Here is a 53,982-nt window from a genome sequence, read left to right on the forward strand (position 1 = left end):
AAAACAGAATATGTCTTTGGAATCAGCATTACAAAATGAGTAAGAAACAAGTATTGGATTTCATTCAGCAGATATGATGCAAACCAGTTTTATTAAAGGGACAGTTCTCCCAAAAATAAAAATTCTGTCCTTCATGTTGTTCCAAACATGTACGAGTTTTTTTCTTCTGCTGCACACAAAATATATTTTAAAGAGTTGACGGTACCCATTGACTTCCATAGTATTTTCTCTCATACTATGGGAGTCAATGGGTACCGTCAACTGTTTGGCTACCAACATTCGTCAAAAGGTTAAGAACAACACAAAGAATTTCATTTTTGGATGAACCATCCCTTTAATTCAGATTCGCTCGTGTTCACACTTACCTTGAGCTCCTTGAAGAAGATGCAGCTCCGCGCCCACTCCACTATAGAGAAGAGCGTCTGATCGGCCATGTGGCACATCAGGCCGAAGGTGCTGAGCCGTTCCTGTTTGGCAGCGAGACGTATGTTCTGTTCCTGATTGGCCGGTGTGCTCCGAGAGTTCTGTTCCTGCTGCAGGTGGGCCAGGTGAGCGCTTATCTTGCTTTGCACCTGCAGCTCATCTTGCTCACAGCGAACAAACTCCAGAACCAGCGGCGGTATCGTTAAGCCCGGCAGGGCGAGTGGTGGGCTGGTCGACACTCGCGTCTGATCAACGTACGTGTAGCCTGGAACAGATTCTGGGGAGCTGGCGCTGGTGTAGTGCTCTGAGCTTGTGTAGTGGTCCGGGTATTCGGATTTGATGGCGCGGCTGGGCAGGGTAGGATATGTTGTGTATTGTGCTGGCAGAGGGGTGTTGGCTGGGATGGGGACGGATAAGCTCAGGGAACTGGATGCGTAAAGGTTGCGTTCGTAATCAGTAGGGGCCACTGAGGTGCCGATGTTTGGATGTGGGTTTTTTGGAGCTGGGGTGGATAGAACGGTGCTGAAGCTGTAGTCAGGTTGAGGTGATGACAGCAAAGGGGGCGTGGTTTCCATCTTTAAACCACTCGCCCGGATGAGAGCTTTCTTCTGCTGCTTTAATGCCCGGTCTCGTTTGTACATGGGGCCAAATTTATTGCGCCCTCCTCGCATCCTATCCGCACGGACAGCTGTGGGAATAAACCATACAATATGTGACCCTGGACCACAAAACCAGTCTTAAGTAGCACGGGTATATTTGTAGCAATAGCCAAAAATACATTTTATGGGTCAAAATAATCAATTTTTCTTTTATACCAAAAATCATTAGGATGTTCTATTAAGACATTCTGTACATTTTTTACCATAAATATCAAAATGTAATTTTTGATTAGTAATATGCATTGCTAAGAATATTTGGACAACTTTAAAGGCAATTTTCTCAATATTTAGAATTTTTTAAACCCTTAGATTCCAGATTTTAAATAGTTGTACCAGTTGTCGCTACTTTTAACCTGTACAAAACAGCTAGTTTTGCTGCTTGATATTCCAAACTGGTGTTTCTTACTATATTATTTTAATGTATTATCCTAAATATGAGCACACTGGCTTGTAGTGCAAACATTGTACCATTTACCGCATATTACTCTTCTGGTTATTCAATATAGCTGATAATGAACCAGAAGTCTCACTCATAGACTTCTGCATTGAAGAAATAGGTGGTATGCCATAACATAATAATAATAATAATAATAATAATAATAATAATAATGATAATAATACATAAAATAAAGGTTCTTTAATAGTTCTACTTTGCTTCAAATCTGATTTAATTTCTTGCTTTCACGTTCTTCCCTTTAGTGGCAAGAGAGCAGTTTAAAAAATAAATAAATAAAATAAATAATAATAATAATAATAAAGATATTTGCCGAATTTTAAAAGGTTGTTGTATCACATGAAACTGTAGAACCGTTCTAATTGGAATGTTTATTTTTTCTAAGTGAAGAATCGTGTTCTATACAAACATGTTGCTTCTTGTCCGTTTCTCTAAAATTCGTCCTTCTATTAACTCACGAACTAGTTAAAAATACCTCTAAAGCCTGGCTGATTAAAAATAGAGCTGTGCTTAAATGAATACTTAACCTTGATCCAGAAGCAAAGCGCGCGCAGTCGGTAAGGCAAAGGTGCCTGCAGATAATAGCGACCTTGCAACAAGAACGGCGCTTTTTTTTTCACTGTTGATTTTTTTCCTCGTTTTTTTTTTCTTTTCTCTAATTCTACATCTACATCTGAAACACTGCAATTTAAATTCTTATTCGTTTTTTCTGAAAAAACTTGCTTTACAAAATGTGATTTAATCGTTTTACAGCCAATTTTTCGATTAGGAAATATACAGATCCTGTCAAAAGATTGTCTTTATCTATGTGCATATAATATAAACATTTGGATTCTAATAACAAATGACAAGATAACTTAAATTGTAAAACGACATTAATCAATATAAGAGATACAAACAGCTTTAAAAAAATATATATATATTATTTAAAAACAAATCAACTGTAATTATAAAAAAAAAAAACATTATTTGTTCTCCAATCATCGTTTATGAATTTCAGATGTATGCAGTTGTCTATACTTAACTGATTTTGAGATTAATATGATTAATTTTAATTAAACACATTTCGCTCACCTTCCAGCCGCATCCCGACGTTCAGACATTTCTGGAAGCGGCAGAACGGACACCGTTTCCTCTGTGTTTTGTCAATCTTACAATCCTGACTCTCAGCACAAGTGTACCGTTTGTTATTCTGTACGGTCCTCTTAAAGAAACCCTTTAAATGAAGGGAGAAAATACTGTTACCATTCGACAACGCTAAGAAAGAAAACAAAGATTTAAAGATCATATTCTACGGAACATATTTATCCATACATATAAATTGCCAAGCTGACTATTAAAATTAACAACAGACATGATTTGTTCGCAGTGACTAAAACATCGAAATATAATTTATTTAATACCTATTATATCGACAAAAATGTCTAACCCTTTATATATAGTGTAAAAAAAGGTAACTGCATATAATAATTATCTAACCATTAAAAATAGCCTACATTGCTAAAGTAGCTAGACTGATTCGTAAATAAAGGTTCTTTATTGGCATCCGTGGTTCTGTGAAGAAACTTGAATATCCATGGAACCTTTCAAATGCAGAAAAGGTTCTTTATATTCGAAAAAGGTTCTTTGGATTTTTAAAATGTTCTTCAAAATGGTTCTGTTTGGAACGGTTCATTAAAAGGTTATTTTATGGCATAATTTTGGAACCTTTATTTATAAGTGAGGACTATTTAATAATTCAGAATACATTTAGTAAATATTTAGATTAAACAAATTATTCTTATACTGAATAAAACCTGTTAATTTAATATCATAACATTGGGTAGATGTTAGGCTACCTGAAACATTTCAGTATATTTATACTGCATGCATGAATACCTTGCAGCTCTCGCAGGTTAATAAACCATAATGATAGCCAGAAACTTTATCCCCACACACCGGACACAGCTCTTCCAGGTCCGTATCATAACTGTAGTCCATCCCGCCCCGCCGAGCGCCTGCGCACAAACATATTAACACACACTTCTAAAATACTGGTCTTCAGGGCTTTTATCAAATAACAATCTTCTAATCGAAAACGTTGCATATGCTTCTTGCAATTACAGATCATTTTCTGGGGTTGTTTTAAAACAACATAACAGTTAAGGGTTTCTAGAAATAAAAATAAAGAGAAGGAAAAAATACTGATCCACCAAATCAGTAAAACCCATACTGACGCTAGATGTAACCTTTATTTTAAGTGTAATGTCATATGAAAAGATAATTCTATGATAAGGCCCTGAAATTATATTCAATATAAGATTTTTAGAATCTGCAAACATACGTTTTACAAGAAAATACTATTTCATATTCGACTTTTTAAAAAAAAATTAAACGTTACTTGCCGTTTCTTTATTTATTTGTGAAATTTACTAGCTATTTCTTAATTTATTTTTCAGTGTGGGCTACAAATAAAGTATTTACTTTGTCACTGACAAATCCAAGAGCATTTAAAGATTTCGATACAGTTGACATTTTAGCTTTGCAATTTTGTTAAAACAATACATTTTAACATCGCCTTTAAGTAAACGAGAAAATGTTACAGCGTTGTCATTTAAGGACTACTACCATGTGCCTATTTGTGTTATTTAGTTAGGCCTAAATATCAATATATCACAGCTGAGCTGTTGTCATTAACCTGATCGTGTGGCATAAACAAAATTAGTTTATTAACAAATTTATCATTCTTTGTTAGAAATGCAAACAGCAAACATGTCCAAAAGCCTGAAACGAAAGCATGTGATGTTGACGTGAAAGGCAACTCTTACCTGTCAGTGACTCTCTGCTCCTCTGCGGTGCTTCAGTGCTGCTGATCTCTACGCGAGGAATTTAATCACCAGAGCCGCGACACGGCGCGATCCTGCCGGTTTAGTGCGTGAGTGTTTCCCCGGTAAAAACCCGCGTTATGTGTGCGAGGACAGCTCGAGGGCAGCAGCTCTTTAGTGTTTGGCCTCGTGTGTTCACACAAGTAGACATGCCCTCATATTCACACAGACACACACACACACACACACACACACACATAGAAAAGAGTCAATGAGCGGCAGGAAGAAGCGCCTATCTGCAACAGGTACTGAGGATGGGGAGGAGACAACAGTTTCCAAGCGATTGCTTCAAATGAACTCTCTGAATAATTTAGAATTTTAATGATTAAAAATAACTTCACATGCATCATGGTTTGCATGTAACCTAAATGATTTTTATTTGAAGAAAAATGCATAAAAGCTGTCACTGGGCCGGTACCCTTTCATAACCATTCAGGTACTAATATTTACACTTTAGGTATTAATACCTTTACGGTTTTTACTACACTAACCATGGCATTTGCAATAAAACGACTGTTAAAAGCTACAAATGCAACCAGTACGCCAAAAAACATGGTTATTATTATATTTTTACTATGGCCTAATAAAAATATGTCTATTTTTGTATTTTTACGCAACTAAAAGTACAAAAGTCTACCTTACTGCCCCAGTGACAGCTTTTGTACCTTTTTTGAGTGAGGAATATAAATTAAAAAAATATGTGTACAAATATGTCTATAGCACTGTCACATCTCAATGTAACCTTCAGTTTATTAATTATTATACATATTTATTAAAAACCGCGTCATTTATAATATTTTACGTACTTTTTTGTTCACTGAGATCTGATTGGTCCAACAACAGACGGCCGACTTTTATTCAACACCATCATCTTTATCACAATACTCGACTAATAAATCCAGATAAATGTTTCCTCCTTCGAGCTAAATCATCTAATTACAAGAATAACATGCAAACAAAAATTAAGGAACATTTGTGCTTATTGTGAGCAAGAATGTGCCTTTTCATAAACTGATTTGTCAAATATTTTGCCTGTGTGTCTAATGCAAAAAAGGTCACAAGTGAAATATTTCGATTTAATCTGTGGAAGAGGTTTTTGTTTGATATGAAATGAAATTATTAATGATGGTGTCAGAAAATCAAAGCACAGAATTGCAGTTATTTCTTGACATTTTAACATTTATCCTCGTATTTATTTAATTATCCAAAGTGAAAGTTGCATTTTGATATGACACAATCAACAAACAATCTTAAAAACACAAACACACACACACTGGGTTTGCTTTATGGGGACATAATGGTTTTTATACTGTACAATCTGTATTTTCTATCGCCTTGCACCAACCCTACCCCTAAACCAAAAAAATAGGACTTTGGGAAAGATTTTGTCCCCATTACGGTTTACCAGGACCACACACACTGCCGTATGACTGCATGTTTTCACACTGCATCAAATCGTCCTGTGCGCACATCAACACCATAAATGAATAACTTTTTAATTTCCTTTAATGAAGCAATCGGTATTGGTTTTCTAACTGCGCACACGCGCTCGCACACGCACAAAAGAATCTGTCATTTTGTGAATCGCGCACACGAGTGTCTCCATATGGCGCATTTCCCATCAGTCATTGTGCTACTTAATCAATAATGAACGTGAAAGACAACGTGCGGAGGTGCAGAAGACCTCTAGTGTGCGCGCACGCTCCCTCGCCCTTTCTATCAAAGGCACGTGGAACATGTGTTTGCTCACAATAAACACAATAGCGGATGGGCTACTTTAATTTCTCATTAGCATTTTAATTAACACACTTCTGGAAAACATTGGAGTAGCGCAGATCAGAGCGCGAGTTCCAGGACAACATCCGAACTAAAACACAGGTCATATGTCACCGTTTGATAGAAATAATCACATAATTGTTTCAATAGGGCTGAAATTCTTACGCTTTGTTTCGCTGTTCTTGACTTCCTTTTGTCAGCCAAAACATAAGGGAAAAATAACCTAGCATAAAGTGAAGGTGGTGTAAAGATTAAATAAAATACATTCTAAATAAAAAATAGCTGCAAAAACCGTATTAACACTTTATTTTTACATTATATTAGTTTACAATATATGTAATGTACCTGAAAGCTTATATATAAGCTTTCCGTTGATGTATGGTTGGCTGAGATACAACTATTTGAAAATCTGGAATCTGAGGGTGCAAAAAATCTAAATACTGAGAAAATTGCCTTTAAAGTTGTCCAAATTAAGTTCTTAGAAATGCACATTAGCCTACTAATAAAAAAGACATTTTCAGAATATGGTAGTGGAACATAATCTTTACTTACTTTACTAATATTTTTGGCATAAAAGAAAAATCGATAATAATTTTGACCCATACAATGTATTTTTGGCTATTGCTACAAACATACTCATGCTAAAGACTGGTTTTGTGGTCCAAGGTCACATATTATATTAGTATAATATTTATATTACATATACAATATGATAAAATCATTTATACAATTGTACATTATTGTAGAAACTCCCAAGTATTTGATATAATAGATATTAAATTGTCATATATACATACAAAATGGATCATGATATCATAATATAAAACGATCAATATAATCATATTAGCCATTTCTCATTGCATAAAAAAGGATCAATTTAAGAGAAATTACAGGCTAAAGAACCTAAAGGCAAAAATATAAGAAAATAAAATAACAATAAGCCTAAAGAATGGTTATAATAACACACTCCTATTCACTGACATGATGGATTTTATCTACCGTCTGTCCGTCAAAAATTATTCCAAAAAAAAAAAAGAAACAACAATTTAAGCGACAAAAGGAGACTTTGTGCCTCTGAACAAAAGGACTCTGGCAAGGTCGAAACCCCAAACGTCCAACTGAGTTGTCATCTCTAGCTCACATAAGACTTAAACGCTGCACCTGATTTTATTTTTAAAAGAAAAAGAGAAAAAAAAATTAAAGCTTGTAAAGCCTCTTTGTAGTCTTTGACCTTCATGGCCTTTCCACCAACATGACTTAACTATAGTTGAATAAAAGTATATTCTGGGATAAAAGATGAATAGGAGATGGAAAAAAGCATAAGAATGAGAATTAGGGAAAAAAAAAAACAGTATTTGCTTTCATACTGGCCACACTTTACATCTGAAGTGCACTCCGTTAAAAGTGAGATTAGTTAATTGACAGCTTGTATAAAAATTATTATTCCTAACCTTGTATATATTGGTTTATATACTAAAAACTCTCGATGTAGTGTGCTTGTGTGTTGAAGTGTATGAAAATGTCTCAACGTTGGGTGTGTGTGATCATGGTGGTCTCTTGTCTTATCTGTCCTTCACCCGCACACTTTCTCTACACCACACTTGTGAGATTGTTTCTCAAATATACACACTTATACATGTCAAGAGTGTTAAGTATATCGGTCTACAACAGAACAATTGTGTCTGTCTATCATATATACGTCATCAATTAAAAGAATGACGCTTTCTTTTATGCTCACTCAATCTGAACTTTAGAAATTCCTTGGTTTTGTTAATGTAACCTATTATAGTCAGAATTATTCACATACAATAAATACAATTTTCACTTGAATACAGACTTGACGTATGTAGATAGATAGATAGATTTACTAAAACATATACCAGATAGATATAAAAATAAAATAAAGGGTGTATGTGGTATGTGTGTGTGTGTGTGTGTGTGTGTGTGTGTGTGTGTGTGTGTGTGTGTGTGTGTGTGTGTGTGTGTGTGTGTGAATGTGGCATTGGGCATTGCCATCAGCCCTGAGCTCTGTGCTCCTGTGACGTAAAAATGTTTCACCCCGAGACCCTTCAAACCTTGAGTCCATTACACAGATTATTTCAAACGCTAATTCACGTACAAAACAAACAGACAGCCATATAACTAACTCTGACCAGAGGCCTTATTAAAACAGCCATGTGTGCCTGCGAGTGTATCAGGAGTGTTTGGTGTGTGAAGGTCTCTGCGTGTTTTAGTTTCTTATCGGAACCATCAGGAGTATTTGAACGTACAGCTCAGATAAGATTACTCATGTCAGAGTGAACCTGTGTGACTGTGTTCGTGTGTTTAACACGGATGGCAAATATCAAGAGTGAGAAAGAGAGATTTGTTACTTATGTAAGAGAGACATTTAGTAGCTGTACACTCGTGGAGAGAATGTTGTCAGTGAAGCCAATATCATGTTTGATATTGTTCAATAAACTGGTTTTATTGTTAATAATTAGAAGAATTATTTATCCTGATAAGATATGTCGCTCTGGACCTCAAAACCAGTTTTAAGTAGTATGGGTATATTTGTAGCAATAGCCAAAAATACATTATATGGGTGAAAATGATAGATTTTTCTTTTATGTCAAAAATCATTAGAATATTCAGTAAAGATCATGTTCCATGCAGACATTTTGTAAATTTCCTACCGTAAATATATCAAAACCCAATTTTTTATTAGTAATATGCATTGCTAAGAACATCATTTGGACATCTTACAGATGATTTTCTCAGTATTTTGATTTTTTTACACTCTTAGATCCCAGATTTTCAAATCGTTGTTTCTCAGCTTATCCTAACAAAGCATGCATCAATTGAAAGCTTATTTATTCAGCTTTCTCGTATAGATCAAATAAAAACTGACCATTATGACTGGTTTTGTGGTCCAGGGTCACATATATAGTTCAATCGTTGACCAACTATAATAGATCTTATTTTTTTGCAATCAACATTACCGTTCATTGAATCTAAACTTATATTTAACTCTGTTTTGCATCACTAATGCTGCCAATGTTGTCATTACTGTTACATTTGGAAACAATTAGCTAACAGTTCATATTAGGCCTTGTATCTGTCAATGTTGTCATTGTTGTGAATGGCTCTCACAAAGTGCGGGAAATGGAAGTGTTATTGTATGGGTCTTATGCAAAAATAGAATATTAAAAAAAAGATCATGTTTCATGCAGATATTTTCTAAATTTAGCTATCATAAATTTATCAAAACCTATTTTTTTTAGTAATATGCATTGCTAAGAACTTCATTTTGACATCTTTAAAGGTGATTTTCTCAGTATTTTGATTTTTTTGCACCTTCAGATCGTTCAAATCGTTGTCTCTCAGCCTATCCTAGCAAACCATACATCAATTGAAAGCTTATTTATTCAGCTTTCATATAGATAAATTTAGAATTTTTTTTTTTAGAAAAATTTAACCAGCCTAGGCTGGTTTTAGCTGTTTTTTTCAGCAGGGTTATGGCTGGTTTTGTGGTCCAGGGTCACATACTGTATATAGTTCAGTTGTTGACCAACTATAAAAGATCTTATGTTTTCGCAATCAACAACAACATTTATTTAATCTAAACTTATATTTAACACCGTTTTACATCACTAATGCTTCTGGCTGGCGTTGTAGCCTATTTGTAACTTCTGTGATGATTTTTAATCAAGCTGAGCATGGAAAACAGTGGCTGCACCCATTGGTTCTTCACAAAAAGGTGGATAATAGGAGATAATATGCATGTCACAGAATCACTTAAAAATAGTGGTAAGATTTGAAACAAGTCGCAGGAAATAAACCAGGGCTGTAAAGAAAACAATTAGCAGGTAAAGTCTTTCTAAAACATACCGGTGGAATAATACTGGAAGCAGCCTAACATTTTCATTCATTAGAAAACAGTAATCAAACAACAAGCTATTGACAAAAACAAAAGAGAAGCACTCATTCTTGGCTAGATAGCTATACATTTTATAAAATATCAGAAACTGAATCTTTTAACAACCTTAGGGAAAAACAGAAGAGACTACAAAATTATCTGAAACTATCGTTTTAATTTACACACGTGCTTCTCAGTCAAACTCGTCTATTTGGCAACAATTAACTGTTAATATTAGGCCTTGTACCTGTCAATGTTGTCATTACTGTTGTGAATGGCTCTCACAGAGTGCGGGAAAATGAAGTGTTATTGCTCTGGGACAATTCTTCTTCTTCCTCCTCCTCTTCTTTTGGATTATTAACGGGTTGCGAACCAATTTCGGGACAGTTGTTGTCCTCCACAGATTCATTTTCGGAAAAGCGCGAATTTGCGCGCGTGCGCGAATATGGAATGCCTTGCCAAAATAAGTGATGCTTTTTTTCGCAAAAAAAAAAAGTCGACGTGAAAAAGCCAAAACATGAGGAGTGCGCATTTGTATTTACACATACAAATTTGCCCGACGTAAGCTTGTTTGTCCTTCGAAAATGTAAAAGAGACTAATTTTAGTTAGCTTAGGGATATTTAAAAAATAATATTTAGCATTATATTTAATGTAAACAGTGCGAAATTATATTTTTAAAATACGAAATTGCTCATGTACGTAGTTGATGTGATTTACATGTTGTGACAAAGAAAATGAGTCATCAAAATGTCTTATGAGAGGATGTAGTTTTCTTTTTAAGAATGGAGTGAGAGAAAAAGGAAGAGAATGAGAGTTGTGCTAAAAACAGTCACAATTTCTGCACTCCCGCAGGAAGAGGCGGAGCCTGACACAGGAAACAGGATTTTCACTTAGAACTCACACAGAGCTCTATTATACTGTATGATGATTCAGGATATCTGACTCTCTACGTTTGCTAAATATGTTGTATTGTTCAGTTCAGCCAAACTACTCCATCATAACAGATTGTGATGGAGAAAAGGAGAGAGAGAGGAAAGAAAAGGGAATGATAAGTGAACAAGGTCATGGGCGTCTAAATTAGTTCAAGTGGACACTCCAAAATTCTGCTCACAAGTCAAAAAGAGACAAAGACACGCTTCTATATTCAGCACTTAAAGCAACTCTGCAAGTTTTGACGTTCGAGATTTACACATTTACACATTAATAAACTTTTTTTTTTTCACTTTTTCAATGGCCAGCCTCTCTGTAATTTTCCTTAGGCTTCATTCTTAATTCATGAAGATAATATAAGGTTAGATAAATCAGACCCATATCTAGTTCTAGTTCTAGTTCTAGTTCTAGTTCTAAACCAGAGATATCAGGGTGCAAACTCTGGGTATTTAGCCACATATGTATTTACTTTTCTTTTTCTGTATGCAAATATAAATTCACTTTTGTGATGATGCTAATAGAGTGCAACAGTGCAAGCCCACATTTTAGCCTTTCGGCCTTGGTTATGGAAGTATCTTTTACCAGTTATAAACCATGAACCAAACCAACCAGCTAAAAGATAAATCACAACATTATGAACTTTGATTTTAAGCATGAAAAGACAGGTACTCACAACAGCAAAGTTTTCTCTTGAAAAATGATTGCTTATGGCATTAAGTGTTTGAGTTTTACTGAATGGTAAATTCAGTTTGGGATTTTTCTCAAGGTGATGAGCAACAAAAGTTGAGTTTAGTTCGAGTTTTACTGAATGTACAGGAAAACAGGCTGCGGTTCCTTCCTGTATCTTGTATATTTCCAACGTCGCAACTAATATATAAAAAACCTAGCTGTTAAGCATGAGTAACCGAAGCAGTTGATTCTTTACTAATCCTAATATGTTATGATTTTAGTGTTATATTTTTATAGTTATATTTTGTGCTGTATTTTTCCTCCTTTTTACAAATCTTCAAACAAATCTTTAGAAATGCTTCAGTTTTTCTCAAATGTGAAACATTTTCCTTGTTTTATTTGATTGGAGGTAGGGGGAGGGGCATATATTCTAGAGAACATTTTATTGGACAAAAATCTGCATGGTGCAGGATGAGTCATCAATAAATTTATTCCATTTTTTCAGAAGAGAATAAATGTTAAAGGAGAAGTTCACTTCCAGAACAAAAATTTACAGATCATTTACTCACCTCATCATCATCTAAAATCTTCATGTCTTTCTTCAGAAATCTTCAGATTTTTTATTTTTTTTAATGGAAAACATTTCAGGATTTTTCTCCATATAGTGGACCTCTATGGTGCCCCCGAATGTGAACTTCCAAAATGTAGCTTAAAAGCAGCTACAAAGGACTCTAAATGATTCCAGCCAAGGAAGAAGTGCCTTATCCAGCGAAATAATTGGTTATTTTCTAGCAAAAAAATTGACAATTTATATACTTTTTAACCTCAAATGCCTAGCTCTGTCTATCATGAACCGGAAAACAGAGTTCACGCAAAGCTAGACAGGATGAGCATTTGACGTTATAAAGTATATGAATTGTAATTTAATAATCGTTTTGGTAGATATGACTCTTCTTCCTCGGTTGGGATCGTTTAGAGCCCTTTGAAGCTGCATCTAAACTGCATTTTGGAAGTTCAAACTCGGGGGCACCATAGAAGTCCACTATATGGAGAGAAATCCTGAAATATTTTCCTACAAAAAGATTTTTTTACGACTGAAGAAAGACATGAACATCTTGGATGACGACAGGGTGAGTAAATTATCTGTAAATGTTTGTTCTGGAAGTAAACTTTATTGATGAAATTATTGATGACTCATCCTGCACCACACAGATTTTTGTCCAATCAAATTCTCTCTAGAATGTATATACACTCCTCCCCCTAATATTACCTCCAATCAAATAAGACAAAGCAAATGTTTAACAGTTGAGAAAAACTGAAGCATTTCTAAAGATTTGTTTGATGATGTGTAAAAAGGCGGGAGAATACAGCACCTATTAACTTGGGAGAATAATAAGATCATAACATAATAAGATTCGTAAAGAATCAACTGGACTGTCCTGGAAATGAACTTCTCATTTAATTATTTTGCCATGTAGATTTACTAGTGAAATTTGTCCTCACACTCAACACATACTGACTAAAACCCATCATAAAGCATGTTAGTTCAGATCTGCAAGGCCGCAGAACCGGGAAAACAATATATGGAACATAGAGCACCGTAGAGAACACCAAACAGAGACACTGAAAATAAATAAACACACAGAGACATGTTTATCAGGCCTTCTTTATGAAACGAAAATAAGTACAATGTCATTTTAAATGCTGTAAACATTCAAAACTCAGAGAAGAAAAATACAGATGAACAATGAGTATCAACAGAAAGACAGACAGCAGATCGACACAGTCCGTATGCCGCCCGCTCTTTATGTCATCTACTACAGAGGCACTTCAAGGCCTCAGATGGTAACAAAACAGAGAGAAACATGGCGCGCACAAAGAAAATGATTACCCCCTTCTGCACTATCTATCAGAGCGACCCTCGCACAATATCCGCGAGTGTGTCGCTATACTTAACCCTCTCCTTGTCTGCCGCTGCGGCAAAAACAGAAATGTAAACTTTCAAAGAAGGAATGGAAGGTTAAAACCACATGAAATTCTTCCAATCTTTAGTAATATTTGGAATGTTCCTCTATACAACACGATGAGGTTTCATCAAACTCAACTCTCTGGCCTTCGTGAGAAATGGCTCCTCTGGTAACAGGTTCAAAAACAGGAATAAAAATGATCAAAACATTGAAAACAATGAAAAATTACAACTATGCCAAAATACAAACACATAAACCCTGTTTTGACATTCACACTTTTTTGAACACACACACACACACACACCTGGGATAAAGAGTGTGCTTATTGCATTTCGTTACCCCGGCGACTGGCTCAAACATTACCGGAAGTCTCCATCCTGAAAACATTATAGTCCACAGCGCATACTGTATATTGTAGCACCCTCGGCTTTGGTACTCAAACTCGTGAGCTGCGCGATCTATTTAAAATCTCTCCAACGTAGCTATCATCTGAATAAGACACATTGTTTTTAATGAAATTCAGCACCTTGGCATCTTCACTATTTTATCAGGCATATTTTATCAGTGACATCCTGCAACACAAGGACATTTCATATCATAGCTAGAGGCTGCATAATTCAACAATGGCTTGCAGTGCGTTCATTTGTGGTTTTCTTTTCAGTTTGATTATGGTCAGAGAGTTTCCAAAGGTCTTTCCTTTGAAAATGATGTTCCTGAGGTAATCTTTTACTGTCAATCTGTCAGGAGTTTTACATTCAACTTTGTCATGTAATAAATACATTGGGAGGGAAAAAACAAACAAACAAAAAAAAAAACAGCCAGCTGGAGGCGTGGCTTATGTCTTGGAGGTGGAGCTGTTGGCTAGCCAGGGGTTTTGATTGGTCGTGCAGGAGTACAGGACCGCCTTAAACAGCAAAGGGAGCAGTTCCAGTGGGACGGCCATCATCTTACCTGTAACCAATAATGACATTATTAGCAGAGGTACATTTTGATTGGCTAACTGTTGCATATTCAGGCAGTGTCATGAAAAAGATGCGCAACGAGATTTTAAAAGGAAATAATGCATCTCTATTTGTGGATAAAACTTATTTGAGGCTAAAAATGTTTTTAGGTTTTACACTAAATGCTGGAAATAAGCAGTGAACATCTTAATTTGTGTTCTGGTGAGGGTCATAAAGATTTGGAACAAAATGGGGTTTATTTGAGTGAATTGTAGCTTTAAAACACACCACTGTTTAAACATTTTTAAGATTTTTTATGTTTTAAAAAAATGTCTCTTATGCCCACATTTATTGGAGCAGAAATACAGAAAAAACAGCAATGCTGTAGAATATTATTACAGTTTAGAATAACTGTTTTCTATTTGAAAGCAAAGATGAATTTTCAGCATCATTACTCCAGCCTTCATTGTCACATGATCCTTCAGAAATCATTCTAATATGCTGATTTGCTGCACAAGAAACATTTCTGCTGTTTTCTGTTGAAAACAGTTGTGTTGCTTAATATTTATGTGAAAACTGATATTTTTTCAGGAATCTTTGATGAATAGAAAGTTCAAAAACACATTTTATTTAAAATATAAATATTTTGTAATAATATAAATGTCTTTACTGTCACTTCTGATCAATTTGATATGAATGCCTGTTTTCCACCTCTGAATATTTTTTTTATCACAATTCTGACTTTGTCTTGTTTATATCTTGCAATTCTGACTTTTTTCAGAATTGTAAGATATAAACTTGCAATTGAAAGTTATAATAGTTAGAATCGCGAGATATAAACTCACAAATGTGAGTTATAAAGTAGGAAATGTGAGATATAAAGTAGCAAATGCGAGTTCTAAAGTCAGAATTGAGAGATATTAAGTCGCGAATGCGATTTATAAAGTCAGAATTGTGAGATATAAAGTAGCAAATGTGAGTTATAAAGTAAGAATTGTGAGATATAAAGTAGCAAATGTGAGTTATAAAGTAAGAATTGTGAGATATAAAGTAGCAAATGTGAGTTATAAATTCAGAATTGTGAGATATAAAGTAGCAAATGTGAGTTATAAAGTAAGAATTGTGAGATAAAGTAGCAAATGTGAGTTATAAAGTAAGAATTGTGAGATATAAAGTGGCAAATGTGAGTTATAAAGTCAGAATTGTGAGATATAAAGTAGCAAATGTGAGTTATAAATTCAGAATTGTGAGATATAAAGTAGCAAATGTGAGTTATAAAGTCAGAATTGTGAGATATAAAGTAGCAAATGTGAGTTATAAAGTAAGAATTGTGAGATATAAAGTAGCAAATGTGAGTTATAAAGTCAGAATTGTGAGATATAAAGTAGCAAATGTGAGTTATAAAGTCAGAATTGTGAGATATAAAGTAGCAAATGTGAGTTATAAAGTAAGAATTGTGAGATAAAGTAGCAAATGTGAGTTATAAAGTAAGAATTGTGAGATATAAAGTAGCAAATGTGAGTTATAAAGTCAGAATTGTGAGATATAAAGTAGCAAATGTGAGTTATAAAGTAAGAATTGTGAGATAAAGTAGCAAATGTGAGTTATAAAGTAAGAATTGTGAGATATAAAGTAGCAAATGTGAGTTATAAAGTAAGAATTGTGAGATATAAAGTAGCAAATGTGAGTTATAAAGTCAGAATTGTGAGATATAAAGTAGCAAATGTGAGTTATAAAGTCAGAATTGTGAGATATAAAGTAGCAAATGTGAGTTATAAAGTAAGAATTGTGAGATAAAGTAGCAAATGTGAGTTATAAAGTAAGAATTGTGAGATATAAAGTAGCAAATGTGAGTTATAAAGTCAGAATTGTGAGATATAAAGTAGCAAATGTGAGTTATAAAGTAAGAATTGTGAGATAAAGTAGCAAATGTGAGTTATAAAGTAAGAATTGTGAGATATAAAGTGGCAAATGTGAGTTATAAAGTCAGAATTGTGAGATATAAAGTAGCAAATGTGAGTTATAAATTCAGAATTGTGAGATATAAAGTAGCAAATGTGAGTTATAAAGTCAGAATTGTGAGATATAAAGTAGCAAATGTGAGTTATAAATTCAGAATTGTGAGATATAAAGTAGCAAATGTGAGTTATAAAGTCAGAATTGTGAGATATAAAGTAGCAAATGTGAGTTATAAAGTAAGAATTGTGAGATAAAGTAGCAAATGTGAGTTATAAAGTAAGAATTGTGAGATATAAAGTGGCAAATGTGAGTTATAAAGTCAGAATTGTGAGATATTAAGTCACGAATGCGAATTATAAAGTAAGAATTGTGAGATAAAGTAGCAAATGTGAGTTATAAAGTAAGAATTGTGAGATATAAAGTGGCAAATGTGAGTTATAAAGTCAGAATTGTGAGATATTAAGTCACGAATGCGAATTATAAAGTAAGAATTGTGAGATATAAAGTAGCAAATGCAAGTTATAAAGTAAGAATTGTGAGATATAAAGTCCCAAATACGAGTTATAAAGTCAGAATTGCGAGATATTAAGTCACGAATGCAAATTATAAAGTAAGAATTGTGAGATATAAAGTAGCAAATACAAGTTATAAAGTAAGAATTGTGAGATATAAAGTCCCAAATACGAGTTATAAAGTCAGAATTAAGAGATATTAAGTCACGAATGCAAATTATAAAGTAAGAATTGTGAGATATAAAGTAGCAAATACAAGTTATAAAGTAAGAATTGTGAGATATAAAGTCCCAAATACGAGTTATAAAGTCAGAATTAAGAGATATTAAGTCACAAATGCGATTTATAAAGTCAGAATTGTGAAATATAAAGTAGCAAATGCGAGTTATAAAGAATTGTGAGATATAAAGTCCCAAATACGAGTTCTAAAGTCAGAACTGTGAGATATTAAGTCGCGAATGCAAGTTATAAAGTAACAATTGTAAGATATAAACTTGCAAACGCGAGTTATAAAGTCAGAAATATGGGATATAAAGTCGCAAATGGGAGTTATAAAGTAATAATCGCAAGATATAAAATCACAATGCGAGTCTTCTCAGAATTGCGACTTTATATCTCACAATTCTGAGAAAAAGTCAGAATTGTGAGTTTGTATCAATAAAGTCAGAATTGCGTGATATAAACTTGCAAATGCAAGTTATAAAGTCAGAATTGTGAGATAGAATTGCGTGATACAAACTCATAATTCTGACTTTTTTCTCAGAATTGTGATATAAACTTGCAATTGCAAGGTATAATGTCAGAATTGCGAGATATAAAGTTGCAAATGGGAGTTATGAAGTTAGAATTCCGAGATATAAACTCACAAATGCGAGTTATAAAGTCAGAATTGCATGATAAAAACTCACCAAAAACTTGCATGATATAAACTTGCAAATGTGAGTTATAAAGTCAAAATTGTGACTTGCGTGACATAAACTTGAAAATGCGACTTATAAAGTCAGAAATGCTTGATACAGACTTTTTATATCGCGCAATTCAATCTTTATTTCTCAGAATTGTGACTATTTCTCACAATTCTGAGAAATAAAGATTCAATTGCACGATATGAACTCACAAATGTGAGTTATAAAGTCAGAATTGTGAAATATAAAGTAGCAAATGTGAGTTATAAAGTCAGAATTGTGAGATATAAAGTAGCAAATGTGAGTTATAAAGTCAGAATTGTGAAATATAAAGTAGCAAATGTGAGTTATAAAGAATTGTGAGATATAAAGTCCCAAATACGAGTTATAAAGTCAGAATTGTGAGATATTAAGTCACGAATGCGAATTATAAAGTAAGAATTGTGAGATATAAAGTAGCAAATGCAAGTTATAAAGTAAGAATTGTGAGATATAAAGTCCCAAATACAAGTTATAAAGTCAGAATTACGAGATATTAAGTCACAAATGCGATTTATAAAGTCAGAATTGTGAAATATAAAGTCCCAAATACGAGTTATAAAGTCAGAACTGTGAGATATTAAGTCGCGAATGCAAGTTATAAAGTAACAATTGTAAGATATAAACTTGCAAACGCGAGTTATAAAGTCAGAATTGCATGATAAAAACTCACAAAAAACTTGCATGATATAAACTTGCAAATGTGAGTTATAAAGTCAAAATTGTGACTTGCGTGATATAAACTTGAAAATGCGACTTATAAAGTCAGAAATGCTTGATACAGACTTTTTATATCGCGCAATTCAATCTTTATTTCTCAGAATTGTGACTATTTCTCACAATTCTGAGAAATAAAGATTGAATTGCACGATATAAACTCACAAATGTGAGTTATAAAGTCAGAATTGCGAGATATAAAGTCACAATTCTGACAGTTATCGAAATTGTGACTTTTCTCAGAATTGCGAGTTAAGCCAGAATTGTGAGATATAAACTCTCAATTCTAAGAACATAGCAGTCCCTTTTTTCTACCCAAAATTGGACTGCTCAGAAAGTCAGAATTGTGAATTATCTCGTAATTCTGACTTCATTTCTCACAATTCTAAATTTATATCTCATAAGTCTGTGAAATAAGTCAGAATTGTAAGATAAAAAGTTGCAATAACCTTTTTTATTTTTTATTCAGTGGCAGAATCGGGCTTCCATAATTTAATGCATTCTTGCTAAATAAAAGTATTTATTTCTATTTCTATTAAAAAATCATACTGACCCCAAACTTTTGAACAATTTAAGAAATTTTTCTCTTCAGTATTACACAGATACATACCTGAAGTGTGCCGTATCTCTGTAAGGCAGGTGATGATGTCAGAGAAGCGTTTGGGTCGACGAGGGTGAAGTCGTTCTGTCAAGTCACGACACACGGACCAGTAACGTTCACTCAGCTGTTCCAGTGTGGATGTGTTGCACAAACCTGCCATATCTAAAACACACACACACACACACACACACACTCACATGACACAATCTGCTATGGCCACAAAAAATCTTGAAGGTTAGTGTAGTGTGTGTATTACCTTGATTGAGCAGAGTGATGGTCTTTAAGCAGCTGTACTCTTCATTGCTGATATTCAGTTGATGAAACTTACGAAAGAGAAAATTTAAACTCTCCATGACCTCCATAGCATCCTCACCAAACCTGCATACATGCACATATACATTCAATTAAATTTTTTTTTTCAACCAATGATATTTCACTTCAGTTGTTCATAAACTTTTAGCTCACCCCTGAAGTGTTAGGCTTGAAGGTGTGTACTGGTGTGTGATGTTAGCCAGTTCTCCCAGTATCTGTCCACTGTGCACCGTAAGAGAGGAGAGCAGGATGAGCTGATGCCAGGAAGCCCCCAGTAAACGAGTGCAGTCTTTGATGGACAGATCGCTGTAGAATGGTAAACGTTTCAGCCAGACAATCTGTCTGAATAACAGCTCATCAGCTATACGGCACAGCAGAGCCAACAACTCCGACTGAGTCACGTTATACCTGAACCAATGACAGAAAGAGAGAGAACCTTAGAATTAAACAGAATGGTTTTGCTTCAGCATCTTTATATGTAAATATAAAAGAATAACGAAAACCTTCTCCATGATGTGTTTAAGTCTGGGTAATACAGAACTGGTATAGCAATAGAACAAGGATATTTGTATGCACAAATAGGTTCACATATATCAATATGAATATGTTACAAATGCAACTGGTGTCAGTAAGATTTTTTTTTTATGTTTTGAAAGATGTTGCACCAAGACTGCATTTATTTGAATAAAAATACAGTAAAATTTGTAATATTATTACAATTTCAAATAGCCATTTTCTGTTGAAATATATTTTAAAATGTAATTTATTCCTGAATTTTCAGCATCATTACTCCAGTCTTCAGTGTCACATGATCCATCAGAAATCACACTAATATGCTGATTTGATTTTAAAGTCATGCATTTAACCCTTAAATAGCAAGTAACATAAAATACCTCTGTAAATTCATTTATTGCTATTTTTATTTGCACTAAAAACAATATTAGTATAAATGCACATAACTGTTTTCTATTTGAATATATTTTAAAATGTAATTTATTCTTGTGATGACAAAGCTGAATTTTCGCCATCATTACTTGACGTACTGTCACACGATCCTTCAGAAATCATTCTAATACGTTGATTTGCATCTGAAGAAACATTTCTTAATGGAAATATTTGAATATTCTGGGAATATTTCTGAATAAAAATAAGCGAAATCTGGAACTTATTCAATGTAATGAATCAGACTTATTAAGTGTTTAAAATTATGCATTTAACCATTAAACAGCAAGTAACAAAGTACCTCAGAAAATTTATTTATTGCTATTTTTAAGCACATTATGCAACCAATTTACACTACAAACAAAAATATTATTACAAATGCACATAACTGTTTTCTATTTGAATATATTTTAAAATGTAATTTATATTTGTGATGACAAAGCTGAATTTTCAGCATCATTACTTCAGTCTTCAGTGTCACATGATCCTTCAGAAATCATACTAATAGGCTGATTTGCTGGTCAAGAAACATTTGTTCACAGAAAGATTTTAATTTTGTGGGAATATCTCTGAATAAAATTAAGTGAATCTGTGTTTTGAACAATTATATGAAACAGTTCGAAGGAATTGATTCACTGTAATGAATCAGACTTATTAAGCATTAAAAATTATGCATTTAACCCTTAAACAGCAAGTTACAAAGTACCTCAGAAAGTTAATGTATTGCTATTTTTCAGCAACCAATTTACACTAAAAACAATAATATTATTACAAATGCACATAACTGTTTTCTATTTGAATATATTTTAAAATGTATTTATTTTTCAGCATCATTACTTCAGTTTTCAGTGCCACGTGATCCTTCAGAAATCATTCTAATATGCTGATTTATTTGAAAAAATTATTTGAAAATTATGCATTTAACCCTTAAACAGCAAGTAACAAAGTACCTCAGAAAATTAATGTATTGCTATTTTTCAGCACTTTTTTCAGCAATCAATTTACACTAAAAACAATAATATTATTACAAATGCACATAACTGTTTTCTATTTGAATATATTTTAAAATGTATTTATTTTTCAATATCATTACTTCAGTTTTCAGTGCCACGTGGTCCTTCAGAAATCATTCTAATATGCTGATTTATTTGAAAAAATTATTTGAAAATTATGCATTTAACCCTTAAACAGCAAGTAACAAAGTACCTCAGAAAATTAATGTATTGCTATTTTTCAGCACTTTTTTCAGCAATCAATTTACACTAAAAACAATAATATTATTACAAATGCACATAACTGTTTTCTATTTGAATATATTTTAAAATGTATTTATTTTTCAGCATCATTACTTCAGTTTTCAGTGCCACGTGATCCTTCAGAAATCATTCTAATATGCTGATTTATTTGGAAAAATTATTTGAAAATGATGCATTTAACCCTTAAACAGCAAGTAACAAAGTAAATTAATTTATTGCTATTTCTCAGCACATTAGGCAACCAATGTGGCTTCAATATTCAAAATATACACTTTTACAGTTAGCATCACTCATTCAATAAATAACTTACTTAAACTATATCAACATTTAGCTCAAGGTCAGCTGCGTTTTCATAAGCTGCCATGATACATTTAGATAAAATGATGCCAGAGTTTTTCAGGTTTAGCCCATTAAACCTGACAACTGACACAGACGTTTGGACACTTAATGGTCAAGTAAGAGTGTAAATCCCCACAATATTGTTTCTTTTAACAAAAATCACCACAAATATATTATAAATATGCCAGACACTGTGCAAACTTAGATATGTCTCCTTTGTTAAAAGTCAAATGCAACACAGGTTGTGTGTGCGAGTCTTACCCTTCTTCTATGACCATGGGTGTAGTAAGAGGTGTGAGGTCTTCAGCAGCAAGCAGCTGAGCTGATAATGTGTGCGATTGCGTCTTCAAGCTGCTGCCAGTAGAGGGCGGTAAAGGATATTTACACAACAGAAAAGAGTGTGTAAGCTGAGGACTGCTGCACTGGTCTCTACAGGACACAGCATATGTGCTTACATCCACAGAACGGCTGGAGGGAAAGAACCAGAACGGAAATTATACATCATATGTGCCAAGTATATTTGACTCTGGACCACAAAACCAGTCTTAAGTAGCATGTGTGTATTTGTAGCAATAGCCAAAAATACATTGTAGGGGTCAAAATTATCGATTTTTCTTTTATGCCAAAAATCATTAGCATATTAAGTAAAGATCATGTTCCATTAAAATATGTCAATTTCCTCCCATAATATATCAAAACTGAATTTTTTATTAGTAACATGCATTGTTAAGAACTAAATTCGGAGTTCGGACAACTTTAAAGTCGACCTTCTCAATATTTAGAATTTTTTTTCACTATATTCCTATCCTAACAAACCACATGTCAATGGAAAGCTTATTTATTCAGTATTCAGATGATGAATAAATCTTAATTTCAAAAAAATCACCCTTAAGACGTGAAAAAAAAAATGGTTTTGTGGTCCAGGGTCACATTTAAATGGAATTTGGTAGAAAAGCCAAAAGTCAGCATGAAACAGCATTTGCAATAGTGTTATTTTAATATTATTGATATAGATTACAGTTGTGAATATTTTAAATTAGATTTTCTATTTATATATTTTTTTTTCACTTTTATGTTAATTTAATTTAGCTTTTGTCATTTTGTTTTTATTTTTACTATTTTTTTAATACGTCCATATAATACTGTGTCTTAATTAGTTTAAGTTTAATATTTAATTAAGTTTTAATTTATTAGTTTTAGTTATTGTAGTACTTCAAATTGCCTTTGCAACTAAATACAATTCATTAAAAAAAATTGTTTTGTTTTTATTTGAGTTAATGAAAACACTGATTGGCAACACATTTCAAATCTGTCACATATTTAAAAAGTGCAAACGTAATCAAATATAAAAATGTGAAAAAAAGAAAGTAAAGTATTTTATGTAAATTTTAATTGGAATTGACATATAGTGTAAAGTGTTTAGTTATAGAAAAGTCTGAAGAATAAGATGATGTGAGGTGGAACAAATATTATATTTTAATTAAAAAGTATAAAATCAAACATTTTGTATTTGTGAAAGGGAATAAAAAGAGAGTGAAAAGTGAATGAAAAATCAACTTTGAGGGTTTCTTTGTTGTTTTGACTCTCTGCTTATGTTTGTTGTAGTATGTTGTTTTTTTATTTTTATGAAAAATTAAAAAAAAAAAAAACATTTTGTCTTTGGCATAACATGCACAATATATATACAGTACAGACCAAAAGATTGGACACACCTTCTCATTCAAATGAATGAGAAGGTGTGTCCAAACTTTTGGTCTGTACTGTATATTTTTTTTTGTTTATTAAAGTTTTTACTCTACATTTGTGCAGTTTTCAGTGGGTTAGTGATATTTTTTAAATATATATAAATTAATAAATAAATATTTTTTAAATGGGTTTTTATACAAAAACTGCTTTTTAATGTAAAATTCACTTTATAAAAGACCCACATTTCTAACTTTAATTCATGGGGATAACATGGATAATTTCACACGGTTTAGTGTAAGATTTTTGCCCATTTTTTGGAAAATCCAGTTTTAAAAGTAAAACAAAACTAAAAATAACTTTTACCAGTAGGTGGCTGCAGAGCTCCACTATTTGCTATTTGACCACCTGAAAGATATTTTTTCACAAGTTTTTTCAGTTGAATTCATATCTACAGTACAGACCAAAAGTTTGGACACACCTGAATGAGAAGGTGTGTCCAAACTTTTGGTCTGTACTGTGTGTATATATACATATATATATACATATATATATACACACACACACACACACACACACACACACACACACACACACACACACACACACACACACACACACACACACACACACACACACACACACACACACACACACACACACACACACACACACACACACACAAGCGTTTCTTGATCTTTCAATTTTTTTTGTTATATCACTTGGTTAATTCCACAACACAAATATTACATTATTACATAATTATTATGAAAAAAACATTTTGTCTTTGGAATAAGATGCACACTACATTAAAAAATGTAAGTAAAAATATCATTAATTTTGAACCTTTATTTTTCTTGTCTCAACTTTTTGCTCAAATTTGTTATAGCACGTGGTTTGTTCCACAACAAAAATAGATAACATTTTTATAGAGCTGCAAAACGATTAGTCATGATTAATTAACATCAAAATCAAAATAAAAGTTTGTTTGCATACTATATGTGTGTGTACTGTGTATATGTAGATATAAATACACACACATAAATGTATATATTTGTTCAAATATTTGTATGCATTGCATGTATTTGTATGTAAACACTTGCATATAATTTATATTATATATAAATATAAACAGTTTACATATAAATGTGTATTAATATATACATTTATGTATGTGTATTTATATATAATTAATATACACATTACAAACACATAGAATGCAGCATAAACTTTTATTTTGAATCGATTAATCGCGACTAATCGTTTTGCAGGTCTAAATAAAAAAATTGTTGAGTGTGTTTTTAGCGTGTTTGTAGTATGTGTTCCACACCGCAAACATCTCCAAATTCAATTTAATCAAAGCCATTTGTCCCTGCGCATGAAAAGGACAGGAGCAGGTCAGTGTGTTCGTGTGCGAACGCGTTTGAACATCTCATTCGGGTCACACCTGGTTGACAGCGTGGAAAAAGACAAGGTCTGACCGCCCTCGGAGATACTGTTGCCAGGTGAACTGTGGTTACTGTAGCCGTGGCTCCACGTATCTGATAGTTCAGCTCCTTCTTTAAACTCCTGGCCAGACATGATGCGTTCGATCTCCTCCAGCGAGATCTACACAGACAGAAATGGAGGAAATCAGTGATGAATGCACACCATCAACAGCCAGCAGAACGCCGCTGGGAAATAAAGAATGCAAGATCAGTCAATACAGAGTGGTTTATTATAAATAAAACTGATGTACTAATACAGATTTTTTGTCTGTTTAAGTCAATAATAGACCGAATCAATAGCGATAAACTCTTGCTGGGATTAAAAGCGATGGATCTGTCGATTGTTTTTAAACAGAGCAAGATGTAAACTAATGACTGAACTCATGTTAGAATGAAAGAGAGTCAGCGGCCATGCTAACAAACACTTCAGGGCATATAACAAGGACACCAAGATGTGTCTCATGCACATGCTCTGTATATTTATACGCTGTATACATGCTTATGCGAAAGACAGAAAGAGAGAGAAGGAGAGGGTTTCTGTTTGTATCAAAGAACAATTGATCTCCTCCATTTGCGGCCTTCAGAATCTCACTCAGCTCTCAGAGGAAACACAAAGATGAGATACGCGCAATAGTACTGGCGGCGAGAAGCACTTCAGGTTCAATTCTGGGGGAATGTGCGGAGATTGTGTGGAGAAGAATGAACGATTGAATCAATTCAATCTATACACTACAGGTTTTGGGGTTGGTAAGATTTAAAAAAAAATATGCTTACAAAGGCTGCTTTCAGTGAATCAAAATATAGTACATTTATTAAAAAATATGATCAAATTGTGAAATATTATTACAATTAAAAATAACTGTTTTCTGTTTGAATATATCGTAAAATGTAATTTATTCCTGTGATGCAAAGCTGAATTTTCAGCATCGCTACTCTAGTCTTCAGTGCCACATGATGCTTCAGAAATCATTCTAATTTGCAGATTCGCTACTCATAGAACATTTTTTAAAATCATTTGAAAACAGTTGTGCAATTTCATAATTTTTTTTATTTTTTTCTACAGCATTTATTTGAAATAGAAATCTTTTGCAAAATTATAAATGTTGTTACTGTCACTTTTGATTAATTTATTTCGGCCTTTGCTGAACAAAAGCATTATAAAGCGTTATATATTTGTGCCATTTTACAGAATTGGTGCAAACTGCTGTCCCACAACCAAGTCACATTAATATTAAAAATATCAGTAAGCCTAATATATATCAAATCATCATTTAGTGGGTACTTTCAATTGGGAGGTGGCTGTCCTGAAGCCTAACCCCTAAATTTCATTTTAGGAAAATGATTTGTGACCCTGGACCACAAAACCAGTCATAAGGTTAAATTTTACAAAACTGAGATATATACATCATATGAAAGCTCAATAAATAAGCTTTCTATTGATGTATAGTTTGTTAGGATATGACGATATTTGGCCGAGATACATCTATTGGAAAATCTGAAATCTAAGGGTGCAAAAAATCAAAATACTGAGAAAATCCCCTTTAAAGTTGTCCAAATTAAGTTCTTAGCAATGCATATTACTAATCAAAAATTACATTGATAGGTTTACAGTAGGAATTTTACAAAAAATCTTCATGGAACATGATCTTTACTTAATTTCCTAATGATTTTTGGCATAAAAGAAAAATCAATAATTTTGACCCATACAATGTATTTTTGGCTATTGCTACAAATATACCCCAGCGACTTAAGACTGGTTTTGTGGTCCAGGGTCACATTTGTATTTGTATTTTTTCCATTGTTGCTTTTAAAAGTATCTTTTTGATTCTTTTATTTTTTTCTTTTAAAAAATTCTTATTTTATATTTTATATTTACAAATCGCATAAATTACACTTGAAATTTTGTTAAAAATGTAACTGTTATGGATTTACCATATTTATGGATCTTTTTGAATAAAATAGCAAAAAGTGTTTCAGTAGTGACAAATTTGAGAAGAGGACAAATATTCCAAAACTTTCTGAAAATACAATATGAGAATTAATTGCTAACTCTGACTTCTAGACTTTTAACTCTAACTTTGAATTGGTGTATACGCACGCACATGCACACGCACACACTTTTATTTAGTCTTTCTATATATAGACATATCAAGATATATTAATTTTAAAGCATAACAAAATAAACATGGGCAGCCCAAAAAGGAGGTCTGATTTAGCTCACTTCTGGAGACAAATTTGTCCTCAATACCTCAAACTATAAAACATACACCATTGTCTTACCTGTACAGGTCCAATCATTTTATTCCTCCCTCCTGGCATCCCATCCTCTCTGATTGCTGAAAGAGAGATAAAATGTTATCTTTTGAACTGCATACTTCCTTACTACAAAAACACTTTCTACAATATGCAATAAATATACTGTGCATACTGTCCTAAAGACCTGTATGATTTATAATTATTTGCCAAAATGTGCACAGTATAACTCAAATGCAATTCACTAAACATATCGTTATACGTTTTCTCTGTATGTTTATGTATATGACACTTTCTTGGCTGATTTCTCGTTGGGATTGCCTAATGTAATATATTTTGCAAAATTAGCCATGTTGATATATCTACATGTAATGCATTATACAATATATAAGCAGATTGCTAGAATTGCAAATCAAATATTGCCAGAAGGAGGGAAAATACAGTTGGTGGTTAATAAAGCAATAAAGACCAACATCTCCCTCTGGTGCAAACTGCAGGCAAGTACATCAACAGTGTTTGCCATAGGCTAAATGAAGAAATGGTAAATTATTTATGTTTATGCATGTGAAAGAATTTTGCCCTAAGAAACAGGCAGAGAGGGACAGCACGCTCTGGATCAAGAAATCTGTTATCAGTGTCGCAAATTTCAGATTTTTTCCTTCAGGCACGCCCAGTCAAACCCTGATCTATATCTCTCATTTACAAAGTAGGCAAATCAGATATCTGCTTCTAAGAAAACAGCATCAAAGAGCAGATGGAAGAGAGTTAAGAGGTAAGTAAATATTAAAGAGTGCAAAAAACGTGAATCTTGTTTTTGTGTTTATACAAAAGACGTGTGCCACATAATTGGGGTGAAATTGTAATTCTGAATGGATGTGTGTAAAAAAGCAGAAAGGGAAAGAAAACACAGGTAAAGATAAGAAAAAACAAGGCCAAAGAAAAAGATGTTTCAGCTGATTAATAGCCAAGTTTTAAAGATCCAAAGTAATATTTTTAACAGAGAAAATTTTAACTAAAAATAAATCAGGGTTATTTTTATTTTCTTTTAGATGATGATAAAAACGGGTTTTTATTTCTAAAATAACATTTTAATTTATATATAATTATACTAATTTAAAATTTTTTTATATTCATATGAAATATATTACAAATTATATTATTATATATTAACTTATATTTTAGATAACAACTGTTTTATTTTTAATTTTTATTTTAATAAGAATAATAACACTGATTTAAACAGGTTTGACAGTGCATTTCTTAAGCACAGGTTTGTATGTTAAAGGTCCACTGAAGTGCCTTGAAACACGCAGCGTTATCCTATGTGGTGACGTACTTTTAACTGAAACAAAAACATATCGCCCAGCCCCGCCCACTAATTTTGAATAGCCAATAGCGTTCCATTAATATCTGCTCGGGCAAGAGCCGTTGAGCTCGGTAAAGCCGCATTTGTAAGCTTATGACAGCCACAGACTAATAAATTACCGCACAGATTCAATATGAAACTTGCTAAAACCAAATAGTGATCATAATCATGCTGAGGCTGTGTAATTTAATACATGCCGTCCGTGCTCCCGGTTAATGCGTCTCTGTGTAGGGGGCGGGACATTACGGACTCTAGAGAGCATTTGATTGGACTGAACGTTTGATGAGAAACTGAAGTGCACGGGGATATCATCCAAATCCTTGATTCATATTGGCGGAAGTGACGAGACTGTAAGTTTTGAATGTCCATATCTTGTAAACACGAATTTTGTCTTTGTTTTGCAGCACACTAGCTTATAGATAACCTTAAGGCTAATATATTCATACTAAAAGCCAAAAAACTTTAATTTTGATTTCAGGGGGACTTTAACATGTTCATGTATGTAAGCATGTTGGATTTATTCAGGACTAAATCTGCTGGTTTGAATAATCATCACCTCTGTGTGTTTTTGTGTGTTTGTAGCTGTGTTTCACTCACCCTTGCGGTTCATCCCCATCTGAAGGCATTTCTGCAGTCTGCAGTACTGACAGCGGTTGCGTTGCTTGCGAGACATCTGGCAGTTCTTGTCTCTGTTGCAGCGGTAGATGCGCTTGTTGCAGATACTGCGTTTGAAGAAGCCCTTACACCCTTCACAGGATATGATGCCATAGTGCAGCCCGGACGCCCGGTCACCACAGATCAGACACCAGCGCTCACCCCCGTCCTCTACAGAGAACAATAAAGAGATGGCATTTAAGTATACGAGCTCATAACATTTATACTGTTGCAATTTTGCAATGTAAATGCTTTCATTTTACATTTTAGCTTCATTAAACAAGTAAATGCATCTAAATTTAATACGATTAGAGAAAATGGCCTTTAAATAAACACACACACACACACACACACACACACACACAAGACCTGGAAATCATTTTTAATACATTTGTATATGCATTAACTTTAGTCATATAAAATGTAATTTCCCAACAACAAAATTGTGGCCAGTGAAAATGCAATTTTCAAATGTAATTGTGGAAAAGCACTAGCCATAGTAGCCGGTGAGCAAAAAAAGTTAATGTCAAGCCCTGTGAATAATCTACTAAATAATACCTTAAAAAAAAAATCGTTACTTGTATATATTTATATTAATTGTATAAATACATTAATGAAAGAAAATACAATCTAAAAAGGTAAATAAAATATAATTGTATAGTAATAAATATATTATCTAAAGGTATCAATGCATTACTAAAAATATTACAATTATATAAATTAAAATTAAATTATTAAATCAATGCATTATTAATCATCAATAAAATTAAAAAGTTATATTACAGAAAAAATGAATTAAGTTAAATTTCAAGAAAATAAAATCTAAACATGAAACAAAACAAATATATGACAGTAATATAATGTATTTAACGTTTTACTGCATTATTAAAATAAAATACTGAAAGATTAAAAAATAAAATAAATAAAGAAAAGAAAATCCTAAAATCGTAAATTAAATATATAAAAATAAAATAAAAATACATTTCATGCTATTGTAATAGATTAATAATAATTAAATAATTGTTAATAAAATTAAGAAAATATAATGAAAAATTAAAATAATTAAGATTTTAATAAAGAAAATTTAAATAATACAATATGGTATTTAATATATTATTACAATATACAAAAATGCAAAAAATAAGTAATAAATAAAAATAATAAATAAAAAAGTATATAGTTTATAGTAATACAATATATTAATGTTATCAATACATTATTAAAAATTAAATTAATTAAATTTAGTGAAAATAAAATCTAAACATGAAATACAATTTCATTAAAATATTTGACAGTAATAGAATGTATTTAATGTTTTAATGCATTATTAAAATTAAATAAAATAATAAAATAGAATATACAAAATTGAATACAAATACATTAAATACATTATTTCATGCAGTTGTAATACATTAATATATGTTAATTATTAATTATTTTAAAATTGTATTTATTTTATTTTATTAAAGTATATTTAAATAAAGTATGCTATTTTAATATATTATTAAAATAAAATAAAACTATTTAAGGTATGAGTATATATTAACAAAATATTGAGGTAATAAAATTGATCATTTGTTATTTTGCTACATTATTTAAATAAATATGTTGATAATATCTGAAAATAACAAATCTTGTGTCAATTTAATACATAAATAAGAAATAGTTTTCAATTTTTGACCGATATTAGTCATTTAAAAAAAAACCAAAAAAAAAACCTATGCACTAAGCATCAGTCAGTGGAAATTACATATATGTGCAAATATAATCTGACAAAATAAATAACATTTTTTGCTGAACATTAAGAACAGGAAGACAATAATGGCACACACAGCTTTCTCTGTGACACTGATAGTACTGTAGGTTAATCTGAGTTTAGTGAGCTGTTGAAATCATTGTAATCTCATATAAAGTTATATAAAGTTCTAATCTAAATCTCAGCGCAATAGAGAGCAGATTACGCAAATACAGCGACCCGCACACATGCATACACCAGGAATCTTCTGCAGTCTCACTGTGCGTTTGAGACGACTTACAGCATCATGCGGCGTGACCCAGATTTTACAACAAACCAAAGAGACACAGAGCTGGCAGGACGGGGGATGGGAAACACAGAAAGAGAGACGATTGAATGCAGTCTATATTTAAACAGCCCCAAATTTAGACTGATAATCAAACAAACAGTAGTAGAAACTTCCAAGAATGTGTACAATGATGTGGAATTATTACAGATTTACAGTAACCACCCAAATGAACTGATTCACAGAAATGAATCGGCTAAACTTGCCACACTGTAAAAAGTTTTCACCAGATTCAACTTAAAAACCTAAGTTCAGCAGCTGCCTTAAGTTTTTAAGTTAAATCAGCTTAAAACTAAAGTTATTTTAACTTATTACAATAAAAATTTGTTGATATAACTTAAATGACTTAAGTTGATTTAACTTAAAATCTTAAGGCAGCTGCTAAACTTAAGTTTTTAAGTTGAAACTGGTGAAAACTTTTTACAGTGCAGATACGCTGGTTTCTCAGAAGTGATGCTGAACTGTAGGGGGAGCAGGTGAGTGTCGGGGTCACGGAAAGGTCTTCTAAAAGCCTGAGTGTCATAAACGGTACGGAAAGCACTCAACCTAACCCTGAACTCTAGAGCCATTTTACAACCCTCAAGAAGGCTGTGTGTTGTAAGGGCACAGTATTGTGTGGATTGGGTCAAACACAGGTCAAACTTTATAGCAAACACCATCTATGGAACACACATTTTTAAAATTGAACAGGGCCACATACATGAAAACACTCATTTGATTTCTCTCACTCTGACTAATGCATTCAATAATGGGATAAAAAAAAAAAATCCATTAGCTAAAAAAAAAACGGTCATTATGATGTCAGAAAAATCTCATCCCATTCTGACAGAGACCGAATGAGGAGGAAACAGGCCACTCTTTTAAAAAAAAAGTTGTGGGTCAGAAGTTTGCAATCTAGAAAGTGGTCAGAGGTCTGTTCAGACTCAAACAGACAGCCGGGTGAACGAAACCATTCTAAATGCTAATAATAAAATGAAATTTGCCATAGAATTGTTCAAAGTTTGCATACTGAAATCAGCATATAGTATGCCAATTTCATTGTGGTCAGAGTTTGTGGCCACATTAATTGGTTTTATGCTTGATTGTAAGGACTAAAAGTCTAAATTAAAGAAATTTTGAATAAACATTTTTTTTTCTTATAAACATAGTAGGAAAAACACAGCCAGTCAACGGGCTATAAATACATGCACATATTTAATCTGAAAAATAAATAAATAAATAAATAAATAAAATAATAATAATAATAATAATAATAATTTGTACACAATAATTCATGCAAATAAAATTAACTTAACTTTACAATTGTGTATAGTCAAAATAAAATGAGTATATGCTATGCAAATTTAAATAAATTTAATGTTATTTTAATTAAAAGCTATATTAAAGAAAATACAACATCAAAATGTAAAACAATAAATAACAATAATACATAATAAAATAAAATAAAAAATTTTTTCAGGAAAATAAAATCTAAACATGAAATAAAAAATAAAATATATGACAGTAATATAATATCTTTAATGTTTTTAATGCATTATTAAAATAAAATAGCATATTAAAGAAAATGGAATCTTAAAATGTAAAAAAACACTAAAATACAATATATAAAAACAAAAATACATTAAAGCATTATTTTATGCTTTTGCAATACTTGAATAAAATAAAATATAAAGAAAATGCATATTAAATATGTTATGAGTAATATATTAGTAATAAAATGTATTATTTTTTAATAGATTATTAAATAAATATATATATATAAAATATCTAAAAATGTCTAAAACAATCAATTTTATTGATGTGTTAAATGTTATTTTAACACATCAATGAAATAAATAGGTTGAATATTTTTTTCTGATACATATTACTACAATTATAAAAACCAAAAATATAACTAAAATTAAATAAACTAAAACTTATATAAAATCATAATGCACAATAAGAGAGATGATAAATGTGTAAATATTATCTGACAAAATAAGTTAAAACCTAATCTAAAAATGGAAATAAAATAGAATAGAATAAAGTAATAACATTTTGTATACATAATGTATATAATACATTAATAAAAACATTAATTAGATTAAGAAAATAAAATATATAACATAAAATTAAAAAAAGAATAATATATGTCAGTGCTATTAAAATAAAATAAAAATTGTTATATTAAAAAAAATACAATATAAATGATATAATGATTTCTGAAGGACCACATGACACTGAAGACTGCAGTAAAATGCTGAAAATTCAGCTTTGCATCACAGAAATAAATTATATTTTAAAATATATTCAAATAGAAAACACTCATTTTAAATGAATATATTACAGTTTTTACAGTAGTTTTGATCAAACAAATGCAGCTATGGTAAGCATAAGACTGTATCCGCTCATAGCATTTATAACTACTCCTCCACTCTGAACAGACCTGTGATTCTGCTGATCAGAAGGAACAGTCATTTCACAGTCAGCGTGTAAATGATGATACCGGCCCATCTAGTTCACTTCACAGCACCGGAGCAAACAGCAGGAACAACATATCCCTTGATTTCCCTGCATCCCTCTGTCGGTCTCACTCCACGTCTCTCTATCCCCCGTTCATGCTGTTCTAGATCTGTCAGTGTGTATTACCGCCTCCTACATTCAGAAGCAACAGAAATCATAAGCCTTCTGTGTCTTCTTGCCATCTTTCTAGCTCACTTATATCACCCGCATAGTACCAAACCACTGGAAACAGGAAGTAATGGCTTTAGAGGAAACTGTTAATTATAAATGCAGGGCTGCCTATAACAACTATTATGTTGATTAATCTATCGACTTATTTATCGATTAATCAATAAACGACTAATTTCCCACAAAAAACAAAAACAAAAAACAACAGTTTTACTTAAGACCATTTTATTTTCATAATAATAACAAAATAAATTAATTGGAGATGCTTTTGATTATTAAAATGTAATGTAAGCATTCAAATGGAATCCAGAAAAGTAATGGAAAAGAATTTGGTAAAAAATAAAACTTTAAAACTCAACTTTAAAACTCAATTGTGGATTTTTTCATAACACAGCTATGTCAGAATTATTCAACCCCTATTCGACATTGCTGTTTTAAGACAGCTTTGTTCCTTACCATAAAAATAACTGTCTTAAAACAGCAATGTTGAATAGGGGTTGAATAATTCTGACATAGCTGTGTTATGAAAAAATCCTATAACTCAAAAACATTACATTATATACTGACATTATCACTTTTTAATATGCCAGAAAACTGTTGTAGATGCAATTTTATTCCTGGATCTTCAGAAAGAGCACAAATCATTTGTAAAGTAAAAAAATTGTCTTTAGTCTTTACAAACTTATTAAAAATGGAATTAGCTTGGGGTGTTACACATAGTATACTCTTAGCCCATGCATGTGCTGAAGATGAGTAGCAAATATGGTAAAGTCAACAGAGCTCACGCAAAATCAATAGAGAAGAAATATTTTGCCATTTTAGAAAGTCTAAAACTACATGAAGGTTTCTAAGACATTACAAGTCCCTAAAGACACAGCTGGCAGCCGTATTCCTTAGATTAAAGTGTGTTGAACCAGAAAACCTTTGAGGCTGTTGAACAAAAAAGCACAATATCGTAAAATGTTTGATCAGATCAACTGAGAAAAACTTGCAATGTACAGCCAAAGACTTGCAAGATGACTCGACGAAAGGAGGAACAATATTTCAATGCTGTGTACAAGAGGAACACTAGACAAGTGTAGGTCTTCATGTTGAGACATCTTGCCGAATACCACTCTTGACCAATAAGAACAAAAAGGCTGCCTTGAACATGCCAAAATTCATTTGGATAGATCTGTGGAGTTCTGGAAGAATGTTTTATGGAGTGATGTGTCCAAACTGGAACTTTTTGGGCGTATGGATCAGCAGTATGTCTGGTGCAAAAATGACAAAGCTTATAAGCAGAAGAACACCATCTCCATCATCAAACATGGAGGAGTCCTGTTACGGGGTGGTTTTACTGTAGCAGGAAGTGGAAAACATGACCATACAAAGGATATCATTGATTTATGAAAGTATAAGACCATTTTGGCAAACATTGTGATGCCTTTGGTGCAAAGTCTGAAGCTAATAATCAATGGACTTTCCTGCAGGACAATCATCCTAAAGTATACGTTCAAATCTACTTACGCTTGGTTTAGGAATCTATCATAGAATGTTTTAAGTGGCCTGTTCAGTTTCCATATTTAATTCTCATTGAAAATACATGGTTGAATTTGAAGCAAGCAGTGGCAAAGTAAAAACCAAAGATTATCAGTGATCTGAAAGCTTTTTCAGGGGAGGAATGGCCCAAGATTGCAGCAGAAAGGTGACAGAAGCATCTAAGCACTTCCAGGCAGTGTTTATTGGTGGTTTTAAAGAATAAAAGATTCTACACCAAATTTACTTTCAGGGGTTGAATAACTTTGAACATGAATGTTTAGAGCCAATTCGATTTTTTGTCATTATTCATCAACTTACGTTCTCAGAATTACTCAAATGTGTATTAATAAACTTTCTTAAATAGTTTACTCATGCCTTTGTTGAATTGTTTTCACAAAATGTTGTTCTCTGCAGCAAAATGTCTTGCAGGTCAAGGGGGTTGAATAATTTTGATTGCAACTGTAAATGATTCACCTTTCAAATCTGATGGAATGGCGCACGTTGCGTTCCCAGATGAACGTTATAATAAATCCAAACTCACAACAACATGCAGAGAATGTTAACTGTGGAACAGCATACTGTGAATGGAGCTGCTGTGAGACGCACGTACTTAGCCTACACATGTAAATAATTGACGCACATATATTAAACCTGCATGGAACAGATTTATTTAATCGTAGCATTGGCGAATTCACAATTACGTGTGTGATTTTTAAATGGGTTTAATATCTGATGCAGCCTTGGAAAAAAGTCTGATAATGCATTTCATGGATTCTCGACAGTGAAGTGCGCCACTTCCGGTATTCTGCCATTACTCGACTCAACAAAATAGTTGAATAGTCGATTAGAATCGATGAATTGCGACAGTTCTAAATAAATGACAGGATTAGATGTTATTTTATGTCATCATGATTTTAAATATCTAAAGATGAAGTTTTGGATGGTTAAAAATAAAAAGGTATTAAGTGCATCATGCTACTCTCATGAAGGTACTTCGAAGACTGACACGGTAATTGTTGAATAAAGTAATTTTTTTATTCTTTGTAAACAAAAAATATTCTCGTAGCTTCATAAAATTACGGTTGAACCACTTATGTCACATGGACTATTTTAACCATGTATTTACTACACTCCTAGTGGAAAAAAAAAACAGCTAAAACCAGCCTAGGCTGGTCCTAGCTGGTCAGCAGGCTGGTTTTAGAGGGGTTTTGGGCACTTTCCCAGCCTGGCCAGGCTAGTCTTAGCTGGTCAGCCTGGGAAACCACCAGCTAAAACCAGCTACTTCCAGCTTAAACCAGCTAAGACCAGCCAACCAGCCGACTTGTTTTAGCTGTTTTTGTTTAGAAGGGTTAAAAGGTTCTTTACAGCGATACCATAGAAGAACCATTTTTGGTTCCACAAAGATTATCTCTTTCTTTCCTTTTTATAATCTGAAGAACCTCCTTCTCCACAAAGAACCTTTTGTAAAACAGAAAGGTTCTTTAGATGTTAAAGGTTCCTAAGACAAAAAAGGTTCTTCTATGGCATGGTGAAGCACCTTTATTTTTAAGAGTGTACCTTTCTAGGCCTTGAACGTTGTAGTTGCGTTGCTGTCTATGCAGGGTCAGAAAGCTCTTGTATTTCATTAAAAATATCTTCATTTGTGTTCCAATGATAAACAAAGGTCTTACGGGTTTGAAATGACAGGAGGCTTTGTAATTAAATCACAGAGTTTATTTTTTTGGGTGAACTATCCCTTTAAGTTTCACCAGGGTAGGAGTGTAACCTATCAGTTTTTTTCTGACAGGGAGGAATGAAGGATTTAAACCTGCAGAAGTTCCTGGTGTGACCTGATCCACCATCTAGATCATTGGTCTGTGAGCCCCAGTCTTATTTTATGGGGTTTTAGATATGCCATGTTACTGTGTATGATCCTATGCATAGGCATTGACCTAGTTAACACATGTTGAGCGAGAGTGTCGCCATAGGCAAAGAGGATTGTGGGAAATGCACCCCTGGTGTCCAAAAATGTCAATGCAACAGAGAACACAACCTCAGAAACACACAACAATGCTATTACACTGGTATGTTTTTGCTCCAAGCTGAAAGTAGAGCGTATCAATCCGTATGATTTAAGCGTATGCAAACTGCCCGCTGGCGAACTGTATCCATCTACCGCATCTCCTCTATTCGCTTTGATCATTATATCTTTCATCAATTATTCCCAAGAGTCTCCCGCCTCCTACACCTCTCTCTTTCTGTTTGTCTTTTTTAGTCTATGCAAAAGGAACTCCGTCTCGGCCAATCAGAGAGCTCTGATTCACAGCATCAGGAATTTCAGCCAATCAGAAGCCATCACTAGGTGCACATGGCCAAATTCATAGCGGCACATCATTTGGGTCATATATAGTTCATCTCAAATACGACAAACTCACAATGAGGATGTCAGCTCTGTAGTGACTCATCCAGCAGTGGATGTGCATGTTTGTTTACCACGGCAGTTTCTTCATGTGAGAGAGAAAGAGAGGTAGGCATTTCTCCAGTTTCTCATTTAACTCTTTAGACGACAAGCAGCTAGTCTTGTTTGTCTGATTAGTGTCAACATGACAGGAGAGTCAAGGTAAGAGTGTCTTATGCTTTCTCTTTCGATGTGTTTGTAGCTTTCTCCATCTGTCTCTGTAAGTTCACTCGCTCTTTTGTCTGATTCAGTTGGTTTAGTCTCATGCATTGTGACACTGACCCAGTTTTACTAAATATACTTTGCATATGTAAATTAATGCATATGCAAATGACTGCAATACTAATTAGAATCTAGTTATTATATTAAAAGAAATCAGTGTCTGTATTAAAATAACTATTATGGCATTGTGATACAATTATTAACACTGCAATGCCTGTTTTTATATATGTACCATGGTACTGATAAATGCATTTACTCATATTATAGTATTTTAATATATACCATGGTACATTAATCCAAAACATACTAACACCATGGTACTTTTATATTTACAATGGTACTGAATGGTTATCATTCATATTTAAAGGTTACTCCAAAGAATATTATTTTACATATACAAACAAAACATGCTAATACAAGAGTATTTTTATATATACTATGGTACTGACTGATTAGTATATTCAAGTAAATAAGCTTTTTACTCAGAATTTCAACAAATACCATAGTACATAAACACAAAACCTGGTAATACCATAATGTTTGTTCGATACACCAACGAATATCATAGTATGTATGATAAAATCATGGTAATATCATTATATTTTCATATATACCATGGTATATAAATAAAAAAACATGCTAATGCCATAGTACATTTGTACATATTATATAAAAAACATGGTAATATAAGAGCATTTTGATATATAACGTGGTACTGATTGTTTACTATATTCAAGTACATAAGGTATTTACTTAGTATTTCAACACATACCATAGAACATTAAAACAAAAAAACATGGTAATACTATGGTATTTGAGGGATACACCAAAGACTATCATGGTATGTATAATATAATCATGGTAAAAATCATAGTATTTTAATATATACCATGGTACATAAACAAAAAACATAATACCATGGTACTTTTATACATAGTACTGAATGGGTATCATATCCATGTGCTGTGGTATTTAAAGGGTATTCCAAAAAATATCATGGTACATATAAAAAAAGCATGGTAATACAAGAGTATTTTGATATATTAATGTACCAAATTATTTCAAAGAATATTATTTATCTTATAACAATCTAAAACCATAGTACTTTTATATTTACCATGCTACTGAATGGTTTTCATATCAATTTACCATAGTAAGGGTACTCGAAGAAGTACCCAAGAATATCATGGTACACATAAAAAGGTGGTAAAACCACAGTATTTTGTTATATACAATGGTAGGTAATGATTACTAAACTTACGTACCAATGTATTTACACTGTATTTTAAAGAATAATCAAAAAAAGATAGTGTATAACTATATTTTTATTTCTTGCAAATGAAATAAAACCAGATTGTTTTCAGTCTCTGGCAAGCTAACAAAAATCAGAGTGCTTTTGGTGTACGCTTTCACATTTTTAATTCAAATGAATACCACTAAAGACCATCACACAATGGCAGATGATTGCAACTACATCATTTCTCTTTAAATAATAATATATGCTTTCCCTGAGCACACAATACTAATTATATGCTAAAAAAATCTGCATATAATTACACAAAACTCCCATTGTGATCTAACACAGCTGGATACACCTTTAATTAAATAGCAAAGTTTGGGACATGCAAAGACACACCTGGTGCATTTTGGGAACATTCAACGCTGTCGGTGAGTTTGGATGCAGAGGAAACCATCGACCGTTGGCTGTGCCCTGAAATTACCATATACTACACACATCAACTCTCCGAGCAAAACAACTGCTGCTTTTGTCATTTTTACGGCTGCGATATACATTCATTGATGTCGTTGGGTTTAACATGTGAGCGACTCACTGACCAATGAGTGCAAACTGCAGTAGGAACACTAGAACGTCCTCTAATATGACATTTCAGACACTACATTTGTGACCCTCAGACTTAAAAACTACTAACAGACCTTTGCAAACAAAATACTGATCTACTATTAGCTGAGAAAACAGCATAAACGTCTCAAACCTGCACTCAACAAGCACAGGATGGTGTAAAACATAAGGTAAGTGCTATAGGAATTTGTTACTTGACTATTTTGTCAAAGATGTAGATGAGTTTTTTCTCATCTGAACAGATTTGGAGAAATTTAGCATCCACTTTCTCACCAATGCAACGGACCCTCTGCAGTGAATGGGTGCCGTCAGAATGAGAGTCCAAACGGATAAAAATATCACAATAATCCACAAGTAATCCAACTTAAGTCCATCAATCAATGTCTTATGAACTGAAAAGCTGTGCTAAAACATGAGCGCTCTATGCATAATGTTGCTTTCTCCATTGAAAACGTCATTTTATCTGAATCTAGAGAGAAATATGCACAGATTAAGCACCGTTTACATGTGAAAACAATTCAAAACAGTTCAATATGAATTTGATTTTGGAGAGAGACGTGAATCATTGTGATGTTTTAATCAGCTTTTTGAACTCTCATTCTGACGGCACCCATTCATTACAGGGAATCCATCGGTGAGCAAGTAATGCTTGCTGATTGCTGACCTAACTTTGACTTCACAGCCACAGAGAGTGAAGGTGATGTTACCAATGTGTGTGTGTGTGTGTGTGTGTGTGTGTGTGTGTGTGTGTGTGTGTGTGTGTGTGTGTGTGTGTGTGTGTGTGTGTGTGTGTGTTTGTTTCTGGAACGCTCTTCCGCTGCTTTATGGCTTAATTGGTTTCTCACATAAATCAAGTGTTTTCTCTAACAATGTTCGACCCTGACTTGTACAGCTTTACAACAGGATGCATGCATGTATCACAGAAGGATTTGTTGGCAACATCAGATCAGAAGCTCCTGAACTTATTCTGACCCCTAAAAGGTGCACTTTCACCAGAGCTTTGGAGAACGAGAGAGAAAATAAGAGCTCTGTGATATGCTCTACTGGTAAAGCGGAGTACTGCAGTCACATTTTACTCTATACACTATTTTTTTAAATTCTCTCTGTATTTGGGTTTTAATCCAGAACGTTACTATAGACTTAAATTCTCAACTCAAAAATGAACATTCTGTCATTATGTACTCCCCTTTAAGCTGTTTCAAACCTGTATGAGTTTCTTCTGATGAACATAAAGGAAGGCATTTTGAAGAATGTAGGTAAACCAAACTGCTGGTAGCCACTGACTTACATAGCACTATGGAAGTCAATGGGTACCAGCAACTGTTTGGATACCAACTATCCTTAGAATACCGTTATTTGTGTTTAAAGGAGTAGTTCACTTTCAGAACAAAAATTTACAGATAATGTACTCATTTCAGGATTTCTCTCCATATAGTGGACTTCTACAGTGCCCCAGAGTTTGAACTTCTAAAATGCATTTTAAATGCCGCTTGAAAGGGCTCTAAATGATCCCAGCCGAGAAAGAAGGGTCTTATCTAGTGAAACGATTGGTTATTTTCTAAAAACATTTACAACTTAAAGTATGTCAAAAAACTCCAGTCTCATTTTCTCCTCCAACTTTAAGAATGTCCTACATCGCTGCAGAAGTACCGACTCAGTGTTTACAAAGTCAACGAGCAAATAAGTTCAAACACTCTTTACAAAAAAAGTAAAACAGCCATGTAGGGCGATTTTGAAGTTGGAGGAGAAAATGAGATGGGAGTTTTTCAACATTCCCTAACTGTCTTGAACCGGAATACATAGAGTACACACGGAGCCAGACAAGACAAGCATTTGAAGTTAAAAAGTATATAAATTGTATTTTTTTTTTTTTAGAAAATAACCAATCGTTTTGCTAGATAAGACCCGTCTTTCCTTGGCTGTGTTTAGAGCCCTATAAAGCTGCATTTTGGAAGTTCAAACTCAGGGGCACCATAGAAGTCTATTATATGAAGAGAAATTCTGAAATGTTTTCTTCAAAAAACATAATTTCCTTATGACTGAAGAAAAAAAGACATGGACATCTTGGATGACAAGGGGGTGACTACATTATCTGTAAATTTTTGTTCTGAATATGAACTACTCCTTTAACAGAGGAAAGAACTCATACAGGTTTGGAACAACATGAGAGTAAGTAAATAATGACAAGAGTGTTTATTTTTCGGTCTGCTTTTTAAAAAAAATTAAAGCACACCACACAATATAATGTCCACTATTCTCTACAAAATAAATATTATATTTGAGACACAAAGCACATAAATGAGTCTGTAAATATACAGTAGTCAACATTCGAAGTGGATCAAAAAGTTCATCAAAAGTTGTCCTAAGATAAGAACAGGTATTCTTTTTGGTTTTAGGACAAATTTGATGAAAGGTTTTGATCCACTTCGAATGTTGACTACTGTATATCCAGTAGGTGTCAGAATGGAGATTGAGATGGAGAGTTTCCTCACCTGTGTCGTCTTGAAGGGAGTTCTCTTCATAATAACCTGCAGATGAGAGAATATGAGGGGAAGAGAAAAAGAAGACATTAGGAAGTTTAGTATTTCTCTAGCAAAACTGTAAACATTTCTGAATGGCAGACAAATAAGAATTTATTATTTCACTTCTGGAATCCTTTAGTGAGCTTTTTACAGAAGGTTCAAACGCTCACTGATGCTCCAGAAGGAAACACGATGCATTAAGAGCCGGGGGTGAAAACTTTTGAACATAATGAAGATGTGTTCATTTTTCTTATTTGGCCTAAATACTTTTTTTTTTTTTTTTCAATTAGTACTGCCTTTCAGAAGATACAGAAGAAACTTATATGTTTCCCAGAAGACAAAATAAGTGAAATTTACCCTAAACTTTAAATTCAAAAAGTTTTCACCCCCTGGCTCTTAATGCATTGTGTTTATTTCTGCAATTTATTTCTGGATCGGTGAAAATTTGAACATTTTGTACGAGTCCCTAAGTTGTCCTCAGTGTGAAAAGATGGATCTGAAAATCATACAGTTATTGCTGGAAAGGGTTCAAATGCACAAAAAAGTTGTAAAACCAAAGAATTTGTCTGACTAGTTTAACTTTTCAGGACAAACAAGGAAGTCATGAACAAAAACTTTTAGAACAGGGTTATAAATTCAACTATTATTTTCTGCTGTCGACTATATCTAAACATATTTTACGTGAAATATCTTATTCAGGTCAGTACTAAATCAAAAGTAGCATGCATTTTATACGATCCCTCTTATTTTGTTAAATATTTTGCAGATTCAGCAAGGCGTATGTAAACTTTTGACCTCAACTGTATATATTTTACTTTATTTCAACTTTGTTCTTAATGAAGGCAAAATATATGTAACAGCTTTGTTTAGTTTTAGATAACACTAGTTTTATTTCTATTAATTTGTTCAGTTTAATACCATAAAAGTTTTTGAGATCATTGATTTAACCAAATAAATAAAATTAAATCTTAATCTGCCATTTTCTTTGCTTTTTTCTAAAGAGCAAACTGACTTTAAAAAAAAAAACAATTTTGAGCAACATGAGGATGAGTAAATGTTAAAAAAATCACTTTTGGGTAGGGGTGTGCGATATGACGATTTTTGATCGTGGACGATTAAAATGTCTCCACGATCTGCTTTTGAATAAATATCGTAGTATCGTGCTACAGTGTGCCTCCGTCTTAATATACTGTACATTCACTCACGGGACACTGCACTTATTCATATTCGCGATCACAAAAGTACATTATTTGAATGTGCTTCAAAGTCTTGCCGGTAAAATAAGCCATTTGGTCCGCGCGCTGTTCTGGCATGCGCTTCATGAGCGCGTAAACCTGAAGCACGTGCGCTAAAAGCCTGTCAAACAGCACCTGATTACTAAACTGAGCTATCTTTGGCGTTTAATTCGCTTATACTGTCAAAAACACGCAAGGATTACATATAAACACAGTCGGTTGTCTAAAGTGAAAGTAAACAGTTAAGAGAAAAACGGATGCGCGCCTGTATAGATGCGTGCAACTCTGCGACAGAGCTAAACATGCTGTCGATTGTCATTAAAGGGACAGTACACCCAAAAATGTTGTCACTCACATGTCCTAAATCTCTATTAATTTTTTTCTTGTGCTTAACACAAAAGAAGATATTTTGAAGAATGTGGGTAACAGTAGCTGGTCCCCACTGACTTAAAATAAATAAATAAAATATATGGAAGTAACTGGGGACCCAGCAACTGTTTGGTTACCCACATTATTCAAAATAAGTTTTATGTTCAGCATGTTTTATGCTTAAAAAAATGCGAGAGTGAGTAAATGATGGCAGAATTGTCATTTTTGGGTGATGATACACTAATAAAACAAAACACAAAGGAAAATCACTCACTGCTCTTGACTGAAGAACTTCAATACAGTTGCTTTAAATGTTGCTTCTATGTATAATTTATGTATATAATGTATATAGTGTTTTATTTTTATATTTGTTAATTAAATTTCTTGAATGCTACTGATAAATACATGGACTGTACCTGAAAATTAAAGCACTGTTTGTTTTATTTGTATAGTATGTGTATTTGTAACATGTAGCTTATCTTTGTTCTTATTTTTTAAAAACAAAGAAAATAATGACAAAGATTTTTTTGTCTTCGCCCACTTTGGCTTAAATATCTGCCATTCTTTTTATTTTATATTTTGTTACCTTGTAAGGTTTTGGTTTTAAAATAGAAAAATTAATTTGGCTGTACTACTCAGACAACTTGTAAAAAAGTAAAACCAACATGACAAAGAATCGTGATAAAATCGTGAATCGTGATATTTCTTGAAAAAATCGTGATATGATATTTTTACCAAATCGCCCACCCCTACTTTTGGGTAAACTATATCTTTAAATTCCTTCAAATTGTATGTTTGCAGGCCATAACCATCATCTATTTCAATTAGGGGTGTAACGATATGCCTAGGTCACGATACGGTACGTATCCCGATATTGGGTTCACGATACGATACGTATCACGATATTTTGAACAAAAGTTAAAACATGAAACTGAAAATCAAACAACAGATTAAAAAAAATTCAATAGCTTTCTTAGTTGTACATACAAGGTCACATTTTAAGGTTTAACAAAAACCTGTATTAAAATTAACAACTGAGTAGGTCTGTCTGTCAATGATTTTTATTTTTATTTAACATAAGATTGTCAAGATGTCAAATTCTTTAAACCTGCTATGAATGCAAGATTCTATGTGTGTGCCAAACAGAGTCCTACCCGACGGGTGAACCGCTAAAACTGACGTAACGGGTGGAATAATATTTATCTGTCAGGTGCGGTGCGGATGACATGCATGGGTATTTTCTCTTTGGACTCAATCCGGTACACGCTGACGCTGCTCTCAAACGGTCCCGTTTTGTGTTCACGCTGTCTGAAGACCGTTTAAAAGCGCTTTCACATGGACGCGTCAAGCGGTGGAATCTCTCAGCGCCTGCGCTCTCTCAAAGTGAAAGTGTTTTGCGGTCGAGCTGGTGTTCGCGACACGGTCTCGGGGTAAACGTAGTTGCAAACAACAAGGTCTCGTTTTACTTAACAAAAACAAAATAAATGAAACGTAATGAAAAAACTACATGTGTTATTTGCTATTTGTCATTTTATGGGACAATGACTTTTTTTTTATTTTTACCTGCGCAGGCTATACACGCATTTTCTGGATTCTTTTTTTTTTTCTTTATTAATAGCCTTTCTCCGTATTTTATAGATCATATCTCCATTATAGCCTATTTTAAATTATCTTGAACATGTTTTCAACACTCCGACATGCGCTCAGTGAAATGTGCTTTTGGTTGTAAATAGTTATCTGTGCGGTAACTGGTTAAATCGTGGCTTCTGCTTATAAAAGGATTACAATACATCTTCGGAGGTTCCTGTCGCTAAGAGCCATAAAAGCTTTAAGATGTTTGTTGCAATGTGTGACTCGAAAAGCGGGTGAGTCTGAAGCACGGATCTTTTCATTTCCCACTCCGTGTTAATAACATGCACCGTGACTGTAATAATGTTTTGTCTGTAATTTTTTTTTCTACCGTCCTACTGTCGCATGACTGTGAAACCAAAATGCTGTCGGACGTGAAGACAGTGTATCTTTAATTTGAGTTTCAGCCGAACTCATGTTGCTCTACTAATATTCAGTTCAAATGATTTCTGCATCTGATTCTGCAATGAAAGCACAAGCAGCGCTGTTGCAGAGGAGACGTCGGTAGCTCAACCAATAGGATTAGATTGTCGTCATATCGTAAATGTATCGTCATCACTCTACGATACATATCGTAACATTTTTGCATCGCGAAATATCGTACCACGAAATATCGTTACATCCCTAATTTCAATCTATATTAAACATTAAAATGTTCTTATGACAGACACTCTTAAACATTGCACAGCAGTTCATCGTACCACACAGAGCATCAAGAGTGCTTTAAAACAAAGCCTCTTCTATTTCTTAAAACAACACTTTCTCTATCTATCTTCCTCTCATACGCACACACACCCATCTGCCCAGTCCTCTCAGTTCTGTCCCTCAGGACACGACCTCCGCGACCTCTTCAGAAAGCGCCACGTGTGTGTGTGTATGAGTGTGATCTCTTCGGCTCGCTGACAGCTGCGGATTTTTGATCTGCCACACGCGGGGCTCCACACACACACACACTCCAGCAATCTACAGCATATGGTGGAGGAGAACACACACGCACTCCACCAACCGCAGGCTCCTCGAGGATAATCTAATAGCTCTGATGGCTGTAGGCCGTTGGGATTGAGCTACAGTAGCGAATACCCGCCGTCTGCCTTCTGTGCCACACACATTTTCTCACTCCCACTGAATCTCCATACACCATTATACTACAGTATTTAACTTTTGGATGATGTTAAACAGGTTAGAATATCTAAGGTTGGTTCTGCTTAATCTAGTGAGGCTAATACTGCTAGAATTTCCAATAATTGTTCACCAAAATGTTTTTTAGTGAAATATATACATACAGCGGCATTAAAATACACATTAAAATGCTGGAACATCTGCATTTAAGGGCAAGTAGTGGTGCAAGTTTAACAAAATTTATACATCTGACAGAATTTATAAATTATAATATTAATATCAGTATATCTATTGTTCTGCCAAATTTGTTGGAAAAGTTTTTGTTATTCAAAAGAAGAAATCAAGACACATTTCTAATATATAAAAAGTATTTCTTCATAATATATGCTACTTTGTTTGAGAATTTCAATCTAATCTAAAGTAATGAAATTCATACATTTTGTGCCTTTAAAGTCTGTGGTCACTGAAAATATTTATAAAAATGTAGTTTTTACATAGAAATTTTGTTAATATTTATAGAATGTAATGCCATTAATATAATGTTGGCAAATTATAATTTTTTTTAAAATAAAAAATGTATTGATATTAATATTAATAAATGTGTATTTTATCTCAAATATAAATGACAATTTAATGATAGCAAATAGAAATGGTTTTAGGAAAATTAAATGTATATAAAATATATATTTTTAAATATTAATAGATTAAATTTTCCTAAAAACATTTCTATTTGCTATCATTAAATTGTCATTTAAAATGTATATAAAATATATATTTTTAAATATTAATATATTTTAAATGACAATTTAATTATATAATTTCATGCAATTTAAATGTCAATTTAATAATAGAAAACTAAAATGCTTTATAAATAATGTTAAATATAATGATTAATAAACCTGTATTTTATATACAATTTAAATGACAATTTCATGATAAATAAAAATGCTTTTTGTTATAAAAATAACTGACATAAAATAGTATTTAATCTAAAATTACAAGTTAACGACAGGAAATTAATTGTTTTTATTATTAATATGTATATATATATATATATATATATATATATATATATATATATAGAGAGAGAGAGAGAGAGAGAGAGAGAGAGAGAGAGAGAGAGATAAATATCATTAAAACAGTTATATATATTAAAAAAAATAATTATATGTGTATCTGTGTAGCAGAAATCATTCTAGGTAGATACAGATTGTCTAAAAAAATTATATATTTATATAATTTTTTAAATTTTTAATATAATCTTTTAAAAATAAATAAATAAAATAAAATAAATAAATATTGTATCACAATATATGTGACCCTGGACCACAAAACCAGTCTTAAGTAGTAGAGTATATTTGTAACAATAGCCCAAAATACATCGTATGAGTCAAAATTATCATTTTTTCTTTTCTGCCAAAAATTATAATATTAAGATCATGTTCTATGAAAATATTTTGTACATTTCCTACTGTAAACATATCAAAACTTCATTTTTGATTAGTAATATGTATTGCTAAGAACTTCATTTGGACAACTTTACAGGCGTTTTTTTAATTTTTAGATTTTTTTTTTTTGCACCCTCAGATTCTAGATATTTAAATAGTTTTTTCCTATCCTAACAAACAATACATCAACTGAAAACTTATTTATTTAGCTTTCAGATGATGCATACATCTTCATTTTTTAAAAATGGACCCTTATGGCTGGGTTTGTGTTCCTGGGTCACATCACTCTACCAATTTACAATATAAATTGGACTTCATTAGAAGCAATAGAATAGGTTGTTAAAAAAACAGCATGATCTGTACTCATACAGAACAAACACACACTCACACAGAGTCACAGGCAGGCATGCATAGTCACAGGTATAGGGACATATGCATACAAAAGCACACTCACACATACCAACACCCCACCCCCCGCCTGTAGAAGAGAAGGATGAGGCTGCCCAGATGTCTTCTGTTCCACTTGGCTGATGGAAGGAAAGAGGGATCGGGAGGGGAGCTGTACAGATGTAGCAGTGATATGTAACCTGAATATCCATTTATTTTCCATTTTCCAGAGCTTCATCATTCAGATCCAAGGACATGAGATCCCAGCCGACCCCCCTGCGCCTCTGTTCATCGCAATGTGTGTGTGCGCATGAGTATGTGTGGTCATCTACACTCTACACACATATACAGAACTAAATTTGCAATTTAGAATTTATGTACAATGAAAAATGTGGACTAAGATTTACTTGAAAAAGCTGGGAAAGTATTTTCTCTCAGTAACTGCTAAATTGCACAAATAATTACAGATAAGTAGCAAATAAACAATTTTTTTTTACTTCAGCTCTTCTTTAGAGAAAATCCTTCAGGTCCCACAAATTCTTTGGTTTTTCAGTTTTTTTTGTGTGTATTTGAACCCTTTCCAACAATGACTGTATGATTTTGAGACCCATCTAAAAGCTGAGGACAACTCATATGCAACTATTACAGAAGGTTCAAACACTCACTGATGCTCCAGAAGAAAACACAAGGCATTAAGAGCAGTGGGGGTGAAAACTTTTGATCAGAATGAAGATGTGTACATTTTTATTATTTTGCCTGAATATCATTTGTACAGCCCTTCAGAAGCTACAGAAGATACTTACATGTTTCTCAAAAGACAAAATAAGTTACATTTACCCTGATCTTCAAATTCCAAAAGTTTTCACCCCCGCCTCTTAACGCATTGAGTTTCCTTCTGAAGCATCAGTGAGCGTTTGAACCTTCTGTAATAGTTGCATATGAGTCTCTCAGTTGTCCTCAGTGTGAAAAGATGGATCTCAAAATCATACAGTCATTGTTGGAAAGGGTTCAAATACACAAAAATGCTGAAAAACTAAAGAATTTGTGGGACCTGAAGGATTTTTCTGAAGAACAGTATTAATAATCAAGTGTATGTAAACTTTTGAACAGGGTAATTTTTATAAATTCAACAATTTTTGGGGGCTGTATGTAAATGTCTTTTATGTGAAATATCTTTTTCAGGTCAGTACTAAATAAAAAAATAAGCATTTTGTATAATCCCTCCTATTTTGGTAAAATAAAGAAACTGCACATTTTATAGACAGCTCAAATACATAAATCTTTCATGTAGGCCCAATTTTTTACTGTGTTGAACAGAAGCAGGGAAAATAGTACAATATCTTTCTATATTTCTTATTCTGTTTCACTGGTAAATTCCTGTAAATAACGAAAACGCAACTATTTATAAATATTTATTGATTGACTATTTGATTAGTTCTTGCAAAACCTCTTCAAATAAATAATAAAGTGTGAAAATGCTTAAACTAGCCATTTATGCTTAAACACAGCACATTATATCTTAGAATATATAAAAATCTAGTTGCTTTAATAACAAAAGAATCATATTTTAATTTCTGCATGGAAGCATTTCATTCCATGGAGACTCAAAATAAGATTTGATTCATATATGAAAAAGATGAGAAAATGTAAAGATGTTAAACATCTTTTTAGGATGTTTGCTACATTATTCTTAAATTAAGTAATCTAGACATTAAACCCAAAATGCATTGAATATCATTAAAGAAACAGTCTACCCAAAAAAAACTTCTGTTATCATTTACTCCCCTAAAGTTGTTCCAAACTTGCAAGACTTTCTGTTGAACGCAAAAGAAAATATTTTTAAGAACATTGCTAAAGTCAGTGGGAATTGAAACAGTTCTTCAAAATATCTTCTTTTACGTTCCACAGACAAAAGCAAGTTATACATATGAGTGACAGGAGATTTTATTTTGGGTGTACTGTCTCTTTAAAACGCAATAAAGGTAAAGCACACACATATCGCACAATTAATGAAAAAACAAAACTCTCATGGGGCAGAACCAATCTACCTGTTCGACATGTCCGTCAAGGTTTCTATAGCAACAAGAGGGTCAAAACAAGGGGTCATGGAATGGCCAGGGGCAAGGGGGGTTTTATGATCCCTGTGTGGGTGGGAGGACAGGAAGTTTATCTTCTATATGTGTTTATGACGTGTGTTTGTGTATTTGTTTATTTGTGGGGGAAGAGCAACCAAGCTTAAAGAACAAATCTCAGATCAAACACACAGAGACGCACACACACACATAGGCCACACTACCTTTCACTACAGCAATTGTACTATTACTAGTTTTTTAATATTAAACTTGATATTGAAAGTCTAATTGATATAAATAACTACTTATGAATAATTACTTCTTATAGTGAAAATGCATAAAAAACATACATGTTGGCATCTCCTTCCTCTGTCTTTTTCCGCTCCGTAAGGTCAGAGAGAGGAGAGAGGTCACTCAGAAGTGAAAGGTCAAGGCTGTTGACTATACAGTTGTATTCTGGTATGTGCAGTGACCAATCCAGTGTTTCTATAGCAACACTGATTAGCTGAACTTAATGTAACTGTTGAATTGATGAGTTTCAGGTTCTATAAAAATGAAACCACATCATGTTTGTGTGTGTGTTGTATGTATATCTGTGCCAAACAGATGCTGGAAATGCAGCTGTAAAATCTGGAAGTCCTGGCAACCTTTGTGTGCTAAAAACAAGCTGGTCATCTTTGTGCAAGTGTATGTGCATTTCCTTCATGGAGTGAAAGCTTAAGGCTTTTCTCTCTTTTGCAAACACTTGCAAATGTGCGAATACAAATACTAAAATAACGTGTCAGATACGGGCTATGCATGAAATTATAAAATGCAAATGAGATGGAAAACTACCTAATTATCCTATTCGTTACTTCAAAGATTTGAGTGCAATACGAGTGCACAGAATGGCTCAAAAAGTCATTTTCGATTCCAAATTCTCTTGCTTAGGGCAACAAATGCTCACACACAAACTTGATATTACAAAAAAAAATGATTATTTAAGCTACAAAAAAACCTTCGATATGAAGCCATTCTTTATCAGATGATTAAATTTAAGTTTTATACTATAAAATTTCACCTTAAAATCATCAAAATTATCAACGTAATAATAATATTTTTTTTTTAAACAGCAAATCAGCATATCAGAATGTTTTTAAAGAATCATGCGGCACTGAAAAAAAATCACAGGAATAAATTACATTTAAAAATATATTCAAATAGAAAATTGTTATTTTAAATATTAAAAATATTTCAAAATGTTACTGTTTTTGCGGTACTTTGGATCAAATAAATGCAGGCTTGTTGAGCGGAATAGACTTATTTATAAAAAAAGAAATCTTGACTTGACTGGTAGTGTACTCATTACTAATATTAAGTAAGTGCATGCATTTATTCCAACAATAATCATTCATTCTTTTTAGACAGTAATGCTAAACCATTCTCTTATTACCAGTCCATCTGATACACATTTTCCAGAGGGGCAAGACATGAGCCTGCTTTACCAGCAGAAACCAGTGATTAATTACATAGCAGCGACATTAATTCACTTTCTGCACTAATTCCATATTATTTTGCATATTGCCAAAGTCATAATCACTATAGACTTTGAAGGTAATGCAAACCCTTGAATAAAACATTTTTCTTAGTGTGACAAACATATTAAAACTATTTTTTATTACAAAGAAACTTTTTTTCATTGATGTTAAAGGTTCTTTGTGGAACAATAGATGCTGATAAAGAACCTTTCTACAAGTGTATGATCTCAGGACCAACACATTCCATAATTTTCGTATACAAAAAATATCAGACCACTACTCTCATTATCTTACAGTAAATCACATTTGTGTATGTATATATGTATTTATATATTTAATATTTTTTAAGTATGTATTTAATATATCATTATATATCAAAAAATTAATAAATGCAATTATTTTTTAACTACATTGATTTATTTTCCACTGATTAAAAATGCTACAGCTGCTTGTTTGTTGTCATTGACGTGTTTTTGTGGCGCTCGAGGGTGATTCGCTCAAGTTCAAAAGTTCATCTTTTACGATTCCTCGCGGACGTGCATATAAAAAACATTCCTCAGCAGCGCTTTAAAAGACCTCACTGTCCACAAACTCCAGCTCCATACGTCCATTCATCACATTACACACACTTTTTACTCCATACACGGGTACAATTACAAATTGCATTAACTACTTTGAGAAAGCACTAAAAGTGCTACATTATTTAAAACAAACCTGGAAGGATACTTCAAGAAAGCAAAACGATACACTTTGCCTGAATGATAACCTCATGCATATATACAAGATTCAGAACTGTAACTCAAACAATTAAATTTTCATTTGAGACTGCATAACTGTGCACGAGCAATAGAAACTCACCGCGGCTCAGTAATTTGTCCCGTTTGGAGAAGTCAAATCCGTTGGGTCGGTTCTCCACCTCCATCCTCCTGTAGATGAACTGAGCGTGTCTCTCCGCGGTCCTCCTGCACTCCGAGCTCTGACCTCTGCAAGCCCTCTGCTCTCCGCGCTCTCAACTCATGTCAAGCGCTCATGTTAGCGTGAAAACACCTTGCTTGGGTCACGTGACGACACGCCCCCGCGACGCCCCCTGGGATTTGCAGTTCATCAAGCAGATCGATAGCTAGATAGCTAGATAGATAGATATTCACACATTTATCTCTCTCATTTTTAATAATATGTACAGTGGTCAAAATTATTAGAACACTAGTATTTTCAGCAGCTAAAAATGGTTTTAAGCCAGTTATTCCTAGCTTTTGCTGCAGTGTCAGTATAGGAAATATCAGTT

The 53,982-nt window shown here is 33.0% G+C and overlaps 2 protein-coding genes across 2 annotated transcripts; both read right to left on the minus strand.

Annotated features, from left to right (window-relative positions):
• Positions 1 to 257: 257 nt before the first annotated feature.
• Positions 258 to 3,516, minus strand: nr5a1b (nuclear receptor subfamily 5, group A, member 1b). Its single transcript, XM_073824082.1, has 4 exons — positions 3,415 to 3,516; positions 2,611 to 2,752; positions 366 to 1,111; positions 258 to 269 (listed from the first exon to the last, which is right to left on the minus strand). Exons 1-4 carry the CDS (start codon positions 3,514 to 3,516, stop codon positions 258 to 260), a joined length of 1,002 nt encoding a protein of 333 aa, XP_073680183.1.
• A 10,960-nt stretch (positions 3,517 to 14,476) lies between these two features.
• nr6a1b (nuclear receptor subfamily 6, group A, member 1b) lies at positions 14,477 to 35,458 on the minus strand. The gene is made up of 10 exons (XM_073824083.1): positions 35,417 to 35,458; positions 34,751 to 34,774; positions 29,551 to 29,776; positions 27,615 to 27,670; positions 25,295 to 25,455; positions 22,426 to 22,632; positions 19,781 to 20,035; positions 19,572 to 19,693; positions 19,325 to 19,477; positions 14,477 to 14,592 (listed from the first exon to the last, which is right to left on the minus strand). The coding sequence occupies exons 1-10, from the start codon at positions 35,456 to 35,458 to the stop codon at positions 14,477 to 14,479; spliced, it is 1,362 nt and encodes a 453-aa protein (XP_073680184.1).
• Between the last annotated feature and the right edge of the window lie 18,524 nt (positions 35,459 to 53,982).

This window comes from Garra rufa, chromosome 19, assembly GCF_049309525.1.
Source record: "Garra rufa chromosome 19, GarRuf1.0, whole genome shotgun sequence".
Lineage (NCBI taxonomy): Eukaryota > Metazoa > Chordata > Actinopteri > Cypriniformes > Cyprinidae > Garra > Garra rufa.

What these genes read in the sequence shown, in the direction of transcription:
- nr6a1b (XM_073824083.1), bottom strand. Translation starts at nt 35,458, where the DNA reads ATGTCTCAACATGAAGACCTACACTTGTCTAGTGTTCCTCTT. An exon ending in CATCACTCTGCTCAATCAAG is followed by an intron (nt 19,478 to 19,571) that starts GTAATACACACA and finishes TGTGTGTTTTAG; the next exon opens with ATATGGCAGGTTTGTGCAAC. An exon ending in AGAGATACGGCACACTTCAG is followed by an intron (nt 14,593 to 19,324) that starts GTATGTATCTGT and finishes TATTGGTTACAG; the next exon opens with GTAAGATGATGGCCGTCCCA.
- nr5a1b (XM_073824082.1), bottom strand. Translation starts at nt 3,516, where the DNA reads ATGGACTACAGTTATGATACGGACCTGGAAGAGCTGTGTCCGGTGTGT. An exon ending in TAACCTGCGAGAGCTGCAAG is followed by an intron (nt 2,753 to 3,414) that starts GTATTCATGCAT and finishes CTTCATTTAAAG; the next exon opens with GGTTTCTTTAAGAGGACCGT. An exon ending in CGTCGGGATGCGGCTGGAAG is followed by an intron (nt 1,112 to 2,610) that starts GTGAGCGAAATG and finishes TTATTCCCACAG; the next exon opens with CTGTCCGTGCGGATAGGATG.